Here is a 72089-nt window from a genome sequence, read left to right on the forward strand (position 1 = left end):
CCAGCTCAGAAATTCGGCCAGTTTGACTAGTTTTGCTTTTTGATGTAATTTTTGATTTACCTTGATGTAATTGGATAAAGATGATGTAGTTTTGTCACTTATTTACTTGTTCTAGAAGATTCATTCACCAAAAGGTGAAATGTGAGTGAATGAATCAGTTTCCTAGCATATAGGGGTAAGTTGTTTGACTACTTAGTTTTCAGTTCCTTGTTTAGAATTGGTTCAAACAACTTCTAGAGTGATGAGCTCGACCCTAGAGGCAAGGGAATAGGTTTGGCTTGTCTATATTATGTAATTTTTAAGTCTTTTCAGGGTTCGACACTAGGGATTGCTTTGGCATATCATTGTACATTCTATCTCTGCATTTTTGGCTAAGGAAAGACCAGGGTTTTGCAACACTATTTGGGATCCATGTGGCTTTATGTTTTGATGGTGTTCTTCTCTAGGTAATTTTAAGTTCATTAGTGTTATGTGTATCATTTTCCAATCTCTTCTTCTGAATTTGAACAAATGAGTGATTAAGGTAGAATCCATTAATTGCTATGCTCTGCCTTTGAATTTGTTTAAATTTCCATGTTTTCATTTGTTTAAGGAGAATTATTGAGACTCTCTTACTCTCCTTAGCTCCTCACCAGTCTGATCTATCCATTCACTCACTTTAAAGAATCAAAATGATTGCCTTCCTTGCCCCAATCAGAACTCTGCAAAAACTATGCCTCATCCCTAAGCCCAATTTGCCTTTCCCTATTTCCAAAACAAAACCCCCAAAAACTCAAATCAAACCCTTTTACTTCATACCTAGCCTAAAATTAGATTTTATTTCATTCATCTCGAGCCCCATCGCTTGTCTTTTGCTGAGATTGACCTGGAGAGAGCCCTCTCCTGTGCTCGTAGGGCTAGCTACGAGGTTGAGCGTGGTTTGATGTGGACCTAGAACCTTACCTTTTCAGCCTAATGGAAATCTAGGCTCTAACAGTATGGAGGACCACAACCTACAGGAGATTCTTGAGAGGGAGAATCTTGATCTAGAAAAGTTTCTAGTGTAGGGGACCAACAAAGGGATTGACTCTCTACCACAAGAGGAGTTTGACAGAGTACAACAACTATTCCTCTAAAGGTCTCAAACAAAGGTTGCAGGAGTCAAAAGGAACCACGACAGCCAGGAGAACAAAGGGGTTAAATCAATGGAGATAACACTAGGACACTCCACCAAAAACCCAGGCAAGAAAAGAGGAAGGAAGAGACAGAATGAATTGCTGACAGAGTGTGGGAAACTCATGATTAATTTAGGTAAGATGAAAGATCTCACCAGTTACTCTTTTACAAACCCATCATTATGAAGCTTACAAATTGGAACATTAGAGGTCTAGGAAGTAAAAGAAAACAAAGAAATCTCAGTAATAGAATAAAAGAAGAAAAACCAGATATGGTGTTTATACAGGAAACAAAATGCTCTGTAGACAAAATCAGAGAAATACATAGCAATTAGCTTATAAAATATGAGTACCTATAATTCAAAGCAAATAATACAACAGGGGAATTCTCACTCTATGGAATCCTTAGAAATTTGAAATCCTGGATGTTGAGGCATCTAGAAACCACCTTTCAATGGTTATCCAACCTTTGGGGGACAAGGAATGTTGCATGATCACAAATGTCTATGGTCCTCAACATATAGAAGACAAACTTAGGCTCCTTACCTCACTGGAGGAGCTGAGGGAGAGACACCCAGTAATGCCTTGGATTCTGGGAGGGGACTTCAACATGATCATATCTATCACAGAGAAAAAAGGAGGGACCATAATACTTGGAAGAGCCTCAATTGCCTTCTAGAACTTCATAAACAACATGAGACTAGTGGATATGGAAACAATAAATGGTACCTTCACATGGAATAAAAAAATAGGAGGCGCTTCTCAAGTTGCCTCGAAACTAGACATATTCATCATCTCGGAGGACCTCCTTCTCACTGGCCATATCATGACAGCTTTGATCCTCCCTTTCGAAGGCTCGGACCACTAGCCCATTTAGCTAGACGCTTCATTCATTGACACTCTAAGGAACAAACCTTTCAGGTTTGAAAATGTCTGGCTCACTCACCCTGACTTCATCACCAATATTGGAAAATGGTGGGTGGAAGACGTGCCCACTCAAGGCACAAAAATTTTCCTTCTGTAATAGAGACTCAAACACATGAAGATAAGGCTTAAAGAATGGAACAAAAATGAGTTTGGCAATATTTTTATAGCCAAAAGAGAAGTGGAAAAAAAATTACAATAAACCAACCAAATTCTCATCACAAAATGCAGGTGGACTCTCTTCAACAAGATTGTGACAACAGATGCCAGCAGGAGGAAATCTTCTGGAGACAGAAATCAAGAGTGCAATGGATTAAATAAGGGGAAAGAAATACCAGGTTCTTTCACAAGTCTACCATGGAACACAGGGCACATAACCGAATAAAAAAACTCAGAGATTCTCAAGGGAAAGAGCTAAATACTCACAAGGAAATGGAATCTATTCTGGTACAACATTTTCAAAGCATAACAGAGGAGACCATTGTAGACAGATCTCAATTTATTAAAAGCTTCACTCAGCATATTCCAAAACTAGTAACCAGGGAAGATAATTATAATCTCAATAGACCAATGATGGAAGAAGAGGTCAAAGAAGTAATCAAAGAGATGCACAACGGGAAGACTCCAGGCCCGGATGGTTTCAATGTAGACTTCTTCAAAACATGTTGGGAAACGGTAAAACATGATATTCTTGATGTGGTGGAGGATTCAAGAAAATCAAGAATAGTTCTAAAAGTGCTTAATGCTTCCTTCATAGCCTTAATCCCTAAACAGGAAAAAGCCATGACACCAGATAGATTTAGACCCATAGCTTTGTGCAATGTGGTGTATAAAATCATTTCCAAAGTTATTGCTAACAGAATCAAACCCATTCTCCCATCGCTCGTGTCAAAGGAGCAGACTGGATATGTGGAAGGTAGACAAATTCTCAATAATATCATTCAAGCTCATGAAGTGGTTCATTCCCTCAAGACTAATAAGCAAGCAGGTATGATAATACAGCTTGACATAGTGAAAGCTTATGATAAGCTAGGCTGGTCTTACATTAGGGAAGTTCTTAAAGCATATGGCTATGAACACAACTGGATAAGCTGGATCATGGCCCTAGTTACCTCAGCCTGTTGTTCAATCCTCCTTAATGGCTCTCCATCCAGCACCTTTAGGCCATCGAGAGGTCTCAGGCAAGGTGATCTGCTCTCCCCCTTCCTCTTCATTCTCATGATGGAAGGATTGGGCAAAGCGATCAATTCAGCCAAGGCAGAAGGAAGAATCCAGGGACTCAAACTTACTCAGAATGGGGACACATTGACTCATCAGCAATTTGTGGATGACACTATGTTGTAGGGCACACCCACAGTCAAGGAAGCCAAAGCTTTCAAACAAATCCTGCATGATTTCGTGATGGCGGCTGGCACAGAGGTAAGCCTCACAAAATCAAAAGTTTTCTTTTTCAATACTGATATTTCTATTCAAAGAAATCTCTCCAGAATTCTCGGCTTTCAAAGAGATCATCTTCCCTCCAAATATCTGGGAATACCTCTCACTGACAAACCTCTGAGTAAAGAAGTTTGGGAGCCAGTAACTAATAAACTGAAGGACAAAGTCAGTAATTGGACAAGCAGATCTTTGAATTTAGCAGGCAGGCTAGTTCTTACAAAGGCAGTCCTACAAACCATTCCAATTTTCATGTTTTCAGCTCTTCCTGTCCCAATGGGAGTTTCACAACAAATCAGGAATATCCAAAGAGATTTTATTTGGGGTAAAGGGGAAGAGAAATATAAGTGGGCTCTAGTAGCTCGGGACAAGCTATGCAAACCCAAAACCCACGATGGTTTGGGTCTCCATGACCAGACACTCTAAGAAAAGTTTTGGGGGAAATTTTTTTGGTGGAGATGGCTAAAGGAAACGAGAAACCCCTAGGCTAAGCTCTGGAAATGGAAATATGCAATGGATTGGCAAGAAAGGGACCACATTTGAATGACAGGACACATCAGGGGTTCCCATATTTGGAACAATGCTTGGGAGAACAGAGCCTTAGTTCAGAAACATAGTTTCTAGGAGATCAGAAATGGGAATCTTGCCTGGTTTTGGGAGGATAACTGGCAGCAGGAACCTAACCTATGCAGAGAAGGACTGGACATTATAAAAAATGATACCATCAATAAAGGACTGAAAAGGGTAAGTGACTTTTGGGATCAGACAAGGGACAATGGTAAATGGAGAATATGGAAGGTACCAGTTTACAGTGAAGAGACCCCTTTGAAGGACCAAGCTGAAGTTCTTGAAGTGATTCTGGAAAAGAGAAAAATTTTGACTTCAACCTTGAATGACCAACTAAGATGGGGGAGAAACAATGAGGGCATATTCAACCTTAAAGAAGCCAAAATAATAGTCACTGGACTTAACTATCCAAGCCCTGATAAGATATGGAGGGACCTATGGCACAACCCACACTGGATGAAAATCAAATTGTTCATGTGGTTGGTATAACACAAAAAGATTCTGACTTGGGAAAATCTTAGAAAGAGAGGATTTGTTGGTCCATCAATACGCCAGTTATGTCGTCTACAGGAAGAAACTATGGATCGCCTTCTCAACCTCTACTCTTTCACCTCCACCTTATGGAACTGGGTGGCCTCAATCTTCAATCAAATGAATAGAAATGAAAATGATATCACTGAAACTTTAAGGAATTGCAGGAAGGACTTCACAGATAATGAAATAGCCAACATAGCCTGGACTCTAATTCCAGGATTTTTGATTTGGGATGTGTGGAAAGAACGCAACAACAGGAATATCAAGGACAAATCTGCCTTAACCCATAGCATCATGGCTCAGATCTTAAAACAACTCAAAGAAACTATTAATGCCCTTTTGAAGAAACCCCCTATGAACCCCCCTTGCCACCAGGATGCTCACATTCTACGATTGTTGGGGCTCCAACTACCTACCCCTCTGGGCATAAACAAGATCGCAAGGCACATATAAGAAGGAAAGGCTTTTTGGCAACCCCCTCCCCATTGATTTTTGAAATTAAATATAGATGGAGGCTCAAAAGGAAACCCTGGGGATGGTGGTTATGGAGGAGTCATAAGAGATGAAGAGGGAAATATAAAAATCATCTTTCACAGTCATTTAGGGAATGCCACTAACAATATGGTGGAACTCATGGCCATTAAGCAATGCTTAGAAATTTTGATTGAATATAATTTACATAATAAAATCATAGAGGCTGACTCGGAGTTAACAATTAATTCGGTCAAAAAGATAGGCACTGGTACTGCACCAGAAAAAGTTTCAAACCACTGGAGACTTTTGCAGGTTTATCACCAAATTCAATCTCAACTAAGAATACTAAGAACACTTAGATTCGTTCATGTGCATAGAAACACCAACAAAGTGGTAGACCAGCTGGCTAATGAAGGGGTGCTCTATACAAGAGACAACAATATTTGGCCATGGGAGTCGGTTCCCACAAGGAAACTGTGTGAGGACTGTCACACTCTGGCTCATGCAGACAGGGAGCATTATCAGTGCATGAAGGAGAAGCAGTTGGTAGAAAGTCGCGCAGATGGATGATAAGGGTTCGACAAACAGAGAACCAGAGAATTGGCACGTTTGGGTCTCGCAGTGGGAAGGATGGAAGTGGGGGAAGAGCATGAAGCTAAACCGTAGCACCAAGAGTTTTTCTACAATACAAGGCAGGTTTGCTACAGTTAAAGCGGCTTTCAGGCACTCTCAAGACCCTAAATGGTTTAATAGAAACACTCCCGATGCCACTAACCATTCTACATATTGTTTAAGGAGGAGAGAGAATACCGCCTTCATCAGGCAGGTAGTCCTCGCTCTTCTTTCCAGCTCGATATCCTTTACAGTCGTTGGATCTAGGATTAGCAAATATACAACTAAGGTTTGTTGTGCAAGTTGCTGGGACCGAGTTATCTTCCTTGCAAGTTTCTCCTCAGGATTGGGATTGGGGATATTCGGGTGGAACACGTTCTCGAGGGTTATGACCCTAGCAGACCCAAAATCTTTTCACCGCAGTCTTTATTTCCTCTTCTAGTTCGCTTAAAGACTTTCTGAGTTTTCTTGTTTTCATGCAGATTTAGATCCTCGTCCGTTAGACAGATCGAATGATTTAGGAGGTGGTTTTGTTTTGTGAGCCCTCGACCAGGATCTCGAGCAGTTGGCTCTTGGTTTCTTGTATTTTATGTAACCTATGTTTTAGTTACAAGGGAATAGAAGGTTTGTTTCTTGCTTCAGCAAAAAAATAAAATTAAATGCTATGTTTAATATTTTTTTCTAGGTTATACTAATTCTATTGATGAAAAAAGATATCATACACTGAGGCCGAAGCCTGTACTTAGCCATGCCATAGGAATAGCATCAACCAGCAAAAGTCTAGATTTAAACTACCTAGAAGGGAAACTAGTTCGTAATAAAAAAATAGTTCACAAAATTAGCTTGTTGCCCACATGGGGAAACCAACAAAGCATCCAGTTTTGTATCATTGTATCTAATGAGACCAAAAATGAAAAACCCAACTGAAGATCCAAAAATCCTATGGTTTTTCCCCAAAATCCCATTGAAAACAGAAAGCTAAAAAACATAGTCCCAATGAACCTGAGACACGTGGCATGCTGGGTGGAAAACTGGATGGCAGATGCGTGGCATGCTGAATGGCAGCTAGGTGGCAGACAAAGAGGCTGACACATGGCAGCGAGGTAGTAGGCTAGGGACGTGGCAGCGATGGAGGGTTCTCCTCCACGATGAAGCATCGATACTCGTCCATGTCACCACTTGCCAGCAGCGAAGTCTCCGTGTCACCCACCTGCATAGCCGGTTGTTCTTCCTTAACGAGACAACAATATTTGTCGATAACCTAGTTTGTTTGCGGAGCCTCATTCACTTCCTTCCCTGCGCGTCTGGTCTACTGCTCCTGGCTCCGCTCCCCTACGCCTTGAATGCTCGTTTGTGCCAGTTCTTGTTTGGCTTTGGTGTGGCTGCACCCTGCTGTGGTGCACTCAATTGCCTTGGTACCTTGCTCCTCAGTAGCCATGATGCTTCCGCTAGCCTCAATTGCATGTGCCTCAGAGCTCTGCTCTTCCTCGTGAAAGCTTATGGTTATGGTAGCTATGATGAGGGTCTTGTTCAAGGCAGATCTGAAGGTGAATTGGGCATTCTTGGAATGCAGTGGAGGAGTGGGTGGAGAGCCTCTGGGAGATGGGCCAGAAGTGGAGGGAAAGATGCTGTGAGGAGAAACAGAGGCCACCAAGTGGAGGCGACCTCACCCGTTGTGCGTTTTAGGATAGCAACCTGGGATTTGCTCAGCCAGAGAGGAAGTGGTATCCGAGGCAGGAGAGTGCTGGGTGCAACTCAGGCTCCCACGGTTCCCACCTCTACGGCTTCGCATCCTGTGTCGCACCATGCTGTCTGCAGGTGGATGTGAATTTCGACTGGAATTGGGCACAAGGGAATGTAGTGTCACAGTGGAGCTTGCGGACAATTCAGTAGAGGGATGAGCAACCAGGGCCGAAGGTATGGAAAAATGACAATCCAGGCTGTGGGTGAAATGGATGCCTAGGCCAACAACAATACAACAAAAGAGATTGCAACGTCTCCCTGTGGTTGTGCGGGAGCTGGGTGTAGTCACTACATGAGGGCAGAGGCATTGCAGGGGCTGAGGTTGCAGGGGTGGATAGGCAGGAGCAGAGGTGATATTCTCCCAAGAATACATTTTTTCCTTAAGCCAAGGTTGATGGTGGTTATCAGAATGGAGGTTGCGCTTACACAAGGTACATTTATGGCAAATGTTAATGTAGTTTTTGGACCACTGTGTCGGCCTGCATGAGGCCATGTGATCTTGCCACACGCCAACCCAGTTGGCGTCCACTTCATTATCCTGAGTTGTCACCCGCATCTGGGAAACGCTATGATTAATATTATAAACCCTAAGAATTTATATTATAAACCAAATGGATTATAAAACCAAGGGATTTATATTAAACCTTAGGATTAATATATAAACTCTATCATAATATTCCACCCTAGGAATATGAATGCTTAGATTAACAAATCCGAGGGATTGATATTATAAATAGAAGGCATTAATTAGAAAAAAGGGATTAATACTTAAAGTCCAAACGATCAATATTGTAAACCCAATGTATATAAACCCTAAGATAAATATTATAAACCCTAAAACAAACATGGTCTACCATGGTTGATTTTCATATTGAGACAATATTTGTCACAATGCGATGTTGGACCATGGTTGACAATGAATGATTTTCATATTGAAAGAATATTTGTCACAATGTGATGTTGGACCATGGTTGATCATGGTTGATTTCAATATTGACAATCTTTATCACAATGCGACGTTCGACTATTTCCTAAAACAAATAAACACAAGGGATTAATATTGTAAACCCTAGGCTTAATATTAAACACTAGGATTGTAAACCATAGGAATTTATAAACCTAAGGGATTAATATTATAAAATCAATGCATTATAGATCAAGGGGAATAATTTTAAAGCTGAGGTATTAATAATATAAACCTAAGGGAATAATTTAAACCCAAGGGAATAATATTTAACCCTCAGAATGTAAACCCTAAAACTCATAAACCCAAGGGATTTATATTAAACCTTAGCATTAATATACACACCCTATCATAATATTCTTCCCGAGGAATATGAACCCTTAGATTAATAAACCCAATGGATTAATATTATAAGCACAAGGCATTAATAAAAAAAGGAATTAATACTGAAAATCCAAGGGATTAATATTGTAAACCCAAGGTATATAAACACTAAGATAAGTATTCTAAACATTAAAACAAACATGGTTGACCATGGTTTATTTTCATATTGAGAAAATATTTGTCACAATGCGATGTTGGACCATGGTTGACCATGATTTATTTTCCTATTGAAAGAATCTTTATCACAAAGTGACATTGGACCATGGTCGAGCATGATTAACCATGGTTGACCATTGTTGATTTAAATATTCACAAGCTCTGTCACAATGCAATGTTCGACCATGGTTTACCATGGTTGTGACAATGTCACTTGGACCATAAGACAATCTTTGTCACAATGCGACGATGGCTATTGATTATCATTATCCATGATTGACCATGTTTTAGGATGATTTCCCATGATTAATTTTCATTTTGAGACAATCTTTGTCACAATGCAACATTTGTCCATGGTTGACCATGATTGAAGATGGTTGTCTATGGTTGATATTCATATTTTGGCAATCTTTATTACAATGTGATGTTGGACCATGGTTGACCATGCATGACCATGGATGACAATGGTTGAACATGGTTGATTTTCATATTGAGAAAATCTTTTTCACTATGTGACATTAGACCATGGTTGACCATGATTATAAACCCAAGGGATTTATATTAAACCTTAGGATTAATTTTATAGACCATATGAATAATATTATACCTTAGGAATATGAACCCTAAGATGAATAAACTCAAGAGATTGATATTGTAAACCAAAGGGACTAATAAATGCAGGAGATTAACACTAAAAACCCAAGAGATTGTAAAACTAAGGGAATAGTATTAAACCCAAGGGTTTAATATTATAAACCCAAGGTATATAAACCATAAAAATAAACATGACTAACCATCGTTGACCATGGTTGATTTTCATATTGAGACAATCTTTGTCACTGTGTGGCATTGGACCATGGTTGACCATGAGTGATTTTCATATTGAGACAAACTTTGTCACTATGTGATGTTGGTCTATGGTTGACCATGGTTGATTTTCGTAGTGAGACAATCTTTATCACAATGCAAAATTGGAACATGGTTGACCATAAATGACCATCATTGTCATAATGTGACATCGGACAAAGAGACAATCTTCGTCACAATGTGACCATGATTATTGATGGTGGTTGACCATGATTGACCATGGTTGACCATGGTTGAGAATAGTTGACCATCATTGACCACGGTCGAGGATGGATGACCATGGTTGATTTTCATATTAAGACAATTTTTGTCACAATGTGATGTTGGACAATGGTTGACCATGATTAACCATGGTTGACCATGATTGACAATGGTTGAACATAGTTGACTTTCATATTGAGAAAACCTTTGTCACAATGAAAAGTTTAACCAAGGTGGACAATTATTATTTAATGTATTAATATTAATAATTAATGTTAAACTTAATATTTATAAATATTAATATTGATAATAGAATATATTAATTAATTAATAATAATAATAATAATAATAATAAAATAGTATTAATAAATTAATTATTCCTATTATTACTCTTAATACTAAATGTTTTAGTATTATTTATTAATATTAATGTTAATATTATTTAGAGTAATAATGCTATTAAGCTTGTTAATAATAATTTTGATTATTAATATTATTTAAGGTTATTAATATTAACAAATAATATTAATATTAAAATTATTTTTTATAAATATTGATATTATTAAAATTAATTTTAATATTCCTCGTCATATTAATTAATATTAATATTAATAATTAATATTGAAATAAATATTAATATTAATATTAATCTTAAAATTAAAATTAAAATTAATATTAATATTAAAATTAATATTAATAATAATACTAAAATTAAAATTTATATTGATATTTCTAACCCGGAGCTATGGAGAGGGGCGAGCGTAGTCTCCCAGGTATTATAGTGGCAGTGGCCAAAATCGATCCCGTGTTATGCGAGTTGCGAGGTTGCGCCAGTTGTCGATTCCCCTGTCAACAAAAATAAAAATAAAAAAAATTGATAAATAATATTAATATTAAAATTTAATAATAATAAAAATAATTTATATTAATTTTATTCTTAATATTAAAAATTAAAATTAAAATTAAAATTAATATTAATTTAGAGCTTTTTTTTCATCATCTTAATAATGAATCTAAGTCCGTTAAGTTTACCATGGAGAATGAAGTTAATGGTGGCCTTCCTTTCCTAGATGTCCTCATTTCTAAGAAAGAGGATGGCTCATTTTCCCATCAGGTATTTCGGAAGAAAACCCATATTGAGCAGTATCTTCATGCTAGCTCCCATCATTTCCCTGCACAAAAGTTTGGGTTCTTTGCACTCTACCTACCCATTCTATGAGAGTTTTATATGTCGACCATTTTTCTAAAGAGAAATCCCATCTATTGGAGGTTTCTTTTAGTAATGCTTACAATAACAAATAGGGACTTAAAGCCTTCCTCAAAGATTTCAAAAGTCATAAGGCTAAGAAAGACCCAATTGATCGTAGTTTTGGAGTTCACCTCCTCTTCATCCAAGGGACGACTGATAGAATTGCAAGAATCCTCAGGAAACACAACGTTCCCTCAAGCTTTCGACCCCTTAACACCTTAAGAAGTTCCTTAAAATCAGCTAAAAACCCTGTGGACCCTAAATATTTGAAAGGAATTTATGTCATCCCATGCTCCTGTGGAACATCGTACATTGGTGAAACAAGCCGCTCAATTAATCAAAGGATTAAGGAACATGTTGCCGATATCAAGCATGGAAGGAACCACTCTTCAGACTTAGCAGAGCATGCTTAGAAGACCAATCATCATATTTGGATTGAGGAGGTGAAGGTCATTGTGAAGAATCCTCACTTTCATCATCGTAAATTTAGGGAAGACATAGAAATTGAAAGGCGGCCTAATAATCTTAATAGGGACGACGGGTAGAAAATCATTTGCTATTGGATTTTGGCCCTTTCCTCTTAACTTTATTCCTTTCATTTCACCTTCTCCTCCCTTCGGTTTTTTATTTTTCTTCATTTGTCCCCTTGAGATTTGTTCCTTTTTTTTTTAATAACTAGAAACTAAAAAATAACATAATAATAAACAAGTAAAATTAAAATTAAATTTGATTATTCATAGTACATTGAAATTTATTGTATAACTAATTTAATTATTTCCTTCCTTTTTATAACTAATTATTTCCTTCATATTTCATTTAAGCTTAATATTCAAACATTTTAATTTGTAATTTTTTTTAATTTTTTTTCTTCCTGTGACTTAATTGCTTTATTTGATTATTTATTCCTTATCTTTATTTTAAAGGTCAAATTAGTTAGATATTAGTATATAATGTATTTATTATTAATTCAATTATAAAAATAAATTAAAATAAATAAATAAATACATATATAAATATATAATGATGATGATGATGATGATGATGATGATGATGATGATGATGTTGATGATGATTATGATGATGATGATGATGATGATGATGATGATGATGATGATGATGATGATGATGATGATGATGATGATGATGATTATTTTTATTTTTAGGGTGAGGCTAGTTAGATATTATCATAATGTTGCCTTAGTTAGTTAGATATTATTATTATTTATTTAGCTATATATAAATAAATAAATAAATAAATAAATAATTATTTTTATTTTAAGGGTTAGGTTAGTTAGATATTATCATATAATGTATCTATTATTGATCCAATTATAAAATAAACTAAAATAAATAAATAATTAAATATATAAATAAATATTAATAATAATATTAAATGAATAAATAATATTAAATAAATTAGTATTTTGGCCTTTTTCTCATCAAGTAAAATATAGTCATTATCTATTCATTTTTTCCGTTAGTTGTTAGAAGGTCTTGAATCCCTATTTAACTTTCTACTACAATTTGATTTTTCATCTTTTCCTCATGATGAACCACACTAGTTGGTTCGAAACGCGTCGACCTAAATCTACCAATGTGATTTCTTCCGAAATTGTTTCAAATCAAAATATAGATCACAGAAGCTTGAATTTGATTATAATATTAAAATGTTAATAAAATAAATATTAAGATTTATTAAATAATATTAATATTAATTAAAATAATAATAGTAATAAACCATATTAATAAATTAAACTTTATTATTATTTGTTTTAATACTAAATGATTTCAATATTGTTTATTAATATCAATGTTAATATTATTTATAGCAATAATGAATGTCATTAATAATATTAATATTAATAATTAAATGTTGTTAAATTTAATATTTAAATTGAAATGTTATTAATAATATTAATGTTATTAAAATAATCATTTCAAAATTTATTGTGATTAATAATATTACTAATAATTTTTTTAAAAGAAGCGATAGTTTAAAAGAAACCCGTGGTATTAGTATTATAAATTTCTCAATTTACTGAATAAGATAATAATAATTATTATTATTATTGTTATTGTTATTAAACATTTTAATGTTTCAATTAATCTTATCAATGTTAATGTTTTGACTAATTAATGTTTTAATTAATTAATTTATGTTATATTAAGTAAAGACTATTTTGGGGTGATTCAATATTCGGGAGAGATCTAGGGTTTTCAGAAGAAGTTAAGCGTTGGGCACCATGGAGAGGTGAGAGGGGGGTAGTTCCACTCCCTCCTACAGTCAGGTAGTCTCCAATCGATTCAAGAAACCTCTGGAGGCTGAAACTAGAATTTTAGGAGGAGGGAAATAGAGAAAAAAAGGTACACAGGGGCAGGAAAATACACAGGAAGAAGTTAGAAGAGAAAAATGAATATAAGGAGAAAATAAGAATGCAGACACCAGAAATCGAACTAGACCGTGTAAGCCTAGGGAAACCATCACACCCAGAGTGGTGTTAAGTGATCCTGCACTACAGACGCATAGGGAGCACATGAAAACTTACACAGTCATTTGTAAATTCATGGGGTTATGGCCAACGGAGAAGGCTTTATAGGCATCGATAAAGAATCATTGTGCAACATTTTTTCCTATGGAGAACTCAATTAAAAGGTTTGGGAGTCAAAAGAAACCATGATAGTCAAGACAATGAAGGGGTGAAAACAATGAAGGAAACATCGGGAGAGCTCCTAGGAACCTAGGCAGGAAAAGAGGTAGGAAAAAACATAACGAGTTGCTGATAGAGTGTGGAAAACTCATGATCAATTCAGGTAAGATGAAAGACCTATCTAGTTACTCATTTGCAAATCTTTCTTAATGAAGCTCACAACATGGAATATTATGGGTCTAGGGAGTAAAAGGAAACAAAAGAATCTTAGCAATAGATTGAAAGAAGAAAAACCAGATATGATTTTCATGCAGGAAAGAAAATGTTCAGTAGAAAAAATAAGATAAATACACAACAAATGGCTGACTAAATATGAATATCTAGAAGTTAAAGCAAACAAAACAGCAGGAGGAATTCTCACACTTTGGAACCCTTAGAAACTAGGCATCCTAGATGCTGAAGCATCTAGGAACTACTTATCAGTGGTTATTCAACCTTTGGGGGACAAGGAAGTTTATTTAATCAAAAATGTTTATGGTCGACAGAAGCTTGATGATAAACTAAGGCTTCTTAATCAATGGAGGATCTAAGAGACAGACGTTCGGGCATCCCCTAGATTTTGCGAGGGGACTTTAATATAATCAGGTCCCTGTTAGAAAAAAGGTGGAACCAGATCACTAGGGAGAGATTGCATAACATTTTAGAATTTTATAAACAATATGAGGCTAGTAGACACAGAGACAAGTAATGGCATCTTTACCTGGAATATCAAAAGGGGAGGAGAGTCTCATGTGGCCTCAAAACTAGACCGATTTATTATCTTAGAGGACCTTATCCTAACAAGCCATGACTTGTCAGCAATGATACTCCCTTTTCGTGGCTCGGATCATTTTTCTGTTCAACTTGAAGCATCCTTTATAGGAACTCCAAGAAATAGACCTTTCAAGTTTGAAAACATTTGGCTCACCCATCTGGACTTTATCTGCAATATTGAAAAATGGTGGATAGTGGATATGTAAGTTCAGGGCACTAAAATGTTCCTCCTACATAAAAGATTGAAACATATCAAAATCAGGCTTAAAGATTGGAATGAGAATGAGTTTAGCAACACTTTTGAAGCCAAAAAAGTGGTTGAACGGAAGCTACATGAAATTAACCAGATCCTCATTATAAATGGCTTCAGCGGGGGAAGAAAGGAACAAGCTGACTATCATCAATAGGAATGGAAAGAAATATGCAAACAAGAGGAAATATTCTAGAAATAGAAATCAAAGGTACAATGGTTGAAAGAAGGTGAAAGGAACACAAGGTTTTTTTGCAAATATACCATGGATCATAGGTCTCATAATAGGATCTCAAAAATCAAAGATTCTCAAGGAAATCAACTCAATACCCACAAAGAAATAGAAGTTGCATTGGTTCAACATTTCCAAGGCATAGCAAAGGAACCTCTCTTAAACAGATCACAATTCATCAATGACTTTACAAAGCACATTCCTAAACTTCTAATAAGAGAAGAAAATTATAATCTAAACAGGCCTGTGAATGAAGAGGAGGTCAGCAAAGTCATCAAAGAAATGCAAAATGGGAACGAACCAGGTTTGGGTGGTTTTAATGTTGACTTCTTTAAAGCATGTTGGGGAATAATCAAGTAGGATAACCTCGATGTGGTGGAGGACTCTAGGAAAAATAGAACTGTTTTGAAGGCGCTCAATGCCTCTTTCATATCCTTAATTTCAATACAAGATAATGCTATGACACCATATAGATTTAGACCAATAGCATTATGGAATGTGGTGTAAAAAATAATTTCCAAAATAATTGCCAACAGGCTTAAACCACTTCTTCCAATTCTCATATGTGAGGAACAAACTGGGTATGTGGAAGGCAGACAAATTCTCAACAATATCATTCAAGCACACAAGGTGGTTCACTCACTTATAAGCAATAGGCAGGCATGAATGATTATGCAACTTGACCTAGAAAAGGCTTATGATAAGCTAAGTTGGGCTTACATAAGGATAGTTCTTATAGCATATGGATTTGACCATAACTGGGTAAGATGGGTAATGGTGCTTGTAACTACCTCTAGTTTTTCAATCCTATTAAATGGTTCACCATCCAAGCCCTTTAATACTACGAGAGGTCTCAGACAAGGAGATTCTCTCTCAACCTTCCTCTTTATTCTCATGATGGAAGGGCTAGGACAAGCTATCAAATCTGCCAACGCAGAAGGCAAAATCCAGGGTCTCAAACTGACCATGAATGGAGAAGCTTTGACCCATCAACAATTAATGGATGATACTATGCTATAGGGTACACCTACGGTCAGGGAAGATCTAGCCTGCAAACAAATCTTGAAAGACTTTGCAATGGCTGCGGGAACAGAGGTAAGCCTTACCAAAACAAAGATTTTCTTTTTTAATACTAACATTGCTATTCAGAGAAATATATCTAGAATTCTAGGCTTCCAAAGAGATATGCTACCCTACAAATATTTTGGAGCACCGCTAATAGATAAACCTCTGAGCAAGATGGTTTTGGAGCCTATGATTAATAAGTTATAGGACAAAATACAGAAATGGACAAGTAGGTATTTGAGCTTAGCAGGACGACTAGTGCTCACAAAATTTGTCCTACAAACTATCCCCATGTTTATGTTTTCAGCCCTTCCAGCTCCTAAAGGAGTCATGCAACTATGTAGAAATATCGAAAGAGATTTTTGTTGGGGCAAAGGGGAAGAGAAAAAAAAATGGGCCTTGGCAGCCTTGGAAAAAATCTATAAACCTAAGACACATGGAGGTTTGGGACCGGATGATCTTGAAGTGCTAAACAAATTTTTGGGGGAAAAACTATGGTGGAGATGGCTAAAAGATTTAGCTTTCCCTTTGACCCAAATTTGGAAACAGAAATATGCAAACAATTGGCAAGATGGGGATCACATTAGAATGTCTGGGATCATCAAAGGCTCCCACATTTGGAACAAAGCTTGGGAGAATAGAACCATTGTTGAGAAACACAGTTTCTGGGAAATTAGAGATAGAAACCTTTCATGGTTTTGGGAGGATAAGTGGCAACAAGAACATAAATTGTTAAGAGAAAAATTTTCAAATCTCAAGAATGATACTGACAACAAAAGGTTACTCAGAGTAAATGACTTCTGGGATTAGGAAAAAAGCGAGGGAAAATGGAGGATATGGAAGAACCTGGTATATAGTGATGACTCCCCCTTGAAGGCACAGGCAGAAGCTCTTATAGCCATCATGTAACATAGAAATATTATGATATCAGCAGATTCAGACCAGCTGAGATGGGGCAACAACAATGAAGGAACCTTTAACCTCAAAGAGGCCAAGCGCATAGCCCTTGGGCTTGAATTTCCAAACCCTGATTCGGTATGGAAGGACCTATGGTAGAACCAAAGATGGATGAAGATCAAAGTGTTCATGAGGTTAGTGCAGCATCAAAAAATTCTAACTTATGAAAACCTTAGGAAAAGAGGGGAGCTGGTCCATCTAAATGCCAGCTATGTGAATTACAAGAAGAAACTATGGATCACCTTCTCAACCTCTGCCCATTCACATCCACATTGTGGAATTGGATTGCTTCAATATTCAGAAAAACAGACAGGGACATGGGTAGCATTACCAACACCTTAAAGAAGTGGAGGAAAAATTTCTCTGATAATGAAACAGTCAACAAAGCTTGGGCTTTAGCTCCAAGATTTCTAATCTGGGATGTCTGGAAGGAATGCAACAATAGAATATTCAAAAACAGGAAAGGTTCTTCCCAGAGCATCATGGCATAGATTTTAAAACGACTCAAGGAGATGGTAGGAACCCTCATTAAAATCCCCCTTAAGAGTCAACTTAAAGATACTGATGTGAAGATACTAATACATTTGGGTCTGCAGGTCCCAAAGGGAAAAAACAAAAATGCAAATCACATAATTGTTGATAAGGATTTCTGGCAACCTCCCCCTCAAGGTTTTATGAAATGCAATATAGATGGGGCCTCAAAAGGAAACCCAGGCATGGCTGGTTATGGAGGAGTGATAAGGGATGAGAAGGGTTGTATAGAAATCATCTTTCATAGTAATTTGGGGAAATCCACAAACAATATTACAGAACTCATGGCCCTTGAGCAATTCTTAGAAATCCTGAGGGAGTCAAATCTTCATAACATTATAATTGAAGCTGATTCTAAATTGATTATTAATTCAGTCAAGAAAATTTGCTATGGCTCAGCTCCAGAAAAGGTTTCGAAACATTGGAGGCTTCTGCAAGTCTATCAAAGGATTCAATCCCACCTGCATAATATCAAAACCCTGAGCTTCACTCATGTGCACTGAACAACCAACAAATTAGTGGACATCTTAGCTAATGAAGGCGTACTCTGTGCTAAAAGAAACAATAAATATAAATGGATAGAGACCCCCCAGGGTAGATTGAGGGAAGAGTGTCTCAGTTAGGCGAACACAAACTAGGAGCTCTATAAGAGAAGGAGATACTAGTAGGTTGTAGATTTCTGGAAACAGTTGAATTTTAGTCCACATGAAGCAGCATTTCAGGGATATAAACGAAAAGTTTGGCCGGTCCTTAGGCCGGAATATCTGCTTAGAACTCTACAAACCCAAGGTTCTCGGGCAAGTTTCAATTGACAACATAAGTATTTACATGAATTTGAATTATACTACAGATCGCCTTTTCATTGGCTATGTAGGGAGCTTGGTTAAAGTGCGAGCAGATAGGAGAAATAGCAGCAATCTTATCAATTCCGTGTGGCAAATAGCAAGGTGGTTACCTAGCCAGATGAACCCAAAATCAACTTTAACATTAGCTTTATTATGCTTTGGGTCCGAAAACAGTGTTAAACATCGAGCAAGTCACTTAAACTGGCGGGAATCGCTTGCATCTAGTGGATTTTGGGCGGACTACATGCGTGAGGGTTATTAGCCAAACGAACCTAAATTTTTTATAGATCGGTCTCTAGATGCATATCGGGTCTGATTCAAGACTTAAAGGGTCCGCTTGTTAGCACTCCGATATTGTTCTTCACCGTTAGATCTCTGATGACAGATTGAACAGTCTGGGCGTTCGATTATCTTTGGTAGTTTTGACGTCATGTTTTTGTGGGCCCTGGGCCCAGATAGTCGAACTTAGGCTCGATTTCCTAGGCTATTTGTGGCCCACATCTCATTTGTACATTTTGTAATATGGTTTTAATTTCAATTTGAACAGAAGGTCTGACGCTTAATTCAGCAAATAAAAGTAAGGACTATTTTGAGTGAACACGGTTGATTATTTTGGTAAATATAAGGTTGACTAAAATTTAATGTGGTCATATTTGACTATGTTTAAGTAATGTAATTGACTATAATAATTATGTCTTAAGTAATTTTTCTTTTAATTATGTATTAATGTTTTAATTAATATATCAATGTTAATAAATTAATAGCATTATCAATTGATATTAATATATATTTTTAAAGGTTTTAATTAATGTTTTAATATTTTTTAATGTTTTAAATCATTTTTAAATATTTTAATTAATTAAAATATCAAGTATGTTGTGTTAACATTCAAATTTAATTAATTATTAGTGTTAATTAATTAGAAAGGAAGGCTTCTCTCCAAGCTTTTTGAGGATAGGAATAAAATCTTAAATCAAACTAAATAATTCGTTTCTTTAGGTCCGTTAGACCAAAGTTTGATCTCAGTCCACGTTAACCATCATCATCATCATCATCAACATTGATAATTAATAAATTACTTAACCCTTGTAAATTAATTATTAATACTAACATTTTAAATAATGTTTTAATTATTTTTTTAATTATTTAATTGATGTTATAGTGATTGAAGAGGGATTTGAGGGAATAAAGGTTGGCTATTGTCAAATAAGATAAACATACTTTGACCAAATGTGAATATACTCATATTTGACTATGTTCTACTAATATGATTGACTATACTAATTATGTATTAAAATTTCTGAAATTATGTATTATTGCATTAATTAGTATACCAATATATAAATGTTAATAAATGACTAATATTAATATTAATATTAATATACTAATATATGAATGTCATTAATAATATTAATATTATTAATTAAATATCGTTAAATTTAATATTGAAATTTAAATGTTATTAATAATATTAATGTTATTAAGATAACAATTTCAAAAATTTATGGTGATTAATAATATTACTAATATTATTTTTCTAAAATAAGCCCATAGTATTAGTATTATAAATTTGTGGGATGACCCAATAATATAATTAATATTATTAACTATTTTAATGTTTCAATTAATCTTACCAATGTTAATGTTTTGATTAATTAATGTTAATTAATGTTATATTAACTAAGGACTATTTTGTGTGAGTAAGGTTGATTATTGTGGTAAATATAAGGTTGACTAAGTCTTAATGTGGTCATATTTGGTTATGTTTGACTAATATAATTGATTATAATAATTATGTCCTAAGTAAATTTTCTTTTAATTATGTACTATTGCTTTAATTAATATATCAATGTTAATAAATTAATAGTATTATTAACTGATATTTTTATTTTTATTTAAAGGTTTTAATTAATGTTATTAAATATTTTAATTAATATTATTAAATCTTTTAATTGATATTTTAAATCTTTTTTATGTTTTAAATCATTTTTTAATGTTTTAATTAATTCAAACATTAATTAAAATATTAGTGTTAATTAAAATATCAAGTATAATGTGTTAACATTGAAATTTAATTAATTATTAGTCTTAATTAATTATTAATACTGATATTTAATAAATTGATTAACATTTATAAATTAATTATTAATAAATTAATTACAAATATATTAATTATTAATAAATTATTAATACTCATATTTTAGATAATGGTTTAAGTAGTTTTTAATGTTTTAATTAATTAATTGATGTTATAGTGATTGAAGAGAGCTTTGAGTAAATTAAGGTTGGCTATTGTTAAATAAGATAAACATAGGTTGACCAAATGTGAATGTAGTCATATTTGACTATGTTCTACTAATGTGGTTGACTATATTAATTATGTTTGTTACATTAATTAATATAACAATATATAAATGTTAATAAATTAATACTATTATTAATGAATATTAATATATTAGTTCAAACACTTTTAAATAAATGTTTTAATTAATATATTAGAAAATGTTTTAATTAATAAAATAATGTAATACTATAACAAAATAATATAATTTAATAAAATAAGATAATATAAAAACAATTTAATAATATAATTTAATAAAATAATATGATATAAACAATCATTTAAAATATTTAAAATTATTGTTTAATAATTTAATAACCCTTGATTCAGCATTGTTAATGGTATAATAAAAACCCTAAGGTTGTATTATCATATAAAAATTCTAATAAGTCTATATCCAAATAATGAAACACCACAGAATATATTAATTTAATACTTATTTATATTATTTAAATAATAATCAACATTTGTTTGTTAGGGGATATTTTACAGAAGTGAGTCAAAATTGGATGGATGCTGCAACAAGTGTCATTGGATAATTTAATAAATTCAAATTTCATCCACTATAGCTATTTCTCAAGTGGGCATACCTTTGAATGGCATGCATAAGAAACCACTCATGTCATGGAGTGGATAAAAACAACAAAACTCTTAGGCATACCTTTGTTCAAGAAACCACTAAGGTAATGGAGTGGATTAAAAACAATAAAACTTTTGAAAATGTGAAGATATCAACAATACCTACTGTAATTTTTTAATCATATTTTGTAAAAATTAATTTAAGTATGGTTTAGACATGTGAAGTTATCATTTTTAATTCGATTTGTGGATGGATTGTGATGCAGGAGCATCCAGCTCCGAGGAGACAGAGAATCAATGACTGGTTCGTGCAGAAACAGGACACGACTTCAAGGGTGTTTGGACAGGTCACCAAAAGAAAAATTGGTTGTTGTTTTTAGTTAATCATTGTTCATTTCTTTTTCTTTTATTTAATTACAGAACAAGTTAAGTTACTGGTTGTTAGCTTAGGTAACCAGCAACTGTTTTAGTTAATTTATTGTTTAAAGAAACAGGTAGCAGTTGTAGAATTTAGTTTCTAAACAGTTATATTCAGTGTAGCTAAAAAGGAAGAAAAACCTTTTTTGGGGGGTTCACCTCAGAACGAGTAAAGAAGATATAGCAAGACAGTATTCAAGCAGTATAGAGAGACACCCTCTGTAACTGAAGCATTGTTTCCTTTTCTGAATATAAACTACTGTTCATTACTTTTCCGTATTATACCTCTGAGTATTACAAACATTTGTTATTTTGAAAACGAATTAAGATAGAATGAAATTCACATGCTGTAACTAGAAATATTGAAACGTTACAGGCATCAAGCCGAAACCATAAGTTACATTGTCAGGACTATCACACAGCAAAGAAGCGTAAGGCGGCCAAACAGCACATGCATACAAACAATACGAGGATAAAGTAAAGACACAGACATCGTGTCAAGTCAAGTTGCGGCCAGAACCCGCAGGCAAACGCAAAGAGTCACACGGTCATTTGCAAATCAAACACAGCGACTATTAAAAGAGGTAATAGTTCCAGAACCATTGATTTCATTAATACAACATTTCATAAGTTTTCGTAAACCACAGTTCAATAAATAACAACAGAGTCACATATCAAAACCGGCACCGCCGTAATAGCACAAGTCTAAGACCTTGTTGCATGGAGGTCATACATTGACACAGAGGAACGAAAACCTGAGGATGTAAATGCCAACAAAGGGGCACGGCTACCCTACAAAACCTAACCAACAGAAACCTACGGCAATTCCATATTGCATAACCTAAAGAAACGCGGGAATAAGAGTAGACCCTACCCGGTCACAAGGGTACCAGAGATTGGAGAAAGTTGAAGACTGTGAATTTGAAACCCTCGCGATCAGAGCTCCCAACCAACCTGCACAGAACCACCGTATGAGTTAAGGCATTTCCATAACCAGAATAAATGTCAGAAGGAGATAAGTAAAGACAGTGAGATGCGAGAGTAAGAGAATAGTGGACTTACCCAAGGGTCGACGGAGGCTGCCGAGCCATAAACCAATACCACAAGCTGAAAGGCACAAAAATCCTGTAAGCATCGACAACAGGTGACAGGGGATGATAAAACATAGCACGAGAGTTTACCTCGAGGCCTAGACGCGTTCGGAGGAAAGATAGCCTTGTGGTTGTGAACACCTGCACAGAACCGGAGCTCAGAAATCGGAAACTAAAAGGATTACTTCGCCAAATTCATGAAAATATAAACCCTTACCACGGGCTTCCGAACCAGACCATTGAAGACAGCAGCTACAGTGAAGGACTCGCATCTCGAACAAGGCCACAATCAGTGACAGAGTGAGGGATATGGTGGGTTAGTGCGCCGAGAGCAGTGCCACAACAACGCAGAGCAGGTAACAGTAGGGAGACAGAGTGTAGCTGAGCCGAGAGGCCACAAACAGTGACAGAGTGAGGGTTATGGTGTGTTAGCACGTAGAGAGCAGAGCCATAACAACGCGGAGCTGGTAACAGTAGGGAGATAGAGTGTAAATGAGCCGAGAATAACCCTTAAGGGTTTAACAAAGGCGGGAAGCCTTTTCGACGGAGAGAACCGGTGACCAAACCTTTTAACCGGCAGATAGGTTTGTAAATGCGCCTCGGTATTGGGGGCAGATATTTGTCCGCGCCCAAGTGTGACCACGTGGGACTGAGGTGAGTCACGTGGCTGTGACCACGTCACCAGGGCTGGCTTAAGGGGGGAAATCTTAGATGAGATTGGTATCCTTTCACCCCGGACAATGGAGGAAGCCTATCAGTTTGCACTGAAGGCGGAAGAAAAGATTAACCGGAAGCAGAATGCCAGGAGAGGAGGTGGAACTGGCAGGGGAAAGGGTAAAGTATTTGGAAGAGGCCGAGGTGCAGGCCCAAGTGAAGAAAGCAGCAGTTCTAAATCTGCTGGAGCAACAGAAAAAGACAATAGCACGAGAGGAGGACGACCACCCCAGCGAGGACGAGGAAATGGTCGGGGCAGAGGAGCTGTCCAGTGCTATCGCTGACACAAATGGGGGCACAAGTCTTATGAATGTCCTGAAGCTGAACCAGCAGGTGGAAGAGGGACTTATGTTGTTCAGACTGAGGATGCTGAGGCAACACCTCAGGAAGCAGAAAATGCACCAGAGACAGGTGAAGCTTTGGTGTTGAACAAAGTGCTGTTGAAACCAGCAAAGGAGGTTGCAGAACCGGATCAGCGTAAAGCTTTGTTCCGCACTGTCTGCAAGTCGCGGGGCAAGTGCTGCAAATTGATTATAGATAGTGGAAGTACGGACAATCTTGTGGCGGTGGAGATGGTGGAAAAGTTGGGACTTAAGAAATTAAAGCATCCTACACCCTACAAAGTGTCATGGCTGCAAAAAGGACATCAGCTGTTAGTTGACGAACAATGTGAAGTAGAATTTCAAATTGGCAAGTACAAGGATAAGATCCTTTGTGATGTCATGCCAATGGATGTCTGTCACTTACTGTTGGGACGACCTTGGCAGTTCGATAGAGGTGCAGTTCATGACGGGAAAAAGAATTGCTACAAGTTTGTTAAAGATGGGATAAAGCACACGCTTGTACCCATCAAGGAGGAAAATACAGCAGAAACCAGTGGAGTGAAGGCACTGCTGTTGGGAGGAAAGGAGTTCGTGAAACAGATTGAGGACAGCGAAATCAACTTTGCTGTCATAAGGAGACCAAAGGCAGTAGTGTTACACACACAGCTGTCAGATTTGCCAGAGGAAGTTCAGCAGTTACTGCAAGAATTTGGGGACATAGTGGTGGATGATCTTCCAAATGAATTACCACCAAGGAGGGGTATTAGTCATTGTATCGACTTTATACCAGGTGCAAGCTTACCAAATAAGGCTGCTTACCGTATGAGTCCCAAGGATCATGAGGAAATTAGGAAGCAAGTCCAGGAGTTACTTGATAAAGGGTTGATTCGAGAGAGTATGAGCCCTTGTGCAGTACCGACTGTTTTGGCTCCAAAGAAGGGAGGAGAATGGCGAATGTGCACAGACTCCAGAGCCGTAAACAAAATTACTGTCAGGTACAGGTTTCCCTTACCGAGGATGGACGATATGATGGATTGTTTGAGTGGGGCAGCCTATTTCTCAAAAATTGATCTGAAGAGTGGGTATCATCAGATTCGAATACGAGAAGCCGATGAGTGGAAGACAGCTTTCAAGACAAATGAAGGCTTATATGAGTGGCTGGTGATGCCATTCGGATTGAGTAACGCTCCCAGCACATTCATGCGTTTGATGAATGAGGTATTGAAAGAATTTAATGGGAAATTCGTGATAGTTTACCTGGATGATATTTTGATTTTTAGCAGGACTAAAGAGGATCATTTCAGGCATTTACAGAGTGTGTTGAGGAAGCTGCAGCAAAACAAGTTGCTGATTAATCTGAAAAAGTGTACTTTTTTTCAGCGAGAGCTAGTGTATTTGGGGTTTGTTATTGCAGAGAATGAGCTAAAAATGGATCCGGAAAAGGTGGCAGCCATAGTTAGCTGGCCGTCACCAAGGAGTTTATTTGAAGTCCGGAGTTTCCATGGACTAGCCAGTTTTTATAGGAAATTTATCAGAAATTTCAGCGAGATTTGCGCACCTATGTTGGACACGATCAAGAAGGCAAATCAGCCTTTTCACTGGACTGAAGCGGCAGAAAGTAGTTTTCAAACTTTGAAGAAGAAGATTACTGAAAGACCAATATTGAGACTGCCAGATTTCAACAAACTTTTTCAAGTTCGTTGTGACGCCAGTGGGACAGCCATTGGAGCAGTCCTCAGTCAAGAGGACAGACCGGTCGCTTTCTTCAGTGAAAAGCTAAATGAGAGCAGGCAGAAGTACTCAACCTAAGACAAAGAATTTTATGCAATCATACAAGCGTTGAAGCATTGGCGGCATTATCTATTGGGAGATGAGTTTGTTTTGTTTACAGATAATTCTGCCTTGCAGTATATTATGCAACAGCATAAACTAAACCACAAACATGCAGCTTGGGTGGAGTATCTGCAAAATTTTACATTCGTATTGAAGCACATTAGTGGCCAAGCAAATAAGGTGGCAGATGCACTGAGCAGAAGAACCTTGCTTCTGCAGGAAAGTACAATGCAAGTTCTGGGTTTTGAACATTTGAAGGAGCTGTATCAAACTGATACCGAATTTGGGGAGGCATATGAAGCCTGTCAAAACCCTTTGATAAGGAATGATAGCATGTGGCTAGATTATAACTTGCAGGAAGGGCTGCTGTTTAAAGGAGGACAACTGTGCATACCCAACTGTTCCATGCGGGAAAATATAATACAGGAGAAGCACAGTGGAGGACTGGCTGGACACTTTGGTATCGACAAGACGGTTGCTCAAGTACAGCACTTTTATTTTTGGCCGAAATTGCAGCGAGATGTGCAGAGGTACGTGAGCAGATGCAGAGTTTGTCAACTAGCAAAGGGTCATAGTCAAAACACTGGTCTATACTCACCATTACCGATTCCGAGTCGACCATGGGATTCAGTGAGCATGGACTTCGTTTTGGGTCTACCAAAGACACAGCGGGGCTTCGATTCAGTCATGGTTGTAGTTGACCGATTCTCAAAAATGGCACATTTTGTACCTTGCAGGAAAACCAGCGACGCTACCTACATTGCACACCTATTCTTTACTGAAGTCGTTCGGTTACATGGACTCCCGAAATCCATCGTCTCTGATCGGGATGTAAAGTTTACAGGTCACTTTTGGAGAACTCTGTGGAAAAAGTTAAATACACAATTGCAGTTCAGCTCTGCTTATCATCCGCAAACTGATGGTCAGACGGAAGTCGTAAAAAGAAGCCTAGGGAACTTACTTCGCAGTTTGACAGGAGGAAATTCCCGGACGTGGGACCGTGTACTTGCTCAAGCAGAGTTCGCGTACAACGATTCACCTAACCGCAGCACCGGTTACAGTCCGTTCCAGATTTTGTACGGTATGCATCCGCGAGGAGTGCATGAGTTACGGGATTTGGGGAAACTTGAGAAGCGGAGTGCTGATGGGGAAGAGTTCGCTCAAGCAATGAGCAATTTACACGAACAGGTCAAGCTGAAATTACAGGACAGCAGTCTGAAATACAAGCAGCGAGCTGACACAAAGCGTCGGGAAGTTCAGTTTAACGTTGGGGATGAAGTCCTTGCGTATTTACGTAAGGAGAGGTTTCCGAAGCGGGAGTATAACAAGCTAAAATTTAAGAAGATCGGCCCTTGCAAAATCATCCGCAAATTTTCTGCGAACGCTTACGAAATACAGTTGCCGCCCGAAATTGGAATTTCTCCCATTTTCAACGTGGCAGATCTGTTTCCCTATGTAGCCAATTCAGAAGACGATACAGCAACTACAGCACCACAGAAAGACAGCTATGAGGAAGGTTCTTGGACAAGACAACTACCAAAGGCACCACCCCTTGAGATCGAAGGAATACTGGACACACAGGTAGCTAGACGCACACGCAGGAAGGAGTATCTGCGATATTTGGTCAAGTGGCGGAACCGTCCAATAGAGGACAGTTCTTGGCTCGACGCAGCGCAGATAACTAAAGCAGGCTACTCTGTTGACGAGCTCATGGAACGGAGCCATGACTTTTTGCCACCCCGGGAGCCTGATGCAGGAGCATCCAGCTCCGAGGAGACAGAGAATCAATGACTGGTTCGTGCAGAAACAGGACACGACTTCAAGGGTGTTTGGACAGGTCACCAAAAGAAAAATTGGTTGTTGTTTTTAGTTAATCATTGTTCATTTCTTTTTCTTTTATTTAATTACAAAACAAGTTAAGTTACTGGTTGTTAGCTTAGGTAACCAGCAACTGTTTTAGTTAATTTATTGTTTAAAGAAACATGTAGCAGTTGTAGAATTTAGTTTCTAAACAGTTATATTCAGTGTAGCTAAAAAGGAAGAAAAACCTTTTTTGGGGGGTTCACCTCAGAACGAGTAAAGAAGATATAGCAAGACAGTATTCAAGCAGTATAGAGAGACACCCTCTGTAACTGAAGCATTGTTTCCTTTTCTGAATATAAACTACTGTTCATTACTTTTCCGTATTATACCTCTGAGTATTACAAACATTTGTTATTTTGAAAACGAATTAAGATAGAATGAAATTCACATGCTGTAACTAGAAATATTGAAGCGTTACAGGCATCAAGCCGAAACCATAAGTTACATTGTCAGGACTATCACACAGCAAAGAAGCGTAAGGCGGCCAAACAGCACATGCATACAAACAATACGAGGATAAAGTAAAGACACAGACATCGTGTCAAGTCAAGTTGCGGCCAGAACCCGCAGGCAAACGCAAAGAGTCACACGGTCATTTGCAAATCAAACACAGCGACTATTAAAAGAGGTAATAGTTCCAGAACCATTGATTTCATTAATACAACATTTCATAAGTTTTCGTAAACCACAGTTCAATAAATAACAACAGAGTCACATATCAAAACCGGCACCGCCGTAATAGCACAAGTCTAAGACCTTGTTGCATGGAGGTCATACATTGACACAGAGGAACGAAAACCTGAGGATGTAAATGCCAGCAAAGGGGCACGGCTACCCTACAAAACCTAACCAACAGAAACCTACGGCAATTCCATATTGCATAACCTAAAGAAACGCGGGAATAAGAGTAGACCCTACCCGGTCACAAGGGTACCAGAGATTGGAGAAAGTTGAAGACTGTGAATTTGAAACCCTCGCGAGCAGAGCTCCCAACCAACCTGCACACAACCACCGTATGAGTTAAGGCATTTCCATAACCAGAATAAATGTCAGAAGGAGATAAGTAAAGACAGTGAGATGCGAGAGTAAGAGAATAGTGGACTTACCCAAGGGTCGACGGAGGCTGCCGAGCCATAAACCGATACCACAAGCTGAAAGGCACAAAAATCCTGTAAGCATCGACAACAGGTGACAGAGGATGATAAAACATAGCACGAGAGTTTACCTCGAGGCCTGGACGCGTTCGGAGGAAAGATAGCCTTGTGGTTGTGAACACCTGCACAGAACCGGAGCTCAGAAATCGGAAACTAAAAGGATTACTTCGCCAAATTCATGAAAATATAAACCCTTACCACGGGCTTCCGAACCAGACCATTGAAGACAGCAGCTACAGTGAAGGACTCGCATCTCGAACAAGGCCACAATCAGTGACAGAGTGAGGGATATGGTGGGTTAGTGCGCCGAGAGCAGTGCCACAACAACGCAGAGCAGGTAACAGTAGGGAGACAGAGTGTAGCTGAGCCGAGAGGCCACAAACAGTGACAGAGTGAGGGTTATGGTGTGTTAGCACACAGAGAGCAGAGCCATAACAACGCGGAGCTGGTAACAGTAGGGAGATAGAGTGTAAATGAGCCGAGAATAACCCTTAAGGGTTTAACAAAGGCGGGAAGCCTTTTCGACGGAGAGAACCGGTGACCAAACCTTTTAACCGGCAGATAGGTTTGTAAATGCGCCTCGGTATTGGGGGCAGATATTTGTCCGCGCCCAAGTGTGACCACGTGGGACTGAGGTGAGTCACGTGGCTGTGACCACGTCACCAGGGCTGGGCCATCAGATTGTCAATAACTAAAATATACTGGTATCTTTCAATTTAGATCAAACTAAAATATACTCGCATCTTTCAATTTAGATCATCCCATCAAAAAAATTAATTACAAAAATAATTAAATAGCTAATTCCAATAAAAAACATATACCACCTTAATTATGAAAATTTGTTTAACAAATTCTAATTTAGATCAAACTAAAATATACTGGCATCTTTCAATTTAGATCATCCGATCAAAAAAATTAATTACAAAAATAATTAAAGTATCTAATTCCAATAAAAAACATATATCACCTTAATTATGAAAATTTGTTTAACAAATTCTAATTAGGTAAATAACACCAAAAAATTTATAATTTTATATTAGATAAAAATAGAAAAGCTTGATAACATCCATATTTAAAGGGTAACTCCCATATGGTAAAGGTATTTTTGCACTTCTCAATAAAATAGTATTAAAAAAATAATTTCCCTATTATTAAAAACTTGTAAGATGGTAAACTACAATTGCAAATCGTAAAGAGAAGTTGGCGTTTATGAATAATAAGTAAATTTACATATTAAAAAATGGAGAAATGTAGTTACAAATGGTAAAGGAAAGTTCGCATATGTGAATAGAAGAGTATTAAAAACAAAAACTTGAGTACTGAATAAAAGATTTAAAATGGTATTTTATTAACGGTATTATAACATCTTAGACAGGAGAACAAAAATATTCTTTTAAAGGAAAAGATTTAATGGATTTTCTTTAAAATTTTGAATATATTGATGATTCATTTAAATTAAAAAAAATAAATTAATAATATGTTTAAGTATTTGTAAAATATATATTCTCAATTTTTTTTGCGAGAGTCAATTTTCTTATGGTATAAATTTAAATTTGAATTCGTTAACTATGGGTTATCTCATCAATTAATGACCATTTTATCAAATCACCCGTAGTTTTAAGCTATAATGCATCATTAAGTACCCAGATTGATGTGAGCAGTCATGTAATTTGATAAATCTATTAAAGGATTCATCACGTCAAAGAATGCTTGGTCGTCTAGCAGGATTTATTCCTGTGACTTTCTTAGGCAGAGCACTGCAGAAGCTTCCTTGAAACTCCAAATTTAACGTTAACATTTGTCACTTTGATTACATAGCACTAGCAGTACCTCTTCCGGGTCACTTTATGAATAAATCACTGCAGGTCTCATCTTACATAAATATTCTATTATGAAATGAGTGAAAATAATAGTTCGTTTCGGTTTGTAGGACATACCGGCAGGGTACAAGATTGTTTACACTATTAATGAGGGAGGCTCATGCACTTCTATATTTGTCTATTTTTTCTTTTCCTATTTATCCCCGATTTCAAAGCAACGAGTGCTGTCTTTCTTTTTCTTATAATCCCCAATTTCAAAGCCAGAAGCGTCGTCTTTCTTTTTCTTATAATCCGCAATTTCAAAGCAACGAGTGCTATTGCATCCATTGTTTAGATTATGGAGTAATTAGGGCATGAAATGTAAGAACTCTATTGTTAGTGTTTTTATGTTAATCCTCGTGAGTAGATGTAAAAGAGAAATTAGAATGGGTTGTTATTTGTTTTCCCCTGCTCAGGTAAAATGTTCCCATGGTAACGAGTGGCATCCACCAACAAATGTGGTTTATTATAGTGCAAAGGAGTTTAAGGTCACCTTCTTGAAAGATTATCTGGAACAAAAATCTAGACCGTGAACCATTACTTTCACTAACTCACACCATTATTCATTATTTTCACTAACTCACGTCATTATGTAACATCTCAATGGGAAGAAATTCTAGAATGTAGATTAAATTCTAGAATCTAGATCTATTAAAATCGAGAAATAGAATGTGACATAAAATTAAGAGGCTCTCTAAATGAGTCAGGTGGAAAATGCCGAACCACTCAGCACAGTGCATTCATTCATTCAAAATAAAATATACTTATAAAATTATATATTAGTTGGGTGATTTGAACGGCAACCCTTATGCTGATTGCAGATTCTCATCACTTCCATACGTGCCTGTTTGGGACCACTTTTCATCAGAATTGCTTATGGTCGGAAAACTTTGGAGTTGGAGGTGGGTGGCTTCCCCCAAAGCTATGAGAATCTGCCATCAGCGTAAGGGTTGCCCGTTGGAGGTGGGTGGCTTCCTCCAAAGTTAACGATGGCGACAAAGCCTGGGTAATACCATTTCAAGTGTCCTCCTTTCACCCATTTAAATTCAACGAGGAGGATGATGTGGGGAGTGGGCCGAAACAGGCACGTAAATAAGTGATGAGAATCTGCAATCAGGATAAGGGTTGCCAGTTGGAGGTGGGTGGCTTCCTCCAAAGTAAACGATGGCGACAAAGCCTGGGTAACACCATTTCAAGTGTCCTCCTTTCACCCATTTGAGGAATAGAATCAACAACGGCTGCAAACTCAGAGATGAATGCGAAGATTGTGAATGAAGATGAATGGCTTCTGGGTATGGAGCTTGGAAATTTCTCCTGTCTACCCATGGTTATGAACGCAGCCGTTGAATTAGATATCCTCCAAATTATAGCGAATGCAGGCAATGGCGTCCAACTGTCGCCCAGAAAAATCGTTTCCCTCATTCCGACGACGAACCCGGATCACGCTGCCATTAGTCTAGATCGGATCCCGAGAGTGCTGGCCAGCCATTCGGCTCTGAGCTCCTCCGTGACCATCGACGACAGCGGGAAGGCTGAGAGGATCTATGTTACCAGAAACGGGAAACGGAAACTGAACTAGAAACGAGAACGATAAGAGAAACAGAGTTTGCAGGTTTCTTGTATAAGAAACGAGGAGAGAAAAAACAAGATTAAATGTTAACAATATAAAACACAACATTAATCATAAAAATTTAATGTTTCCACATGAAGTTTTAAAGAAACATTTATAAAGAGTGATTTAATTTTAATCATAAAAATCTAATGTTTCCACATGTGAAGTTGGAAAGAAACATTTAAAAAGAGTGATTTACTTTTAAGAAAGATGTCATAATTTGCCAAACCCAAAACTTTAGCCAATCATTAATTCCAAAAAAAAGCAAACATTTATGAGAATAAATATTTGAAATATAAATAATTAAATGTATCTCTAAAGCCACTTCTAGCAATTCATATGCAAAAGACAAATAAACTTTATAATCTAGATTGTCAAGTTCATTTTCTAGAATGGTTGTTCAACTTGACCCAATTCCAAAATCATTATTATGGTCACTAGACTTCTTGGTACTATCAAGCATGTCTTCAGCATTGTCTTGTGTCACCTCAAGTGGAAGCTCATCATCTCTATCATGTTGTGAACCACCATAATCCCACATTCTAATGGGTCCAGTTTTATACTCTAATTGTTGTCGAGACAAGCAGCATAGATTTGAGTGTACAAACACCAAATCTTGTGCCTTTTTTGTACCTAAGCGATTCATTTTTGATGAATGTATAAAGGCATATTCACTCCAGTTTCTTTCACATACAGATGAACAAGTAACCTGTAAAACAAAATTAACATTATGTCAGCAATAAACATTTGAAATCTTAAAAGGAAAATAATAAAAAGTGAAGATTAGACTTAATTTCTTAAACAATAAATCAATACATTAAAGGTATTCAGTATTGATCATACTTGTGAAAGCAAACGGATAGCCAAACTATGAAGCAAGGGAGTCCCTATACCATATTGCATCCAAAAGTCTATGGGTCCAAATTGTTCTCTATTGTATGCACAATCTTCATTTGCAAAGTGGTCTTCTGATCTCAAGTACCTTCCCAACTCAAGTCGTAAAGTAGTGTGATCCTGATGATCGTAACACCTACTTATAAAAGTGTTCCAATTTTGCATCACTTCCACATCTGTAGATGGTTTCTTGTGAAACCATTTAGGATTAAGTAAAAATGAAATTGAATAAAGAGGGCTATGAAGCATTTTCCACCTTGTCAAACTAAGTTCCCACACTTCATTTCTAATGTCTTTGTCAATCCTAGAATTTTCATCTTCCATTATATCATGAAGTTTCTCTCTCATTTGATCCATACTCTCAAAAACATCCCCTAAGCATGGTTAATCACTATCAAATATGTGAAGGGTGGAAACAATAGGTATGATCAAGGTGACAACATCCTCCACTCTTCTCCAAAAATCCTCTGAAGAAATGCCAATAATAATGTCCTCAACTTTTGGGCCATCTCCAATATGAGAACCCTTCCATCTCTACCAATCCATTGATACCACCATCTCTCTCAAGGATTGATGCATTTTAATAAGATGTTGAAGCATGATGAATGTAGATGCAAATCTAGTCTCAGCGCATTGACGAAGTTGAAGATTTGCATATTTCCTATAAATTGCTATGGATGATGCATGATTAATAATAAAATTTTGTAGCATCTTTGCTTAATTTATAGTTTTCCCAACCCATGCAATGTTATTAATATCTTTCAGGAGCAAATTCATGCAGTGCACAGAACAAGGAGTCCAAAAAATTGTTGGATATTCATCCTCAATCAATCCCCCAGCAAAGGACATTATTTGAGGCACTATCTGTAATAATTTGGACCACATTTTCTCTTCCAACCTCCAATATTGCCTCTTTGAAGAGACCCATTAGGTATGAACCATCTTTGGCTTTTCCTGTGGTATCATGGGATTTTAAGAACATAACTCCTTTCGGACAAGATACTAGAATATTGATAAGGGTATGATGGTTGACATCTGTCCAACCATCTGAGACAATGGAGACCCCAAATTCTTTCCAACTATCTTTAATGTCATGAAGTCGAGCTTCAACCTGAGCCCTCTCTTCAGATAACACTGTCGTACTCATCTTTTCATAACTAGGAGGCATGTAACCTTTAGGGGCAGTGTTAACTAAATACCTCACCATTTCCTTCCAATAAGGAGATCTAGAAACATTGAAAGTTATGTCGTTTGCGAAAAAAAATCCCCCAATGGATGCATCGAGATTTCCCCTCCCTTTCACATCCCATAAATTTTCAAGATGGGAAACTGGAACTTGATGTTGAGAATAAGAGTGTTGACCACCAACTACTAATCCACTAGGATTGTTGTTTGTTTGAATTGAACCTTGAACAATATGTCTCAATTTTTCAAGTTCATTAAATTGTTTATCTAGAGATGCTTTCTCTGTTTTAGGTACATTCGTACATATAACTGTTTGTGCTTTCTTCCCCATTCCAAGTAAATGCCATCGAACTCTTGCTACACTCCATGTTTTTTGTGTTTTACAATAAGGGCAAAACCAAGACTTTGAACCACTTGATCCACTTGCTCCTCCACTATAAGATTTAGTGCATTTCACGGCCACTCATAACCTTGCTTCAAATTCCTTTTTTGCTTCTTGATATTCTTTGCTTTCGACTTTTTTTGATACTCCCGTGAAAGAAGTCTGTTGGGAAAGGGGTGGTCTACTTTGTGAAGCTGATGAACTTTCTTACATTGTAATGACAAATGAGTGGAATAAAGAATAGATAATTCTCTTCCACAACCAATTCTAATTTTCACGATTTATATTTGAAAACTAATTAAAAAATAAAAAGAAAAATAAAACTAATACATAATTAGAAAATACAATTAACAAAGAGTTTGAAGAAATAAATTTATTCACTTGCACAGTTTAATGTATTGCATGAGAGAATATACTGATAGAGCAATCATAATTTCATTTGATGTAAAATTAAATTCAAAACTATTGAATTTCATTACTATACTTAAATTTTACAATGTGATATGTAGTAAGTGTAATTCTATTAATTATTTTAACTTCAATATTAAAGAAAAACATAAAATTCTATTAGTGGTACAAAAAAAATATATTTAGTGCCTATTATTCAATTATTGTTCACTTCAATGTTTTTTCTATTATTGTTGCTATTTGACCTTTATGGGTGGAAAAAGTAGTCCCTACAAAATTTTAACACAAATTTGAAACATAAACATTAATTAAGTAATTAACAATTGTGAAGGCTAAATTTATGTGCATTTGATACTATCCAAATGAGTTAAACTAAACTAATTTTGTGTAAACTAAGAAATTTATAACTATGCAAACAACTAAAACTAAAGAAATTGTAAATGATAAATATGTAAGTACTTAAAAAAAAAAAAACTAAAACAATTGTGAAAACTTAAATTTTTACATCACTTTAAAGTGCTTGTACTAGAAATAAGTTATAAATGCTTGTACTAGAAGCATTTGAGTGTAATAACAATAAAAAAGTATAACATTGCTTGACAGAATATGGTACAAAGAAAATCAGATAAATTTATCTTAAATTGATGGAACTAAAAGAAAATGGCCCTTACATGTTGAACATGTGTTTACACTATTTATGAGATTACTATTTATTAAGTTATAAAAGGAAAGAAATTATTTGTTACAAGAGATTATTATTTATGAAGTTATAAAAGGAAAGAAATTATATTGTCACAAATGACCTAGTCAAACATCAAGAATATAACTAGAGAGCACCTAAGGCTATGCAAAACATTACATTCATTTATATCATTTTCTTGGGACTATATGGCTGGAATTGTTTTGAGGAAATACCTCAAGATACTGCATCAAATTTTGATTTTCCGATTCAAATTGGATGGAAATATTTCAAATATTTGGGAGTGAAAATTTATTTAAGTATTCATTTCAAGGAAGTTTGGGACGTGATAATACAAAAATTGAAAAGTAAAATAGGAAGTTGGGGTTCCTTTTGGTTGAACTTAGTAGGAAAAATAATATTAATTAAGTCTGTCTTATCTGCTTTGTCGAGTTATATGTGCTCTGGGCTTGTAGCTCCGAAGAGTATCAAAAAACAAATTAGTATCATGATCAGAAAATTCTTATGGTAGGGGGTAAAATAATGATGAGAAGTTTAATTTATTTAATTGGAACATAGTTTGAGTCCCTGTATTATTTTCATTTATACTAATTAAATATTACCTTTTTAAATTCTAATTAAATATTACCTTTTCAAATTCTAATTAAATATAACCTTTTACATGGTGAACGCTCATGTTGGAAATTTTGTCATGTATAACTTACAATTTTCACTACTTGTTTTTTATATCTTTACACAATCTAGTGACTTAATATCATGTCTTTACACAATCTAGTGGCTTAATATCTTTTACATTAAAGAATAAAATCAATTAACTCTTTTTCTACTTTTAATTCCTTTTAACAAATATATTTATGCATTGCAATCAAATAGAGTTGCATTCATGGAGAACTTTTACTTAATAGTTAAAAAGTGATTTGGAAAAAAAATTCCTAAATCAGAGAAATTATTAAAGTAATGTAGCGTAAAACTAAAACTAATATAATTAAAACTAATAAATTATTAAAATAATGTAAATTTCTCAAACTATCATAAAACTAATATACTTAAAACTAATAAATTATTAAAATAATGTAAATTTCTCAAACCATGGTAAAACTAATATACTTAACAAAGAAAGGGGGGTTATTTCAACCTTGCATATCATCAACTAAATATAAGCAAAGTGAATATGATATTCATGATTACCTAAAGTATTATTTAAAGTTAAATTGTTTGACCGTTAGAAAATAAATATTGTATCTAAATATAAAAGGTAGAAATGGGTGGGATAAATATTGTATTTAAATATAAAAGGTAGAAATAGGTGGGTCATCCTTATTTGAATGGTAAATATTTTAAAGTCTTCCAAAATATTCCCAGATAAGTAATAGCGGGTGGAGCTGCTGTATAACAAATTGCAATTAATCTCTACCAGATTCGTCATTCAAGAGATACCGGTCTCGCACCCGCCATAACCGCAAATTGCAATTAATCTCTACCTCTCGCGAAACATTATTTGGAAGCATAATTAATAATTGTTTACTCACAATTAATCTCTACCTCTATTATTTGATTATTCCTCCAATTCTCAGATTATTTTGAAAGAATTGCATGGTTCTAATAGATTATCAGAATATCATAATTCAATCAATATTTCCAAAGAAAAATTTGATATTGTCATAGAAAATATTTCTCCTGTTGATATTAAAGATGACAGAGCTGAAAAATATAAAAGGAAAAGAATAGAGGAGAAACCGCAATTTTAAAGTGCTTGGGAAACTTTGTATAGCCAAGTATGATCATATAAATGATGGCCCTTACTTTGGTAAATTTCAATCAATCGACTGTCTAATTACCAATCTTGAGTGTAAACATAAAAAGGATATATTGGTAATTTGGTAATAGTTTATTATTAGAATGCACAGGTTTCTACACAAAAGGCCGTAAGAAAAACAAAGTGGTTAGACTTATCACTTAGAATTACATGGGCATTGGGGATTCCAAGGTAATCTACAAATCTAGTGGTCCAGATTGAAAAATCCTGATAAGCTAAAACTTTTGGAATCTAAAAAACCTATGGTTGAACTGACTAAAGCAGTCCTTCATGAATTCTATGGTGAATTGGCTGTAGACGATAAAAATTACTCATATTTGTTTATGAACCAAAGATTGTGTGATTTAAATACATTGAAATTTTGAATGAATTATTTTGTACTATGCAAGACCTGTTATATAAAGGCTCTCAGCAGGGGCATTTTGTCTCTGTTTGAAAATAGATGTTACGGTTACGGTTTACCTACTATAGTTTATTCTTTCAAGAAATCTCGCCCTCATTTAATATATGAACATATTTCATGGTATGACATTCTTTAAATTCAAAAAAAAAATCAAAACCACAACTAAAATAAGAACACCGATATTTTTTAAATTCAACAAAAATTTCAACAAAAATTCGAAACCACAGGCTAAAATAAGGACACCGTTTACAGCCAAGCCCACAATAAGCATGTTAGTGTTCCACACAACCGTGCAAACTATATTCAATGTTAGCAACAAAAATCCATTATCAATGCAGGAAGAGAGCAATCGAAATGACAATTTGTTGCATCTTAAAGATCAATTGCTAGCCTAGGTTCATCGAAATAATATGAAAACATACCAGTGAATTGGAAATTCTCACAAATACAGAATGCTATGGACTCTATTCGATGCGCTCCTCTCTGATTAAATTGTTCTTGACCAGTGTCTCTTGAATGACGAATCTACGCTCCTCTCAGCTTAAATCGTGCTCACACCTCGCTTTACGGGCAGGCACTACACTCCTCTCAGCGTAAATCATGCTCACACAGCCGCTGACTCACAGAACTCAAGTTGGAAACCGCTATTTTTGAAATGGACCAACTCAACAACTTTTGTTTTTTAAATGGGATTTAACAACAATTGAGGAAAAATGGAGATGGAACCAAAATGTTGCAGGCAAAACAGATAAATGTTTTTGCATAAAACATTGTGGGAAACGATTAGTTTCGCCAAAAATCAGTTTCCTGTCAATAAAAACGAGAACGCCCGTATAAAACGTGGTTTCCCGTCCCGTATGGTTTCTGGAGCTGTTTTTCGCAAAAACGCTGCCAATCGTAACGTTTCTAGTAACATAGGAGAGGATGTATGGCCTCACTCCTCTATGCAAATATCTTATCAAGAACAACGACGGAGTCTCTCTGGTGCCACAAGTATTGATTAATCAAGACATTGTGTTTATGAAGACGTGGCATTATCTCAAGGACGCTTTGCTTGAAGGATCTCAGCCATACACCAAAGCCCATAGAACGAATTTCTTTGAGCACATAGCCATGGACCAAAGGATAAATAGTGTCGTCAACGAGGCTATGTCTGTGCATTCTACCATGTTGATGAACAAGATTCTGGATACTTACGAGGGTTTTAAAGAGGTTCAGGAGTTGGTGGATGTGGGAGGAGGAATTGGGTTGACTCTCAATCTCATAGTCACTAGGTATCCCCACATCATGGGAATCAACTTCGACATGCCCCATGTGTTGGCCGATGCTCCTCACTATCTAGGTACATCCCACTCCCCAACTTCAACCATTAAATCAGTTTGTTTTCTTTGGGTGCAGGTGACTAAATCTGGTGAATTTCTGTTTGTTCAGCTGTGAGCTATGTTACCAGAAACGTTACGATTGGCAGCGTTTCTGCGAAAAACAGCTACAGAAACCATATGGGATGGAAAACCACATTTTATACAGGCATTCTCGTTTTTATTGATAGGAAACTGGTTTTTGGCGAAACTAATCGTTTCCCACAACGTTTTATGCAAAAACGTTTATCCGTTTTCCTTGCAACGTTTTGGTTCCGTTTTCGTTTTTCCTCAATTGCTGTTAAATCCCATTTAAAAAAAAAAAGTTGCCGAGTTGGTCCATTTCAAAAATAGTGGTTTCCAACTTGAGTTCTGTGAGTCAGCGGCTGTGTGAGCACGATTTAAGCTGAGAGGAGCATAGTGCCTGCCCGTAAAGCGAGGTGTGAGCACGATTTAAGCTGAGAGGAGCGTAGATTCGTCATTCAAGAGACACCGGTCAAGAACAGTTTAATCAGAGAGGAGCGCATCGAACAGAGTCCATAGCATTCTGGATTTGTGAGAATTCCCAATTCACTGGTATGTTTTCATATTATTTCAATGAACCTAGGCTAGCAATTGATCTTTAAGATGCAACAAATTGTCATTTCGATTGCTCTCTTCCTGCATTGATAATGGATTTTTGTTGCTAACATTGAATATAGTTTGCACGGTTGTGTAGAACACTAACATGCTTATTGTGGGCTTGGCTGTAAATGGTGTTCTTATTTTAGCCTGTGGTTTCGAATTTTTGTTGAATTTAAAAAATATCGGTGTTCTTATTTTAGCTGTGGTTTTGATTTTTTTTTTTGAATTTAAAGAATGTCATACCATGAAATATGTTCATATATTAAATGAGGGTGAGATTTCTTGACAGAATAAACTGTAGTAGGTAAACCATAACCGTAACATCTATTTTCAAACAGAGACAAAATGCCCCTGCTGAGAGCCTTTATATAACAGGGCTTGCATAGTCCAAAATAATTCATTCAAAATTTCAATGTATTTAAATCACACAATGTTTGGTTCATAAACAAATATGAGTAATTTTTATCGTCTACAGCCAATTCACCATAGAAATCATGAAGGACTACTTTACTCAGTTCAACCATAGGTTTTTTAGATTCCAAAAGTTTTAGCTTATTAGGATTTTTCAATCTGGACCACTAGATTTGTAGATTACCTTGGAATCCCCAATGCCCATGTAATTCTAAGTGATAAGTCTAACCACTTTGTTTTTCTTACGACATTTTGTGTAGAAACCCATGCATTCCAATAATAAACTATTACCAAATTACCAATATATCATTTTTATGTTTACAGTCAAGATTGGTATTTGGACAGTCGATTGATTGAAATTTACCAAAGTAAGGGCCATCATTTATATGATCATACTTGGTTATACAAAGTTTCCCGAGCACTTTAAAATTGAAGTTTCTCCTCTATTCTTTTCCTTTTATATTTTTCAGCTCTGTCATCTTTAATATCAATAGGAGAAATATTTTCTATGACAATATCAAAGTTTTCTTTGGAAATATTGATTGCATTATGATATTTTGATAATCTATTAGAACCATGCAATTCTTTCAAAATAATCTGAGAATTGGAGGAATCATCAAATAATAGAGGTAGAGATTAATTGTGAGTAAACAATTATTAATTATGCTTCCAAATAATGTTTCGCGAGAGATAGAGATTAATTGCAATTTGCGGTTATGGCGGGTGCGAGACCAGTGTCTCTTGAATGACGAATCTGGTAGAGATTAATTGCAATTTGTTATACAACAGCTCCACCCGCTATTACTTATCTGGGAATATTTTGGAAGACTTTAAAATATTTACCATCCAAATAAGGATGACCCACCTATTTCTACCTTTTATATTTAAATACAATATTTATCCCACCCATTTCTACCTTTTATATTTAGATACAATATTTATTTTTTAACGGTCAAACAATATAACTTTAAATAATACTTTAGGTAATCATGAAGATCAGATTCACTTTGCTTATATTTAGTTGATGATATGCAGGGTTGAAATAACCACCCTTTCTTTATTAAGTATATTAGTTTTACCATGGTTTGAGAAATTTACATTATTTTAATAATTTATTAGTTTTAAGTATATTAGTTTTATGATAGTTTGAGAAATTTACATTATTTTAATAATTTATTAGTTTTAAGTATATTAGTTTTAGTTTTACGCTACATTACTTTAATAATTTCTCTGATTTAGGAATTTTTTTTCCAAATCACTTTTTAACTATTAAGTAAAAGTTCTCCATGAATGCAACTCTATTTGATTGCAATGCATAAATATATTTGTCAAAAGGAATTAAAAGTAGAAAAAAAGTTAATTGATTTTATTCTTTAATGTAAAAGATATTAAGTCACTAGATTGTGTAAAGACATGATATTAAGTCACTAGATTGTGTAAAGATATAAAAAACAAGTAGTGAAAATTATAAGTTATACATGACAAAATTTCCAACATGAGCGTTCACCTTGTAAAAGGTTATATTTAATTAGAATTTAAAAAGGTATTATTTAATGAGAATTTAAAAAGGTAATATTTAATTAGTATAAATGAAAATAATACAGGGACTCAAACTATGTTCCAATTAATTAAATTAAACTTCTCGTCATTATTTTTCCCCCTACCATAAGAATTTTCTGATCATGATACTAACTTGTTTTTTGATACTCTTCGGAGCTACAAGCCCAGAGCACATATAACTCGACAAAGCAGATAAGATAGACTTAATTAATATTATTTTTCCTACTAAGTTCAACCAAAAGGAACCCCAACTTCCTATTTCCTTTTTCAATTTTTGTATTATCGCCTCCCAAACTTCCTTGAAATGAATACTTAAATAAATTTTCACTCCCAAATATTTGAAATATTTCCATCCAATTTGAACCGGAAAATCAAAAGTTGATGCAGTCTCCTCATGTATTTCCTCAAAACAATTCCAGCCATATAGTCCCAAGAAAATAATATAAATGAATGTAATGTTTTGCATAGCCTTAGGTGCTCTCTAGTTATATTCTTGATGTTTGACCAGGTCATTTGTGACAATATAATTTCTTTCCTTTTATAACTTCATAAATAATAATCTCTTGTAACAAATAATTTCTTTCCTTTTATAACTTAATAAATAATAATCTCGTAAATAGTGCAAAAACATGTTCGACATGTAAGGGCCATTTTCTTTTAGTTCCATCAATTTAAGATAAATTTATCTGATTTTCTTTGTACCATATTCTGTCAAGCAATGTTATACTTTTTTATTGTTATTACACTCAAATGCTTCTAGTACAAGAATTTATCACTTATTTCTAGTACAATCACTCAAGTGATGTAAAAATTTAAGTGTTCACAGTTGTTTTAGTTTATTTTTTTTAAGTACTTACATATTTATCATTTACAACTTCTTTAGTTTTGGTTGTTTGCATAGTTATAGATTTCTTAGTTTTCACAAAATTAGTTTAGTTTAACTCATTTGGATAGTATCAAATGCACATAAATTTAGCCTTCACAATTGTTAATTACTTAATTAATGTTTATGTTTCAAATTTGTGTTAAAATTTTGTAGGGACTACTTTTTCCACCCATAAAGGTCAAATAGCAATAATAGAAAAAACATTGAAGTGAACAATAATTGAATAATAGGCACTAAATATATATTTTTTGTACCACTAATAGAATTTTATGTTTTTCTTTAATATTGAAGTTAAAATAATTAATATAATTACACTTACTACATATCCCATTGTAAAATTTAAGTATAGTAATGAAATTCAATAGTTTTGAATTTAATTTTACATCAAATGAAATTATGATTGCTCTATCAGTATATTCTCTCATGCAATCCATTAAACTATGCAAGTGAATAAATTTATTTCTTCAAAATCTTTGTTAATTGTATTTTCTAATTATGTATTAGTTTTATTTTTCTTTTTATTTTTTAATTAGTTTTCAAATATAAATCGTGCGGATTAGAATTGGTTGTGGAAGAGAATTATCTATTCTTTATTGCACTCATTTTTCATTACAATGGAAGAAAGTTCATCATCTTCACAAAGTAGACCACCCCTTTCCCAACAGACTTCCTCCGCAGGAGTATCAAAAAAAGTCGAAAGCAAAGAATATCAAGAAGCAAAAAAGGCATTTGAAGCAAGGTTATGGGCGGCCGTGAAATGCACTAAATATTATAGTGGAGGAGCAAGTAGATCAAGTGGTTCAAAGTCTTGGTTTTTCCCTTATTGTAAAACACAAAAAAAAGGGAGTGTAGCAAGAGCTCGATGGCATTTACTTGGAATGGGGAAGAAAGGACAAACATTTATATGTACGAATGTACTTAAAACAGAGAAAGAATCTCTACATAAACAATTTAATGAACTTGAAAAATTGAGACATATTGTTGAATGTTCAATTCAAACAAACAACAATCCTGGTGGATTAGTAGTTGGTGGTCAACACTCTTATTCTCAACATCAAGTTCCAGTTTCCCATCTTGAAAATTTATGGGATGTGAAAGGGAGGGGAAATCTCGATGCATCCATTGGGCGATTTTTTTTTGCAAATGGCATAGCTTTCAATGTTTGTAGATCTCCTTATTGGAAGGAGATGGTGAGAGATCTAGTTAACACTGCCCCTAAAGGTTACAAACCTCCTAGTTATGAAAAGATGAGGACAACAGTGTTATCTGAAGAGAGGGCACGGGTTGAAGCTCGACTTCATGACATTAAAGATAGTTGGAAAGAATTTGGGGTCTCCATTGTCTCAGATGGTTGGACAGATGTCAACCATCATCCCCTTATCAATATTTTGGTATCTTGTCCAAAAGGAGTTATGTTCTTAAAATCCCATGATACCACAGGAAAAACAAAAGATGGTTCATACCTAACGGGTCTCTTCAAAGAGGCAATAGAGGAGGTAGGAAGAGAAAATGTGGTCCAAATTATTACAGATAGTGCCTCAAATAATGTCCTTGCTGGGGGATTGATTGAGGATGAATATCCAACAATTTTTTGGACTCCTTGTTCTATGCACTACATGAATTTTCTCCTGAAAGATATTGATAACATTGCATGGGTTGGGAAAACTATAAATGAAGAAAAGACGCTACAAAATTTTATTATTAATCATGCAGCATCCATAGCAATTTATAGGAAATATGCAAATCTTCAACTTCTTCGATTCGCTGAGACTAGATTTGCATCTGCATTCATCATGCTTCAACGTCTTATTAAAATGCATCAATGTTTGAGAGAGATGGTGGTATCAATGGATTGGCAGAGATGGAAGGGTTCTCGTATTGGAGATGGCCCAAAAGTTGAGGACATTATTATTGGCATTTCTTCAGAGGATTTTTGGAGGAGAGTGGAGGATGTTGTCACCTTGATCACACCTATTGTTTCCACCCTTCGCATATTTGATAACGATCAACCATGATTATGGGATGTTTTTGAGAGTATGGATCAAATGAGATAGAAGCTTCATGATATAATGGAAGATGAAAATTCTAGGATTGACAAAGACACTAGAAATGAAGTGTGGTAACTTAGTTTGACAAGGTGGAAAATGCTTCATAGCCCTCTTCATTCAATTTCATTTTTACTCAATCCTAAATGGTTTCACAAGAAACCGTCTACATATGTGGAAGTGATGCAAAAATGGAACACTTTTATAAGTAGGTGTTACGATCGCCAGGATCGCACTACTTTACAACTTGAGTTGGGAAAGTACTTGAGATCAGAAGACCACTTTGTAAATGAAGATTGTGCATACAATAGAGAACAACTTGGACCCATAGACTTTTGGGTGCAATATGGTACAGGGACTCCCTTGTTTCATAGTTTGGCTATCCGTTTGCTTTCACAGGTATGATCAATACTGAATACCTTTAATGTATTGATTTATTGTTTAAGAAATTAAGTCTAATCTTCATTTTTTATTATTTTCCTTTTAAGATTTCAAATGTCTATTGCTGACATAATGTTAATTTTGTTTTACAGGTTACTAGTTCATCTGCATGTGAAAGAAATTGGAGTGAATATGCCTTATACATTCATCAAAAAGGAATCGCCTAGGTACAAAAAAGGCACAAGATTTGGTGTTTGTACACTTAAATCTACGCTTGTTGTCTCGACAGCAATTAGAGTATAAAACTGGACCCACTAGAATGTGGGATTATGGTGGTTCACAAGATGATGGAGATGATGAGCTTCCACTTGAGGTGCCACAATACAATGTTGAAGACATGCTTGATAGTACCAAGAAGTCTAGTGACCATAATAATGATTTTGGAATTGGGTCAAGTTGAACAACCATTCTAGAAAATGAACTTGACAATCTAGATTATTAAGTTTATTTTTCTTTTGCATATGAATTGCTAGAAGTGGCTTTAGAGATACATTTAATTATTTATATTTCAAATATTTTATTCTCATAAATGTTTGCTATTTTTTTTGGAATTAATGATTGGCTAAAGTTTTGGATTTGGCAAATTATGTCATCTTTCTTAAAAGTAAATCACTCTTTTTAAATGTTTCTTTCGAACTTCACATGTGGAAACATTAGATTTTTATGATTAAAATTAAATCACTCTTTATAAATGTTTCTTTAAAACTTCACATGTGGAAACACTAGATTTCTATGATTAATGTAGTGTTTTATATTGTTAACATTTAATCTTGTTTTTTCTCTCTCCTCGTTTCTTATACAAGAAACCTGCAAACTCTGTTTCTCGTATCATTCTCATTTCTCGTTTCGTTTCTCGTTTCCCGTTTCTGGTAACATAGGCTGTGAGGCATGTATCTGGAAACATGTTTGATAGCGTACTAAGTGGCCAAACAATTTTTATGAAGGTATGACAATGACTTTCTACTGTTGGGTAGTTTTATATTGAATCAATGGACATGGATCACCTGATTATATCTATCGAATTTTTTTCAATGGATTCTGCATGACTGGAGTGACGATAATTCCGTAAAGCTTTTGAAGAATTGTCACAAGGCATTGCCAGAGAAAGGGATGGTGATTGTGGTGAACATCATTCTCCCAGGGGCTGCAGAGACATCTCCTTATGCTCGACAGGCATCTCATTTAGATTTGATGATTTTGGCATACAGTCCGGGGGGCAAGGAGCGGACTGAGCAAGAATTTCAAGAGTTGGGGCATGTTGGAGATTTCTGATAATTTCGAACAAACAGAGGAAGCAAAGTTCCTCAACTCAACACAAAGAAATGAGAGAAGTTTGGACAAAAAAAAATATGGAGAAAAAGGCTCTGTTTTTATTAACCATAAAAATGACAATTACAAAATTCTTCAGAACTACAGTTCTGGAAATGACCAAAAAACTCCATATTCTGTCTTTTTCTATATATTAAACTCTCTAACATTCTTCTAATATATATAAAAAAGAACTGTTGTTCATGATGAATGAAATCTAATCATTTCAGACATTCTGTTGTGCTTCTTAAGTCGGTTGCGTGGAAGCTCATAACTAATAAATGCTCTGCGGCCAGCTCTATTGTAAGAAACCCATAATATTTTACTGCACCAACACGTGGTGCATTCTTCTTGTTCTCGGCCATGCTGTTTATTAAATGCTGTAGCTGAGCATTCAATGTGCAGGAGTTGGATCTGATCTTCCTCCTCCTTTGGGAACATAAATAAGTAAATGGCGTGAACAAGGTAAGAACAAATAATGTTTATTGGATCAAAAGCGTATGACCGGCTGAAATCATATGCAAGTGAAAGTGCGATCTGTGATGGCTCAGGTCGCATCGCAACGTTGCGGAGGGCTTAACGCGCACTGGCTAAGATTCGCGATCTGCGATCATGTCGCATGATCGCATCGCATCACGATCGGGGAAGCCACAGGGTAAGGCGCGATGGCGATCTGTGATGGATCGCATCGCAGGGAACTTCAATGGGGTTATAGTTTGCGATTTCTGTTCAACTGTTGCTGCAGTTGAAATTATATTCCAACATTCCCCTTTAATTTCAATTGCTGGGTTTCTCTACATACCTAGGCATTTCCTGAAATGATCAAAACTTTTCCTTCCCAATGGTTTTGTCAAGATGTCAGCTAACTGATCCTCTGTTCTGCAGTGCTGCAAAACAATTTCATCATTGTTAACCAATTCACGTATGAAGTGAAATTTGGTGTCTATGTGCTTTGTCCTTTTATGAGAAACAGAGTTTTTATACAAAGTTATTGCCGAGCTATTGTCATAGTAAATGGTTGTGCCCTTTTCTTGTTCATGACACAAATCTTTGAGAACTCTTCTCTGCCACACTGCTTGGCATGCTGCAGCTGTTGCTGCCACATACTCTGCCTCTGCTATTGACAAAGACACAACTGGTTGCTTCTTGGAAGCCCATGATATGGCTCCTGATCCCATATGAAACACATATCCCGATGTGCTTTTCCTATCATCAACACTTCCAGCCCAATCACTGTCAGTGTAACCTGTCAACATGAAATTTTCAGAAGAGGAGTATAAAATACCAAACCCCTTCGTTCCATTCACATACCTTAGAATCCTCTTGGCTGCCTGCCAATGAGTCTCTTTTGGTCTTTCCATAAATCTGGAGATTAAACTCACAGCATGCATAATGTCTGGCCTAGTTACAATCAAGTACATAAGGCTACCAACTATGCTCTTGTACAATTTTGGATCAAAATCCTTGCTGTTGTCTTCTTTGGTCAATTTCAACCCTATTACAGTTGGAGTCCCAACTGCCTTGCTGTTCTGCATCTTAAATCTCTTCAAAACTGCTTTTACATATTTTTATTGAGAAATGAAAACACCACTTTCACTTTGGTCTACTTCAATTCCAAGAAAATATCTTAAGAAGCCCAAGTCAGTCATTTCAAATTAACTTTTCATGAATGCTTTAAAATCAGCAATGAGAGAAGCATCATTGCTGGTAAAAATCAAATCATCTACATATAAAACAACAATAAGAATCTTACCGTCATTCTCCTTTATGTAGAGTGTGGGTTCACCATCACACTTATCAAACCCATTCTCAATCAGATAAGCATCTATTCTGCTGTACCATGCTCTTGGAGCTTGCTTCAGCCCATAAAGAGCCTTCTTTAGTTTGTAGACTTTATGCTCTTGGCCTTCAACTTCATAGCCTGGAGGTTGTTCAACATAAATCTCTTCTTTTAACACTCCATTCAGGAATGCAGATTTAACATCCATCTGATAAATCTTCCATTTGTGTTGTGCTGTAATAGAAAACATTGTTTTGATTGTTTCCATCCTTGCTACTGGTGTAAAGGTTTCATCATAGTCTTTGCCTTGTTGCTGCTTGTAGCCTTTCACAACAAGCCTTGCTTTGTGCCTGTCAATCTTGCCTTCAGCATTGCTTTTGGTCTTATAGACCCACTTAACTCCAGTGGCATATTTGCCTTTAGGGAGGTCCACTAACTCCCATGTTTTACTCTTATCAATTGCACCAATTTCTTCATTCATTGCTTCAATCCATTTATCTTCATTTACAGCATCTTCAAAATGAATTGGGTCATCAACTTGACAATACAAGGCGAATAATGAATTCAGACCGGTATTGTTACTTACCTCTCCTTGTTCATAGATCTCATTCAGATTTCTGAACCTTGGTCTTCTTGGTGTGCTTGGAGTTCCATCCGAACTTGAGGGTATTTTTGATCCCTGTGATGTGCTTGGAGAAGCACTTCCTTGACTTCTCAAGGCTGTTCGAATTCTAGCTTGTGGTGTGGTTTGTTGTACTTGCTATGGTGGAGGAGGAGCCACCAAGGAAGGATTATTTGTTGTTGTCCCTTCCTCTTCTTCTTTGTGAGACACAATTGTCTTCACATTCACTGTCTTCTCTAAGATTCCATCCCAAGCTTCATCTTCAATGAATTGCACATCTCTGCTTACTATCAATTTCTTGGTGGATGGATTATAGAGTTTGTATGCTTTTGACTCATCACAATAGCCAATAAAGACACACTTCTCCCACTTACTATCAAGATTCTTCCTTAGTTGATCCGATACATGTGCATATGCTACACAACCGAATACTCTCATGTGAGTGACAGTGTGCTTTTGACCACTCCATGCTTCTTCTGGTATTTTGTTCATGACAGCTTTAGTTGGGCATCTATTCAAGATGTAAACTGCACAAATGACAGCTTCTGCCCAATACTCATTGCGGCAAGTGTTTTGCCTTCAGCATACTTCTGACCATGTCAAGAATGGTCCTATTCTTCCTTTCGACAACACCGTTTTGTTGAGGTGTATACCTCGCGGTGAACTGCTTTTGTATGCCATTCTCTCTGCAAAAATGCAGAAAGTCTTTGGAGATGTACTCTCCTCCTCTATCTATTCTGAGCACTTTGATATAATGCCCACACTGCTTCTCAACAAGAGTTTTGAAGTGGAGGAATTTCTCAAACACTTCACTCTTCTGTTTCAGCATATACACCCATGTCTTTCTGGTGTAATCATCAATGAAAGTTAAAACATATTTATTTCTGGCAAATGATGGTATTTGCATCGGTCCACACACATCAGATTGAACAATTTTCAAGGGTTATTTTGCCCTTATACTCTTTCCTGCTGGAAATCTTTCTTTGTGTTTCTTGCCCAAGATGCAGCCTTCACAAAGGCTATCTGGTTTCTCGATCAATGGCAATCCCTTTACCATTCCCTTTCTGTGCAAAAGATTCAAGCCTCCGAAATTGAGATGTCCAAATCTCAAGTGCCACAACCAATTCTCATCTTTCACTTGTTCCTGAAAGACTTCTTGTGTTAGAGATGCAATAGCTCTTCCTTCCTTCAAATCTGCCCTGATTTTGAGAGGAAACATTCTATTGCTGGTCATCTGCACCTGTGCAATGATCTTCTTACTTGGAGGTATGTCTCTGATTGTACACATATAATCTTTGAAGAACACATTGTAACCTTTGTTAATGAGTTGTCCAATGCTCAAAAGATTACATTTCAGACCAGGTACATAGTATACCTCTGGCACAATCATCTGTTCTCCATTTCTTGCTTGGATACTGACTCTACCCTTACCCTTGACAGATATCTTACTATCAGTTCCTGTTGTTACCTCAGATTTCACATTTTCATCCAGATTGGCAAACATTGAAATATTTCCAGTCATGTGATTACTACAACCTGAGTCTAAGAACCAAAAATCTTATTGTTTGTCTTGTGCAATGTTACATGTTAACAGCACAATATTTGGATTCTTATCTTCTTCATTTTAAAAATTAGCATTCTGCCTACTATTAATGTCATTTTGTTTTTTTTTACATTCATTGGCGTAGTGCCCATATTTCTTACAATAATGACATTGGACTTGGGATTTGTCATACCTTTGTCCATGAGCTTGCTGTTTGCTTGAACTTTCATCTTGGTTCTGATTGCAGCTCCTTCCGCTTGTGCTTGTAGGATTATTTCTGCCTTTTTTTTGGCTTCTTCCACGGCCTCTGTTATTTGCTCTGCCTCGACCTTTTCCTTGGCCAAAAGACATTTGAGTCTTGAATGCTTGCTCAAAAGACGAATCTATTCCTCTACTCAGTCTGTGTTCATGAGACATAAGAGAAGCACTCAGTTCATCTACTGTGAACTGTGAGAGATCCTTTGTTTCTTCTACTGCTACCACAACAGCTTCAAACCTTGAGGGTAAACATCTCAAGATCTTTTCTACAATCCTTCTTTCTTCAAGAATCTCACCATGAGATCTTATCTGGGTTATCAACCCAATAACCTGAGTGAAGAATGAATCTATTGTATCAGATTCCTCCATGCTGAGTGTTTCAAAGTCTCTCCTCAACATCTGCAACTTTACAGTCCTCACCTTCTCCATGCCTTGATAGGCAGTTTTGAGAATATCACATGCCTCCTTGGATTTTGTTGCTGCTGCAATTCGTGGAAAAACACTTTCATGTACTGATTGGAAGAGAAAAAAGAGGGCTTTGGAATCCTTCTTCCTATCGCTCTTCAACTGGTCTCTTTCTGCTACTTTCAAAGCAGCCAATGCTATTGCATCTGCAGGTTTAGCATAGCCAGTTTCAACCAGCTCCCATATTCCTTGAGAAGCAAACAATGCTTTCATTGTTATGGACCAATAACTGTGATTTTTCCCATTAAACTGTGGTAGTTGGGAATTTGTCAAACCAGTTCCAGCATCTGCCATCTTAACTTGTATAAGTAAAGAAGAGATACTGACTTTATAATTAAAAACAAGCAAAAAACTTTCTCTGCTGGAGAAAATCTGCTCAATAAGCTTCTTACAGCTCCTACAGTGAAAAAACACTCTGTTTTTTTTTACTCACTGAGTGCCTAGACCAGCTCTGATACCATGTTCGAGATTTCTGATAATTTCAAACAAACAGAGGAAGCAAAGTTCCTCAACTCAACACAAAGAAATGAGAGAAGTTTGGACAAAAAAAAATATGGAGAAAAAGGCTCTGTTTTTATTAACCATAAAAATGACAATTACAAACTTCTTCAGAACTACAGTTCTGGAAATAACAAAAAAAAACTCCATATTCTATCTTTTTCTATATATTAAACTTTCTAACATCCTTCTAATATATATAAAAAAGAATTGTTGTTCATGATGAACGAAATCTAATCTTTTCGGACATTCTGTTGTGCTTCTTAATTTGGTTGTGTGGAAGCTCATAACTAATAAATTATTTGCGGTCAGCTCTATTCTCAGAAACCCATAATCTTTTACTGCAACAGCACGTGGCACGTTCTTCTTGTTCTCAGCCATGCTGTTTATTAAATGTTGTAGCTGAGCATTCAATGTGTAGGAGCTGGATATGATCTTCCTCCTCCTTTGCAAACATAAATAAGTAAATGGTGAAAGGACACTTATAGCGGTGGCGTGAACAAGGTAAGAACAAATAATGGTCGTTGGATCAAAAGCGTATGACCGGCTGAAATCATATGCAGGTGAAAGTGCAATCTGTGATGGCTCAGGTCGCATCGCAACGTTGCGGAGGGCTTAACCCGTACTAGCTAAGATTCGCGATTTGTGATCGCGTCGCATGATCGCATTGCATCACGATCAGGGAAGCCATAGGGTAAGGCGCGATGGCGATCTGTGATGGATCGCATAGCAGGGAACTTCAATGGGGTTATAGTTTGCGATTTTTGTTCAACTGTTGCTGCAGTTGAAATTATATTCCAACAGGGCATGCAGCAGGATTCGAAGGAGGTGTTAAGCCCATATGTTGTGTCAATGGATTGTGGGTAATGGAGTTTCACAAGTAAGTTTGATGTGATTCTATGGCACTTTGTTTATCTTATCCATGATATATATATATATATATATATATATATAGTATGGTTCATCTTTAATTTGATATCTACCACTCCTGTTGTGTGGACTAAATAATATATCAAGTTTGGTCGAACTTTTGGTTTCAAGAAAAAATCAAATACTGTAACTCGAAGTTGAAATGGCTTTCTGAATCTTTTATCTGTTGTATTATCCATTATCGAAGATTGTATAGATAAGACATGGTTTTACTATCGGCTCTTAGAGATTGTAGAGATGAGATAATTATAGTATATGTGGTTTCGTTGATTTTTGAAAAATCTTTCCCACTATGTTTAAAGTTAAAGAAGCTATTCTAAAATTCAGGGAAAAAATTTAGTATTCTCATAAGTTGTCCTTATAGATGCATTATAATAATAAATGGTTTATTCATTAAATCGTATATTCATATTAAACAAGATTGGTTCTAAAGATATAGGTTACAATTAAAAGAAAATAATTATAAAAATTTGGATTAAAATTGAAAATGTATTTGAAAAGGACAACCACATGTAAAATGTCAAAAGTTACACTAAAATTAAGTTTCTAGCTATTTGTAAATGTAAAAAATAATGCTTTGAGTTAGCAATATCAATGAGAGACCATAATTATGCCCACGGGGCTTTGGATTGATGGTGAATGGGTGCGCTGTTAAGGCACTCCTTGCGATAGGTCACCGGTTCAAATCCCCTGTGGGTACTTAGGTTAGTCTTAACTAGAAAAAAAAAAAATGAGAGACCATAATTATAGGTATTAGGTATTTGGGTAGAGAAGTAAAAGCAAGGCATAAAATTTGTTGAATAGTGTAAATTAATTAATAATCTTAGTTAATAAAAAGTGCTTAGATTCTTAAATTGGTATAAGAAATTCTTTGGTATGTTTATAATTATTTGTTGTTTATTTGCAAGTAGGGTTAATATTGTTGTTTCTAATTATAATTGTAATTTATTTTCCATTTTAAGTGTCTATAGTTTTTCTTGATATTGTGAATTTTCATTTTCAATATGTGAAGTGTTCTTCGATTTTATGATTTCCTTTAATTTTAATTCAAGGGATTTGGTGGCTTTTCTTATATGCATGGGTTAGGATGCCTACTATAGAATTAAGTACTGATAAACTTCCTATTTAACACTTAGAGATACTGAGACCACCAAAAGAAAAGCTAGGTGATTATAGTGCCACTTAAGGGAGTTGTGTTAATAGCACGAAAAAGTTTAAGGATGAAAAATTGTCTTAAAGTTTAGAAACCTTGGGGAATCTTACTAGTCCCCAAATTGCAAATTATAAAATCTTTGTTGATATCTTTGTAAAAGCATGCAAATTTCTAATAGTTTTATATATAGTCTTTATACAATTTTGGTAGTTTTTAAGGTAAAAGTATTTTATGCTATAAAATTTTGGCGAATCATCTTTAGAAAAAATGGATATTAGTGAATGGTTTAGTTGGAAAAACCATGGAAAATTAGCCAACTCTCGAATATTAGCACCTAGAATTTTCCATGGTTCATAGGTGGAACCTCTCATGAAACCTTTAATCCCTTGTCATTTATTGTAGTTCATTGTAATAAGTGTGAGGACCTGCCTCCTATGCATATAACACTGAGTGCCTCACAAGCTTACTAGCCTTGGTTGACAATTAGATAGACCATGTAGTCGAAATCAATATTAAAACATATTAGCACACTGTCATTTTGAAGCCATTGCCGATGAGGCACTCAAGGTGTCAAGTTTTCTAACACAAATAGTATGAAATATATTAGGGCTAGAAGCAACCAAAGTGGTTGTAATTACCGATTTTAGTAACCTAGAGACCCTTCATATTTTTCACTATATCATGATAAATATATTAAAAACATCATATGTAGGAAAATAAAAAGTCATTTGAAACCCCAACACTTGGTGTGGTAGGAACCACTCACATGAATAGTCTAGCAAGCTAAAAAGGTATACCATTTGAAGACCAACTTTGTTCAAAATAACACGGTGGGGAGACCACCAAAAGAAGAAAAACCAAGAAGGGAAGAAAATCCATTTGGGGAAGAACCATAAAGTTCTTAAGGGTCTAATAGAATTTAGAACCCTTAGTGAAAACACAGCCAACAAAGAAGTGAATGGTCCTAAAGAACAATTCTTGGTATCAATTATTTACTCTCAAATAAACAATAAAATGGTGGTCATATATCAACAATCAATTATGTTGATGTGGAAGTGGTTAGATGTACCATTTTGAATGTCACAATATCAATAATATTAATATTAGTATTATTAGTCAAGTTTATTAATATTAATATTGTTATGATTAAACATTTTTAAATCTTGATTGTGACTCACTAAAGGTGACCTTAGCTATGGAGGTTGACATTGTTTGACTTTGGTCAACCATGATTGAATATAATTGAATATGGTTGGACTATGAGGATGGATTTGAGTGAAAAAAGTTGATTGTTGTTAAATATGGTAAAAATAGCCTTAAGAATCATTGTACATTATTGAAATATTGACTATGAAAGTTGATTTTGTTTGATTAGTTCAACTAATGTGTTTGACTATGTTTGACTATTAATATTAATCAATAATTATAATAATAGGAGATTATGTTTGAGAAAATTTAAAGAGTATTGGCTCTTAAACATAATCATGATTAGTCAAAAATAGTGAAATATAGTCTACCAAATTGGTAAACCAATGTGTTTTAAGCCATATTAATATGAATACTAATAAATATTTTTAAAGTTTGATTATGGGTAAGCATGGTTTAACCATGGGTAAATATAGCTTCATAAATTTGACCATGGTTGACCATAGTTTTCTACGATATATTATGGTTGTCTATATTAATAATGTATGGCTACCGCTGACCATGTTTTACCATGTTGACCTAAGTTGACAATGTTTGACAATATTAACCATTGATGTCCATGTTGAGAATGGGTTGACCATGGTATTGAAAGGTTGGTTATAGTGAATATGATTAACCAAAGATGACCATGATTGATAGTGGTTGACATAGTTTTCCCATGTATGAACATGATTGGCTAGAGTTTCACATATTTGGCCGTAGTTGACCATATTTTTATATGATATATTATGGTTGCACATTTTGACAATGATTGACCACGTTAAACCATAGAGACCTTCATTGATTATGTTCAGCCATTCTAACTTTGGTTGACCCTGGTTGGCCATTACAAATGGGTAGAGTGAGTGATTTTCTAAGTTGAGAGGGATGACCATGGTTGACCATGGTTGACTATGGTTGACCAAGGCTAACAATGGTTGATTGTGGCTAACTAAGGTTGTGCATATTTGAGCATGGGTAATAATGAGTGACAATGATTAACAATATTGGAAATGTTTGACCATATATAACCATGGTAGAGTTTGTTTGTTTAAAATTACCTTTTATTTTTTACATTTAAAATTAATGAATAAATAAAGTAAATAATAAAATTAAATTTGCATTCTAAAACTATGAAGATGTATATTCTTTATGGAAAAAAAAATCCATTATACACTGACTGCTGCAAGTATAACAAGAATCAATCTCTCCACCTGAACCCAACCCCAATTTACAAACCTCTTTCCGCTAATAAGATGAATGAAAAGGATGAAAGAGGATACCTCATTGGTATTTTCATTGCATTCAATGCCATATTCATTTTTCTAGCAAGGGTGTACTATCCTTTCGTGCCATTTGTCTCTCTTAGTGCTCATATTTTAAGAAAAAATATTTATTTAGAATATGTGTTTGAATTATTACAGCATTTTGCATCAGATGACTGGCGGGTCCTCCACTCCTCACCCACTGTTTTGTTCAATGAAATGTTTTTTAATTTCTAACTTGGTGTCTGGAAATCAAATGATCCATTCAATTACTACTAGATAATGAATGGGGTTTAGGCTCTAGTTTCCACAAATTTGTCGAAGACTAAATGGAACATGTTTGATGAAATTCTATTGTATTTCAAATGATGAAACCCTCTGCAAGTACTGTAAAACTTTTCAATGTAGAGCAATCCCATGGGAAGATGTTGAAGTGCTATCCGTAGAGAATTTCAAGACATTTGTTCTCGTTGAACTAATTGAACTGGGTATCGAGATTCCTGTGTAATTGCTTCCATATGAGATTTTATATATCAGGGTGCGTGAGTGAAAATATGCATGGCGAATTTCACGATATTCGGTTTTGAAGCCAATTAAATTTTCAGGATATTCGGTATTTAAATTGCGATGAAATTAATCGAGAAATTTAGTCTTTTCTATATTAATGTATTTGGTTATTTGTTAATCCTTTATTTAATTCTAATATCCTATTATTTAAAGAGTGGTTCAAACCAGCCAACTAATATATGATTTTATCCAATTATTATTTATTATTTAGAGAGTGGTTCAAACCAGCCAACTAATATATGATTTTATCCGACAAATATATGATTTTATATGTAATAGAATTTGAATGAATGCAGTGTTGAGTTTTTCGGACCCACCTGGAAAACCTCCTGATTTTATTTCATATTTTGTCCCTCCTTGATTTTGACATGGTATCGGAGCATGAAATCACAGGCCTGTGTGCTGTTTATTGAGTGTGCTGTTTATTGAGTGAGGCGATTCCTTGAAGGTGTACTACGTAATATCTAGTGTCGAGAGCAAAAGCCTCTGCCTGGTGCGTGGTGTGTTGGATCGCGTGTTTAACGCGAGGCATCATCACATTTTTCCCAACCTGAATTTCACGCTGGTTGACTTTTTGCATTAGGTGGATTGGTTGGCAGATCGAGCGGATCAGATCATCGTGATCTGATTCCAGTTTGTGGCATTCTAAGGCCCGTTGATAAGAGGAGGGATGGTGTCGACCGTCCGTGGATTGGCAGATCCGGTAGATCGAATCAATGATGTTGATCTCAGGAGGCAAGGCATTCACGCATGAGGCCGACCTGTGGTGGATCGTTGCGTCGATGATCAATTACTTCCTGAGATCAATTGCAGGAAGTCGTGTAGTCTGTTCTCTGTGATAAGTGACCTGCAGGTCGTGTAGATCGAGTTGGATAATTGACTTGCGTGAGCGGAGTCAGCCTATGTAGGCATGGTTCGGTTGCAGAACGTGCACCTGTTTGAGTGGTGAGAGGTTTGGTGCGGAGCCACCATGGCGTTGAATCCAATTGCGTGGATTTGGAGCCGATCTCACATAGGCACAGAGGAGATGCCACGATTGGGCAACTAGAACACGAGCCTAGTAAGGTAGAAGTGGAGCAGCGAAAATCGAAGATCAATTGCAGGAGATACACACCCAGGCCACTGGTGCGTCTGCTAGGAGAAGATCACTGGTGTGGCTGTAATGAAGTGCAGATCGTTCGATATATCCGTGGCTGTGAAGGCACAATGTTCATGTGGGAGGCATAGTAGGCGTTGAAGCATGATACTTTTAATTTAAACTCTGAACAGTGAAGCACAATTTTTTTCCCTACGGAAGGTGAGCTGGCAGATCGAAAGCTTTAAAGCTCGATATCGATTACTATATTTTGACTATCAGAACTCGTTGGAGATCGCAAAGAGGATTGCTGTTGTGTTTCTGCTTGATTCTGAAAGTGCTTCATTCAAGGCTTAATTTGCTTGGTAGATTGACGGTGTGGTCGTTTTTGAATGCTCTGGATCACAACCCTCTTTCTTTTTCGACATCTCTTCAAGATCCGGGCTTCGTTCCTGTACCATCCACTCTTCCTTTTTAAACATATCAGGGGTTCAAATCGTCAACCCTTATCCCGATTGCAGACTCTGATCGCTTACTGACTTGCCTGTTTGGGCACACTTCTCATCATAATTGCTTATGGTCGGAAAGGCCCGGAACCTTATCATGTATAAAATTTAAATGTGGTACGTACGTCTGCAAACTGTGATTGTCTCCGGGCCATCCGGCAAGTGGGGAGCTCAAGATATGGAATTCAATTAAACTTACTGAGCTACACCGCCCCGCGGGTCCTAGCCTGTGAAAATAAACACAGCGAAAGGCTAAAGCATTGTAAATTTGGGTGGAGGAAAAATATCATCCTAGATGAAGTGCTGGGCTTCCAGTGGCATGGTCTTAAGTCAATTTATTTTTAATGGTTCGAAATTTTTATTTAAATTTTTAAATATGATTGCTTAAATTTATGGAAAAGTCAGATTCAAAGATAACAATATATAAATATTAGTATTATTTATAAATTTAATATTAATATTTTCATGGTTATAGGTTATTAATATTTTGATGGTTATTAATAATTAGTATAATTATATTTACTAATGTGGTTGATATATCTCAATAGGCATATATGAAGCATATATACAACCATATTTTCCAATATAGTTGATATACACCCATAGGCTATATCAACCACATGAATAATTATTATGTGTATTTTTGTAAAACCCAACTATATAAATAATAACAACCATATTCTTATATATTTATATATTTATGATTATTATATTAATATTATTAACTTATAATAATATTAACAATATAAATTAATAATAATATAATTATTATTATCTTATTACAATAATCATATTAATAAAAATATTAATAATATTAATTAACAACAATAATTTTCATAACAATAATAATTTTAGTAAATATGGTTGACATACTCATAGGGCTTTATTTCTATCTATGGCACAATTTTAGCTAAAGAGCAATGAGGGGTGGTCGAAAGATATTAAGTGTAACATCGAAGTTAAAGAAGGTTGCCCACCCTATTTTGCATTTACATCGATAAGCTTGAAGGCTATTTAGAGGAAGATGACACGATCTTAGTTGGGATAGTTGTCATCCTTCTTCTCTATTCTGACGATATTGTTCTTTTCGCAAGGTGCCCATCTGATCTTGATAAGCAACTCAGGTTTCTTAAGGATTTCTGCTCTACCATGGGTATGACTGTTAACACTGACAAATCAAAAGTTATGATTATCAAATCCAAGAAGGACACTTACACTATTTTTATGTATGACAATAATAACTTGGAGGAAGTGTATTCTTACAAGTACCTAGGAATTGAAATTCATCACAAGCTCAACTAGAACCATAACATTGAGAGAAGGATTAATGCGGGGTGGAAAGTTTATTTTGGTCTTGAAAATAATTGTAAAACAGAAAACCTCATAATGTGGGATAAAAAGAAGTTCCTCTTTGAAACTTTAGTCACTTCTATTATCTTATATGGTTGTGAGGTTTCGGGTTGCAGCCTCTCCAGAGAATCATGGAGAAAGATTGAACAAATCCAGAAGCGTTTTATAACTTATAACCTGAAAATTAAAAGTAATACACCCTACCCTATTCTCCTTATAGAAGTAGGTCTTTCCCCTATTGAGAGCCTAGCTATGATTAGGTTTCTGCTGACAAGCACAAACTCAATAACATAGACAATCATAGACTTCCTAAGCTAGCTTTAAATTCCAGCCAAAACCACCTAAGGCTCAATCGAGGGTGGCATAAAGACACAAGGGCCTGGTTAAACTATTGGGAGATCAACGAGAATGATGCATTGCAAAACATAAATAACATTAAAGACATTGTTACTTCTAAGTTCAAAGAAAAAATGTGGTGTGAGAAAGATTTACTGGCTAAAAGAAAATTATGTTATTATAAGAAGGTCATCAAGCCCACCCTAGAAGATAAAAAATACCTCTCTATTTTAACTAGCTCAAAGAAGAAAATTAATATAGCAAAGATTAGAACGAATTCTCATGATCTCCATAGTGAAACAAGTCATTGGGTAGTTCCTAAAATTCCATGGATGGAAAGGATCTGCCATATGTGAGAATAGGAACATCGAGGATGAAGACCACTTCCTCTTAGAGTGCCCCTCATACAACCACATTAGATCTCAGTTGCACAATATTTGTTACAATACTGACCTTTCTAGCCTTTTACAATGTCAAAATTATAGTGAGCTCGGGAGGCTTCTCTCCAAGCTTTTTGAGCATAGGAATAAAATATTAAATCAAAATAAATAATTTGTTTCTTTAGGTCCAATAGACCAATGTTTGGTGTCAGCGGACGTTAACCATCATCATCATCATCATCATCATCAATAATAATAATTTATTATTCATTTTTTATAAAATGTAAATAAACAATTACTTATTTTATTAAAAAATAATATTTAATATTATTTTTAGAAAAAATATAAATATTTTTATTTTATTTTATAAGTTATAATAAAAATAATATTAATGATAAAAATTAATAAATAATAGGTAAATAGTTAATTATTCTTAAACAATAATATTATTTTTTAATTAAATATTATTAAATAATAATAAAATGAATATTAATTAAGTAATTAAAATAATAATAATTAATTCATATTTAAATAATAATAATTAGTAATGATCATAATTAATAATAATAATTAATTCTTTGTCACAATGTGACATTGGACCATGGTTCACCATGGTTGATTTTCATATTGAGACAAATCTTTGTCACAAAGCAACATTTGAGCATGATTTACCATGGTTGACTATGATTCACTATGGTTGACCCAAAGGAATAACAAACCATTGAGACTAGTATTAAAAACCCAAGATTGACCATGGTTGACCATGTTTGATTCTATAAAACATGCTTGACCATGATCAACCATGGGTGACGAGGGTTGACAATGATTGTCCATGATTTTTATATGGAGACAACGTTTTTCACAATTCGACATCCCACCGTGGTTGGTTATGATTGACCATGATTGATATTATAAACCCAAGTTAAAAAATAAACCCAAGGGATTCTAGTAAAACCCCATGATTGACCATGGTTGAAAATGGTTGACCATGATTGATATTATAAACCTAAGGGAATAAAAAAACCAAGGGATTGATAATATAAACCCAAAGGAATAATAAACCCAAGGGAATAATAAATCTAAGCGATAACAATTATAAACCAAAGGTATATAAAAACTAATATCAATATTATAAACCCTAAAATAAACATGGTTGACTATGGTTGATTTGCATATAGAGACAATCCTTGTCACAATGCAATGTTGGACAATGGTCAACCACGGTTGACCATGATTGATTTTCATATTGAGACAATCTTTGTGGGACGCAACATTAGACCATGGTTGATGATTTGAAAATGAGATCTAAGACAATAATAAGGTATTATAGACTTATGTGCATGGACTTCTCTATGTCATTTTATGTAATGGATCGATAAGATTGCGAAATGCACATACAATGAAGCAGGAAACAAAACATAATAGACAACACATAACATAGAGAATTTAATGGGGAGCTCACCCAATACTCCTGGGCTACATCTCCTGGTCCATCCTTTAGTGGTGACCTCTCTATTATGTCTTCAAGCAGAGTTCTTTTTACAATAGTGGGCTCACTTTGAGCCTTGCACACGACAAAATACAATTATAGGAGCTTTACTTGAACCTCTCAAGTTTTCTTTAAGTACACAGACTCCCTCAATTCTTTCTATCTCTGTCCTAACTCTGTCTCGGCATTTTCCTACAATACTGCCTCCTTTGCTTTGCTCTCTGTCTGTGGCTTTAAATCTAATGTTGCGTTGCCTATTTGTGTCAAATTCTCATCTCTTACTCTCCCCGACCTTTGTCCACTTCAAATCCCTCTTCCAACGTTATACAATCATTGCTTAACGCATAGAGAGGAGGTGGCCACCTATTCTATAACGTAAGAGTGACTTAGTCCCTAGAAATCCTTCAAAATCCCAAACGTAATTGCTTTCTGTTTTACATAGGAAAATGTATTTTAAATGGAGAAAGTCTGCGAAAAATCAATGTATTGGACTTCAAAAGTCCTTAAATCCACCTTATTCTCCTATCGGCTCCGTCTGTAGGGTGCCATTGCATGCCAAAATGGTCTGTCCCTTTGTATTTTCGAAATACATTAAAAACTGCGAAATAGATTAAAAATGGCTTTCAACTAGACTTGAAACAGTATACATTTCGTTTCACAAACCCTTTCATGTCTGGTTTATCACATCGTCCTTCATAATTCACATTTCGTTTAATAAAAGAAACTACGAAAATACGTTGAAAATTGGTCTTTGAAGGATCTAAAGATCCATACAATATGGTTTATAATGTTATCGGGTCCGGTCTATCGGATCACCCATATATATATATATATATATATATATATATATATATCTATATATATATATATATATATATATATATATATATATATATATATATATATATAGGCCTTATCCATTTCACTGATTGCCTCCACCGATTGCAATCTGCTGATCAGATCTGGACTGTTGATTGGCCAGATCTAACGGCTACTGTGTATTTCACTGTTCCGCCTCCAATACTCTATTTTTTTCACGGTTTTCACTTGTTTTGGCCTCTTGATAGTATAATTCCACCATTCTAGGGGTTCTTCATGTGCGATTGTTTTGATCTTTGGTATGTTTTTAAGAGGTTTTTCAAGACTTAGATAGTATTCTTGGATTCATTTGGATCACGCCTTTCCACTGAAAGAGGCTTTGGACCACCAAAAGTTGGTTTTCAAGTATCGTTTAAGTGAGGATACAGCTGCCTCACTTGCCCAATCTCTATGCATTTTGCACAGCTGGGTTTTGAACCTTTGAGTCCAACTCTAAGGTAATCCACGTCGCCTCTGCGTGTTGTCCTCACCTTCCTATCCAGAACTGTATCTTCGTATAGCTCATTGAGGTATTTAGGCAACAGATCGTTAATGGAAGGCAATTGACTTTGTTCTTCAGGATCCTCAATTAATGAAGGTTCAAACAATATTAAAATTTATGCATTTACTACTGAATAGATATGCATGTATGCTGGTAGATCAAGGCGGAAAGCATTCTCACCAATTTTCTCAAATACCTTAAAAGGCCCATATCTTATTGGCTTCAGCTTCTTCCCTTCACCTTGCATTCTCTCCTTACTAATATACAGCCAGACTTGATCACCAACTTGGAAGCTGTGCTCCACCCGATGTTTATCATGCCATGCCTTGTATTTGGCTTTGCTCTTTTTGAGCTGTTCCTGCACTGCCTAGTGAATTTCTTGGATCTGTTTAATGGATCTGGTTTCTTTGTCCACATCGTTGTGTCTAGCAACTGCTATGTCCTTTTCAAAGACAAAATCCAAGGGAGATCTTGGTATGAAACCAAAGCAGGTCTCAAAATGAGATCTCTGTGTAAAAGAATGTATAGCATGGTTGTAGACATGTTGCACATAACATAAGTGTTCACCCCAAAGCTTGTTGCAATAACCACTGAGCAACTAGATCACTGCCCTGTTGACTAACTCTGTTTGGCCATTTGTCTGTGGATGAAAGGCTATGCTTTTATTTAGTTTGGTGTCCATCAATTCCCACAGACTTGACCAAAACTTCCCAACAAATCGGGAGTCTCGATCAAATACTATGGAAGTAGGTAACCCAAAATGCACCCAGACATGCTGAAAGAACAATTTTGCTATTTGTTTAGCTATAATCGACTTATTACAGGGTATTAAAATACACATTTTGCTGAACCTGTCCACAATAGCATATAAATAGTCATGTCCCTTTCTAGATTTTGGCGATTTTCCCAAGGACGAGATGGAACTGGTAGTGGAGCGTACAAGCCCGGTTTTCTATTGCTGGGCTTTCTTTTAGCACACATGGTACACCCTCTTACATATCTAGAAATTGTTTCATGCATTTTTGGCCAATAGTAGTATCTTTGCAGCTGTGCAACTGTTTTACTTACACCAAAATGACCTGATATTAGAGAAGTATGTGCCTCCCTAATTATGTTAACTCTCTCTATTTGTGGAATGCATAGCTTTCCCAAATGATACAAGAGTCGGTCCTTAACATAGTAATCCAATTCTTCTACCTTTTTTCCATTACTTAAAGTTGCATATACATCTTTAAAGTCTATATCTTCAGCATATTGTTCAATGTAGCTTTCATGCATTATTGAGTTATGCTTAAGTATAGTAGATGCATTTATGATTGGTCTAGACAACATATCTGCAACTTTATTGTGTATGCCCTTTTTATATCTGATGACTAAATGAAACTCCTATAGGAAACCCATCCACCTATAGTGTCTTGATTTTTGTAATTTAGTTTGTGAGTGCAAGTACTTAAGCGGCTGATGATCAATATGTATTAGTGTTTCTTTGCACATTAAGTAATGTTTCCACTTCTTCACACTCTGAACTAATGCATACAATTCTTTATCATATGTAGGATAATTAACTACTGTAGAATTAACAGTCTCATAATGGTAGTGTATGGGTTTATCATGTTGCATCAACACTACTCCCATGGCATAATCATTGGCATCTGTTTCGATCTCAAATGGTTGTTGAAGATTTAGCAATGCTAGTATTGGTGTTGTATTAATTTTTTCTTTCAAGGTGTTAAAGGATTTCTGTTGTTTGCCTCCCCACTGAAACACCTTTTTCAATCTTGTCAAAGCATGTAAGGGAGCTGCAATTAAGGAAAAGTTAGCAATAAACTTTCTCCAATATTATGCTGCTCCTAGGAAGCTTCTAACTTCTGTATCAGACTTGGGTTTAGGCAAGTTTACAATGACTGTAACCTTAGAGGGATCTATCTTCAGTTCACCACCCCCTACAATATGACCCAAATAATTTAAAGATTTTTTACCAAATTCACACTTTGATAATTTGACATAGAGATTTTCTTTTTTCAAAACATCTAAAGTCTACTTTACATGCTTCAAATGTTCTTCCCATGTTTCATTGAATACAAGAATGTCATCTAGATATACAATTACAAAATCATCAATAAAAGGCCTGAGTACATCATTCATAACCCTCATGAAAGTGGCAGGAGCATTAGTTAAGCCAAAGGGTATAACTAGCCATTCATACAACCCTTGCCTTGTTTTGAAAGTAGTCTTCAATGCATCTTGCTCTGCTACTCTGACCTGACGGTAACCACTACGTAGGTCGAACTTGGAAAAGTAAACAACCTCTTTCAACTGATCCAATAGATCATCAATGTGAGGAAGGGGATAACGATTCTTGATTGTTATTTTATTCAGTGCTCTGTAGTCAATGCACATCCTCCACGAACCATCCTTCTTTCTCACCAACACTATTGGAGATCCACATGGCGATGTGCTTGGTCTTATGAACCCTTTCTCGAGCAGCTCCTGTACCTGCTTCTTGATTTCTGCATTCTCTAAAGTGGATAACCTTGTATACCTGTGGCTGCGATAGTTGTTTCATCACCTGAGTCTGACCCCAAATCTTTCTAGTCAACACCAGCAACATTCTTCTTCTTGCCATTGAACTTCTTGGGTTTCAGCTCTGGATGAAAATACCAGCAATGTTCATCATCATGTCCATCCTTCTTGCAGTGAGTGCATGAAGGTTTGGCCTTCTGTACAGCATTTTCCTTCCTCCCTTTCCATTTCTACTTTCTCTTTTCCTTGTTCTTTCTTGCAATGGGTTTTGATGATCCCCCAATCTTTGGGTTCACATTCTTGCCTCTAGCCTCTAGATGGGTGGCCTAAACAGATACCTCATCTATGCTAGTAGGGTTAAACATGAGAATAATGTGCCTCAAATAACTATGGAGACCACCTATATACTTCAACAAAGTTTCAGGTGAGTATAAAGAGATGCCTAGAATCAAAGCTCTTTTTCTAAATTCTTGGATGTAGCTTTGTACACTTTTCCATTTTGATTGGTGAAGAGTTTGCCAACATAACAATGTAAACTTTGAAATGGGAACTATAAAATCAAAACGAGAACTCTGCCCAAAAAACCCCAAAAAACTTGAAAAACAGCGCTAAAAACGAAAAGTGTGTATACTAGAATGATGCTTTTTTTTTTTAAGGTCAATTTTGAACATGTTTTAAAAATGGCAGTGAGAACAAATTTTTTGTGCGAAAATTGTGCAAAACCTAACCTGAAAATGAAAAGTGCTAATAATGGAATGATGGATTTTTTTATAGGGTTAATTTTCAACATTTAAAAAAAATGCTAGTAAAACTGATTTTTTATGTGCAAAAATTGTGCAAAAAACATCCTCAAAATGAAAAGTGTTGATGCTCGAATAACACATTTTTTTTTTTGGGTAAATTTTCAACATTTCGAAATAATGGTGTAAAAGATTTTGTTATGACTCCAAGAAACATTAAATTTCAAAAAAAAATAATGAAAACAGAAAATTAAAAATAAAAACAAAAACAAAAAGAATGAAAAAACACCAATAAAAAAGTTAAAAAAAATACCAACGTAAATAAAAATATATATTAAAAAAAAAAATCAATCATAAAAATGTAAAAGAAAAAAAAACAAAATTAACCTATAAAATATAAGAATTAAAAAATTAAAAAAAATTTAAGAAATAAATAATAAAGAAAAAATATTTTCAAAAAAATAACATTTTTTTTTTAATGTGGTAAACCATAAAAAAAATTTGTAAAAGAAAAAAAAAACAAATAAAACAAAACACTATAAAATTAAGTAAAAATAGGAAATTTTAAAAAGGCATTAAGAAAAACTAAAAAAATTAAATTAAATTAAAAACAAAGTAGATTAAAATAAACGAAAGAAAAAATTAAAAACTACTAAAATTAAGATTGAAAACATTTTCAAAAAACCCTAAAAAACCAAAATATTCTGAAATTAAAAATAAAATAAAAACCCAGAAAACAATTAAAATAAAAAAAGTACATATTTTCAAATTAAAAAATATAATTAAAAAACTTTTAAAATTAAAAAAAAAAAACAATATATTTTTGATTAAAAAAAAAACATTTCAAATTTTATATTAAAAAATTTAAAATTTAAAATTTAAAATTTGGATTTGACAATGATTTAAAATTTGGATTTAAAAAGATAATAAAAACAAAAAAACATTAAAAAAAAAAAAACCTAAATATATTTTGATATTTTTAAAATAACATTTAAAATATTTAAATTATATATAAAATTAAAAAAAACATTTAATATATATATATATATATATATATATATATATATATATATATATACAATAAACATATTTCACAAAATTTATTTTTTATTTAAAAAAAACAATTTTATCTGCCACCGCCTCCACGGGTAGCCAGGCGGTGGGTATTCGATTCCGAGAATCGAATAGCCACTTCTCGGCCACCCCCACGGGAGGTTGGGTGGCCGGGTGGTGGTTATTTGATTCTCAGAATTGGATAGCCACAGCTCGGCTGCCCGTGGGGGCGGTCGAGCAGTGGCTATCCGATACTAAGAATCGAATATCCACCTCAAGGATGGTCAAGGGGTGGTTATCTGATTCCGAGAATCGGATAGCCATCGCCTAACCACTGGTGGGGGTGGGTATTTGATTCTCAGAATCGAATAGTCATCGCTCGACCACCTGTGGGGGTGACTATCTGATTCTTGGAATCGAATAGACATCGCTTGGATGCCCATGGGGGTGACTATCCAATTCTCGGAATCAAATAGCCATCGCTCGGTTGCCCATGGGTGTGGCTATCTGATTCTCGGAATCAGATAGCCACCGCCCAGCCACCCGTGGGGGTGGCCGGGTGGTGGCTATCTGATTCTCAGAATCAGATAGCCATCGCCTGACCACCCCCGTGGGTGGCTACGCGGTGGCTATTCGATTCTCGGAATCGGATAGCCATCGCCCATCACCCAGCCACCCGTGGGGATGGCCGGGCGGTGGCTATCTGATTCTCAGAATGAAATGGCCATCGCTTGGCCACCCGTGAAGGTGGCTGAGTGGTGGCTATCTGATTCCGAGAATCAGATAGCCACCCCCATGGGCAGTCGGGCAATTGTTAATCGATTCTGATTACAGGAACTGATACTGTTATGCGTTCAATATTTGTAATATGTGATTTTTGCATTAATTTTTAAGTTAATCATTATTTAAAAAAAAGTGATTATTATTATTTTTTTGACATGAAATTCATAAAAAAAACTATTCTTTAACCATTTTTAGTTAAAATTTTAGTATAAAAAATGTGATTTCAACATGTCCATTCTAGCAAAAAGTTATCAAAACGTGTAATTTTTTAGTTATATTTATGTTAAAAATGGCTATTTTTATGTCCATTATTAAAAAATATTGTTTTTTAGAAACAATTATTTCATGTGGATTGAAAAATTAATTAAGGATGTATAAATATGTAGAATATCGAATATTCAAAATATCAACCTTCTAATTTAAAAATACAAAAAAATAAAAACCTCACAACAAAAAAATTAAAATTAAAATAAAAACAAGAAAATATGAAGAAAACGACCGCTTGAAAAATTATTAAATTTACAAAATAATTATTTGCATTTCATACATTAGAAAATTTAAGGTAAAAAAATAGGTGTTTTAAAAAAAGGGTCTGATGCAGAATTACCACTTTTTAAAATCAACATGAAAATCACTACCATTCTAAAATGCAATGTACATAAAAAAAATTAAAGTGCCAAAAACTATGCTCTAAAAAAAACATGTGTTCTGCATCACCCCTTTTCAAATTCAGCCCACTTTTCTGCTATCTCTACAAAACGGGTAACAATATCAGTTCCCGTTTCAAAGTTTACATTGTTTCATCATAGCTTGTTGCATATAAGCTAGTGGATAGAATTATTTTTTAATTGCAGAAACAAATTCACTCCAGATAGAAATAATTTTACCATGCTTCTTCAAGTCATCTTGTGTCCTGCCTTCCCACCATACCAAGGTAGTTCCTCCAAGGCGTAGGCTGGCCAGCTGAATTTTACTCCTATCTGAATTAATGCTCTGCACCCTGCAATACACGTCAATTTGTCTAATCCAGTTATCTAGCTTTTGTGCATTTAACTCTCCATCATATATTGGCAAATCAAATTTAACATCTAATTTAATCAAAGATGTTTTCTTCCTTTTTTTTTCCAGGGCTATCAGGAGGTGTGGATAGAGGAGCCTCTTTTTCTTTCCCTTTGCCTTCATAATGGCCATCTAGAAGAGATTCTTTTGTTCCTTTGTCTTGTTTGGAAGTTGAAGAATCTTCACTTTGACCTTTCTTAAATTCTCTATACATTTCTTCTACAATGGCTCTCATGGTCCTGAAACTGTCCATGAACTGAGAGTCTGATTCCAAGGGATTTTCTTCTGCCATTTTCCTCCTAGGATAGACTCTACCAATTTCTAGGTTAGTTTCAACCAGTTCTCCTTCTCCTAATTTAAGCTTTGACCTAGTTATCATTAACAAATAGTCCAACACTATTTGCCCCACGGGGGTTTGGATTGACGGTGAATGGGTGCGCTGTTAAGGCACTCCTTGCGATAGGTCACCGGTTCAAATCTCCCGTGGGTACGTAGGTTAGTCTTAATATAGAAAAAAACAAATAGTCCAACACAAGCCTGTCTAACCTTAGCAACCTAAATCTCTGATACTGCTTGATCTAAAAATGAGATCTAAGACAATAATAAGGTATTACATTCTTATGCATGGATTTTTCTATGTCATTTTATGCAATGGATCGATAAGATTGCGAAATGCAAAAACAATGAAGCAGTAAACAAAACATAATAGAAAACACATAACATAACAAATTTAATGATGAGTTTAACCAATAATCTCGGGCTACATGTCCTGGTCCAGCCTTTAGTGGTGACCTCTCTATTATGTCTTCAAGGAGAGTTCTTTTTACAACAATGGGCCCAATTTGAGCCTCACACATGACAGAATACAATAACAAGAGCTTTACTTGAACCTCTCAAGTTTTCTCTGAGTACACAGACTCCCTCAACGGTCTTTGTCTCTGTCCTAACTCTGTCTTGGAATTTGCTTGCAATACTGCCTCCTTTGCTTTGCTCTCTGTTTGTGGCTTTAAAGCCAAAGCTGCGTTGCCTGTTCATTTCAGATTCTTGTCTCTCAATCTCCCTGGCCTCTGTCTGCTTCGAATCCCTCTTATAGCATTATACAATCATTTCTTAATGCATAGAGAGGAGGTGGCCACCTATTCTGTAATGTAAGAGTGCCTCAGTCCCTTAAAATCCTTGAGAATCCCAAACAGAGTTGCTTTCTGTTTTACACAAGAAAATGTATTTTAAATGGAGAAAATCGCCAAAACTCAATGTATCGGACTTCAGAAGTCCTTAAATCCACCTTATTCTCCTATGGGGTCCACCTGTAGGGGGCCATTGCATGCCGAAATGGCTTGTCCCTTTGTATTTTGGAAATACATTAAAAATTGCGAAATACATTAAAAATGGATTTCCTCTAGACTTGAAACAATATACATTTTGATTCATGAACCGTTTCCAGTCCGACTTATCGCATTGGCCTTCATCCTTCGCATTTCGTTTAATAAACGAAACTACGAAAATACATTGAAAAATGGTGTTTGACGGATCTCAAGATCCATACAATATGGTTTATAATGTTATCGGGTCCGATCCATCGGATCGCCCGTATATATATATATATATATCTATATATATATATATATATATATATATATAGATATATATATATATATATATCTATATATATATATATATATATATATATATATATATATATATATATATAGGCCTTCTCCATTTCGTCGATTGCCTCCGCCAATTGCGATATGCCGATTGCGATCTAGACTGTTGATCGATAGATCTTATGGCTACTATGTATTTCACTGTTCCACCTCCAATACTCTATTTTTTTCACAATTTTCTCTGTTTTCACTTGTTTTGGCTTCCCAATAGTGTAATTCCTTCGTTCTAAGGGTTCTTCATGTGTAATTGTTTGGATCTTTGGTATGTTTTTAAGAGGTTTTTGAAGACTTAGAGAGTATTCTTAGATCCATTTGGATCAATTGACCATGCTTGATTTCCATATCCAACCTTGTTCGACTATAATATCAACCCATTGGGTTTATTGATGCAAGTGTTCATATTCCTATGGTTTAATATTATTCAACAATGGTCAACCATGTTCAACCATGGTCCAATGTCACATTGTGACAAGGATTGTCTCAATATGAAAATCAATCATGCTCAACCATGTTTATTTTAGTATATTTAATATTTATCTTAGGGTTTTTATACCTTGGGTTTAATATTACACCCTTAGGTTCATAATCCCATGGGGTTTTAGTATTAATCCCTTAGGTTTTATTGTTCCTTTGGGTTTATAATATTAGTCGCTTGGGTTTATTATTACTCGTTCAACCATGGTTTATTATG

At 35.4% G+C, this 72089-nt stretch overlaps 2 protein-coding genes across 2 annotated transcripts; one reads left to right on the forward strand and one right to left on the reverse strand.

Annotated features, from left to right (window-relative positions):
• Positions 1 to 28368: 28368 nt before the first annotated feature.
• LOC149218661 (uncharacterized) lies at positions 28369 to 29593 on the reverse strand. Its single transcript, XM_089382434.1, has 3 exons — positions 29118 to 29593; positions 28872 to 29041; positions 28369 to 28763 (listed from the first exon to the last, which is right to left on the reverse strand). Exons 1-3 carry the CDS (start codon positions 29170 to 29172, stop codon positions 28680 to 28682), a joined length of 309 nt encoding a protein of 102 aa, XP_089238560.1. The 5' UTR covers positions 29173 to 29593; the 3' UTR covers positions 28369 to 28679.
• A 2408-nt stretch (positions 29594 to 32001) lies between these two features.
• LOC149218662 (caffeic acid 3-O-methyltransferase 1-like) lies at positions 32002 to 53120 on the forward strand. The gene is made up of 7 exons (XM_089382435.1): positions 32002 to 32324; positions 39100 to 39520; positions 39610 to 39611; positions 46382 to 46445; positions 46534 to 46756; positions 46795 to 46802; positions 52791 to 53120. The coding sequence occupies exons 1-7, from the start codon at positions 32031 to 32033 to the stop codon at positions 52859 to 52861; spliced, it is 1083 nt and encodes a 360-aa protein (XP_089238561.1). The 5' UTR covers positions 32002 to 32030; the 3' UTR covers positions 52862 to 53120.
• Positions 53121 to 72089: the final 18969 nt, after the last annotated feature.

Source organism: Pinus tabuliformis, chromosome Q (genome assembly GCF_031772625.1).
Source record: "Pinus tabuliformis cultivar Carrire ecotype Pingquan chromosome Q, CPIR1, whole genome shotgun sequence".
Lineage (NCBI taxonomy): Eukaryota > Viridiplantae > Streptophyta > Pinopsida > Pinales > Pinaceae > Pinus > Pinus tabuliformis.

What these genes read in the sequence shown, in the direction of transcription:
- LOC149218661 (XM_089382434.1), bottom strand. Translation starts at nt 29,172, where the DNA reads ATGCGAGTCCTTCACTGTAGCTGCTGTCTTCAATGGTCTGGTTCGGAA. An exon ending in GTCTGGTTCGGAAGCCCGTG is followed by an intron (nt 29,042 to 29,117) that starts GTAAGGGTTTAT and finishes GGTTCTGTGCAG; the next exon opens with GTGTTCACAACCACAAGGCT. An exon ending in CAGCCTCCGTCGACCCTTGG is followed by an intron (nt 28,764 to 28,871) that starts GTAAGTCCACTA and finishes GGTTGTGTGCAG; the next exon opens with GTTGGTTGGGAGCTCTGCTC.
- LOC149218662 (XM_089382435.1), top strand. Translation starts at nt 32,031, where the DNA reads ATGAATGCGAAGATTGTGAATGAAGATGAATGGCTTCTGGGTATGGAG. An exon ending in GGAAGGCTGAGAGGATCTAT is followed by an intron (nt 32,325 to 39,099) that starts GTTACCAGAAAC and finishes GTAACATAGGAG; the next exon opens with AGGATGTATGGCCTCACTCC. An exon ending in TGGCCAAACAATTTTTATGA is followed by an intron (nt 46,446 to 46,533) that starts AGGTATGACAAT and finishes CGAATTTTTTTC; the next exon opens with AATGGATTCTGCATGACTGG.